The sequence below is a fragment of the Miscanthus floridulus genome, chromosome 8 (genome assembly GCF_019320115.1).
Source record: "Miscanthus floridulus cultivar M001 chromosome 8, ASM1932011v1, whole genome shotgun sequence".
NCBI classification, from domain to species: domain Eukaryota; kingdom Viridiplantae; phylum Streptophyta; class Magnoliopsida; order Poales; family Poaceae; genus Miscanthus; species Miscanthus floridulus.
In genome coordinates, this window is record NC_089587.1 from 62073968 (window position 1) to 62145688 (window position 71721).

The window sequence follows — 71721 nt, forward strand, 5'->3', positions numbered from 1 at the left end:
TCTTATTTCTGTAGCTCATGTTTCATCCCTTATAGAATATTGATATAGATCAACTACAGATTTAAGAGTATGACATTGTTTAGCTCTTGCTAAACACAACCACATATATGACATTACTCTTTATCATTCTTGGGTTCACATTACCATTACTCATATTGCACATTAGGCATTTTGTTTTTACTAGTGGAAGCAAATTGTATGAATAATGTGATCATAGTCTTCAATAGTTTGAAAAACTAGAGACATGATCCACTCATGATTAGTCTCATTAGCAAAATGGTTTGGCTGCCATTTTGCTTTTTTTGGACTAGGCTCATATGAGCCTAAATTCAGCCATCCTTAATTAACTATCAATTAACTAAGGGGCTACGATTTTATTGCAATTAAAAGTAATTGGCAAACAACAAAACCAACAAACTATGTATGTTTAGACATGAACAATTTTCTGGTCTAAAAAACAATCTATAGGAGTAAAAACTCTACCATACTAATATTGTTAGTGTCCATGACTAAAACAGAAAATCATAGACACAAAAAATATCTAAACATGACAATAGTAAATTTATCTGCAATTATATATTATGATGTAATTTTTGAGGATCGATATGTCTAAAAAAATCATCTATTTACGCAAGGCAAATATTGTGCATCATAATTTATTTAGACGTAAAGTCTTAAACAAGCATTTATCAATATATTGCACAATGTATCCGAGGGCTACAACATAAATCTAATATACATTGATAATCTTTCAGAACTATAATGTAATTCACAGAAAGAAAAAGGGTTTATTGTTCGGTTGGCTGGTCCGTGAAGAAGTACTGTCGGCTGGTTTATGTGAGAAAAATACTGTTCCAACTAAAAATTTACAATCATTTACGACAAGGCACAGAACATGCTGCTTATCCTTTCCCCATCCCAATCTCACGGACGTACAGTTTTCCTTCAGGAAACGTCGCTTGGCCTCGGGCCTCCTCGACCGTGAGGGCACCGCTGCTGTCGTTCAAGCCATGGAGCAGCCGATTGTCACCATCGGTCGCAGGCACTAGGGCACGCGGGGCTACCGCGGGTTGCAGCCGGCCGCCGCAGGCACAGGACCGCAAGTCGCCGGGCGCAGGGGCCACAGGCCGCCGGCTGTCGGCCCAGAGGCCGCACGAGGGGCTGGCCGCCGCGGTGCAGAGCCGCGCGAGGGAGGCCGAGCACCGAGACATGTCTGCCTGGCCGCGGGGGCCGCTGCTGCGAGCGCGTGCCCGGGGCGCCGGGCGCTGGAGGCGTAGACGCCTCCGACTGTAGGGAATCGGCCACGGGCGGAAGGCCGCGCGAGGCCGAGGCGTGGAGGCCGCCTGCCGTAGGACCCGCTAGGCGCAGCGGGCCACAGTCACCGTCGGTCGTCAGTCCTGTCGCAAGGCTGCAGAAAAAACAACCGCAAGGACAGGCGTCGAGAGGAAGGTAAACAACGACGAACTCATTCTCGATGGTTGTTGCCTTTATTCGTTAGTTCTTCTTCATCGGTGTGAAGAACATCATCGCCTGTTCTTGTTCTGTCTGGACTTGTAGTAGAAGCAGCGACGCCGCGAACTCGTCTCAGCGGAGAAGGAGCGTGCCTCGCAGGAGAGACAGCGATGCCGGCGATCTTCTCCGGCCTTGCTCGTTGGTGGAAATGACATCGACGGTCTGCAGTGAAAACGACGTGCAACTGCATCATCGGCCATCGACGTCTTCTTGGTTTCTGGCCCGTAACCAGCGGAGAGCAAACATGCGTGATAACGTGTTAGAAGTAGAGAGCGAGACAAAAGCGAGAGATGCAAATGATTCTACGTTGTATTCTAATAAATAGTGTGTGCGTATATATATATATATATATATATATAGAACTACTATCCTGTAGCTGGCTACAGAATAACTTATTCTGTAGCCACTTTGAGTTACGATAATTACTATGTTATTTTACGAGATTATAGTAACTCCTTACTAAGTGGTTTAATATAACGTTATGGTAAATATCCCCATATGTTATAGTAACCCAACTATCGTAAATATGTATTTATATTATGGTAAATTAGTATATAAAATTATAGTAAATGGAGGTGGCTACAGAATAACTTATTTTGTAGCCGGCTACTGAATAGCCTCTCCCTATATATATATATATATATATATATATATATATATATATATATATATATATATATATATATATATATATATATATATATATATACAAGGTCCATGTAGACGGTTACAAATGTGAAAGGGAAAAATGGGTGAAAAAATATCCCTTGAATTAATCCCTAATTAAGAACTAAATAATAATTCTCAACAAATATGTTCTTAGGGACAAGTATACAAACACATGCAAATTTGTTTATGGATAGCATACGCTACATGGCTATTGCGTGATCCCTACAAATGAAGTGTTTTTTCAACCCGCTTTCTTTTATTTTTTAAAATACCCTCGGTTTTGGTGCGTCAATCCACGTCCTTTTTCCACTTTTCTCATTTTTTTTCTTTCTCTTTTTTACTTTTTCCCGTCCACCTGGTTTTTGAGCGGACATTATTTTTTATGTTTTTTTTCATGATCTTTTTTTTGTTAGCCCGGCGATCTTTTTTTTCACTTTTTTTGTTTTTTTTTCCTTTTTTTGGTTTTTGTTGCCCGTCGTGTTAGCTTTTTTATGGGTTTTAGATTTGTTTCCAATATAAATATTAAAAATATAGAATAAAAGCAACAATCGTGGGTCTTTGGGCTATCGACTCTTTGGCCGTGTTCGGCTTACCCCATATTTAACTTGTTCGGCTTCTTTTTTCAGCGTAAATAGTGTTTTTCTCTCACAACAATTCAGCAGAAACAGTATTTTCAGCCAGTTTCAGCCAAGTTTCAGACCAGCGAACGGGGCCTTTCTAATAAATTAAAAACTTTTACCATCAAATTGTTCATGCAGATTTTTATGATTAATGAGCAAAGTGTTTCTTTTTGTCCTGTGTTTTACGTCCCAAACTTCCTTCACGTCCCACCCAATTCTGATGTACTCCGTACTAATATTAAATCACGTTACCAAATCGATCCGGACGTTTGCCCACCCTTGTGTCTCTTGGTGCCGTCCTTTTCAATTCCTAGCGACGCATCTGAAGCATCGAGTGCACTCGTCGACTCCACCCCACAACCCATACCATCGTTCAATGCCGCCTCCCCACGTGGTCGACCAGTTTATTTATTTAGTATCTACTAACTACTTTGTCAACGCGAGGCTTGACCGAATTGAAGAGTCATGCGTTCCACTCAGCACTCCGGCACCACTTTGGGCACTTTCATGACAATACAAGGCGTTGGCGTAGAATAGGAACTATTAATAGTATTCGATTGTTCAAATGTATTCTATATATGACCCAGATTCATGATTCACGCTCGTATGAGTTAGGAACTCACATCTAGCAATCGTATGAAGATCGAATTTCAGGACGTATTGGATTCATGCAACGCAGGAGCACATTTGCTAGTTAAAAAGAAAAAAAAAGAGTAGAGGCTATTTGGATGGCGACTTCAACTTGTGACAACTAGTTATCTTTTGTTGTGCAAAACGTCATCAGTTCGTGTAGAACTATCAATTTGTCTTTCTGAGCATCAGATTGAGCCTTGAGAGGTGACCTGACCAATCCAGTGTTAAGTGTAGACGAAGAGGGGAGGGGAGCGACGGTCCATGCTCCGGTCGCTAGCCTGTAGCCACACCAGATGAAGGCAATGGTGACGGTGGCATGCATGTTTTTGTTGTGAACAAAAAGATAAGATCGCTGTCATAGGTCCATGCCTCCATTGGTTAACTAAAGTCAGTGTTCATCAGTCAAATCAAGTTAGTAGTAGTGAAACTAATCTTGGCAAGCGAAGGGGGTCCCACTCGCACTCGCCCCCTGGGCCCTGGCTCTCCTCCATCCACGCCACGTCACCCGCCTCACCTGCTCCGTCCACCAACCAAACTCTAACCCGAAACGCGCCAGGACCCACCTGTCACCCACAGCACGGCCCGCCTTCCTAATCTCGGGTCCGCGACGCGAGGCACCCAAAAGATCCACGAATTTTGCTATTAGCCCCCAAAAGGTCTCTTCGGCGGCGGCGATGTCTCTCCCCCCGGGCCCGGCGGACGGCGGCGGCGGCACCGGCGACGACTGGTTCCTCGACTGCGGCATCCTCGACGACCTCCCGGCCGCGGCCTGCGGGGCCTTCCCGTGGGACGCGTCCCCGTCTTCTTCCAACCCCAGGTCCGCCCACCCAGATTGACCAATCGATTCCTCCCTCCCCCACGCCCTTTCTAGTTCCAGAAGACGCGGATGCTTTGTTTAGCGTAGGATCCTGGCGATCGTTTCCGTGACCGCCGCGTTCCGTATCTCTGAGTATCGTGGAATCGTTGGGGTAGAGACGGGCGGGTGTGGGATTTGGGGGGCGGCTATCTGGATAGTAGATGCATGCGCTGGGAGGCATCTGATCCGGAGAGGTGGTTGCTCTGTACAGCAGATCTTCCAGTCTGTTGATCCGGAGAGGTGGCTGCTTTTTTATATAGGTTAAATTAGATTAGAGTTCCCAAAGGAAAAAATGGTTTCCTAAAAAACAAGGATGCTGAGTTTGCGCATTCCAAGATAACTTGTTTTGGTAGATTTGGTCTTATATTGCAGCGACTGTGTTTATGACAGTGGAATGGATGGATTATGTGTGATTATGACTGATGATTCGCCCAAACAATTGAGATGGTCTGCTCTAGATGCTGGCGACTTAATTGATGGGGGTTGTATTACAAGTCCTGATAAGTATGCGTGTGAGGCTGTGACTATGAGCAATGGGATGTACTGCTAGGTCATGGATGGGAATCATGGGATCGTAAAACTGGACTGCAGAGCCAAAGATGTATGCGCTGATGCTGCTATGATATTAATTTAGGAGTAATTTGCAGTGATCCTGTTGTTGGACTTTGACCATTTTTTGCTTTACTGAATGCAGTCTACTCCATACGGGCAGAGTTCAATGCCTTACATGTAGCTAGTTCTCTGATTACTTTCGTCGATGAATGATTTTCAGTTATTTGGTTCAAATTAGGTACTAGCAAATAAGAAAAAGAAAGTTCATATACAGTTGGAACTGCTAATTGATTTTCCCCATATTTTACAGTGTGGAAGTCGGCAGCTATGTGAACACCAATGATGTCTTCAAGGAGCCCAATGATGTCTTCAAGGAGCCTGGAAGCAATAAACGGTGTGTCTGTTATTTCACTCTACGACTTAAAAAAAAGTATTTCATATTGTCTTGCTGTATGCAACCATCATTCTTACAATTGTAACTCTATTGCATCTTGCAGTTTAAGGTCAGGATCCAATGATGTGCCAACATCTAAAGCTTCTAGGGAAAAAATGAGGAGGAACAAGCTGAATGACAGGTAAATCATAGACATAATTTTGTTGACACTGCAGTATCAAAGATGGATTGCCAGGTCATTGACATACCTTTTCATTTCTTTCTTATGGTTTTCTAGGTTTCTTGAATTGGGGTCTACATTAGAACCTGGGAAGCCAGTAAAAGCTGACAAAGCTGCTATCCTAAGTGATGCTACTCGCATGGTTATTCAGCTTCGTTCAGAAGCACAGCAGCTGAAGGAAACTAATGGTAGTCTTGAAGAAAAGATTAAAGAACTAAAGGTTATTCAGCTGTTTATTTTGAACACTGTTAACCCACATATAATACATTGTCCTTTTATGGTTCGAGCATGCCCCGTGTTATTCAGGAATCCATAACATTACCCAGTAGCACTCTTATGTTCATCTACAATTATGAGATCTTTATCTAATGCTGGCAATGCTTTATGGTAGCTTATGGCCTGCACATGAATATACTGACTGCTCTTGCATAGCTCACGCAAGACATTTCTTATTAACAGCTAGTTTTACTGGTACAAACTTCCTTTTCTGAATGTGAACTGTCCACACACACAAAATCAGCCTCTGGCTGACAACATACTACATAACTTGTTACATATATGTTGTTTCTATGCACCACAACAGAGCACAAATCATGTATTGATCATCTAAAGCGTTCTAGACCTGTTAATGGGGAGGGTATGAAATATCCATTCTACACCCTCCCCATAACTCCCCATCTCACTCATGAACATATGCTTGCCTGCTTGGATTGTTGTTCACAAGTGCTGGAATATACGTATAGCGCTACAAATCACGTGTTGCGGGTAAGGCGACGAGGAACTCACCTCCACGCTACCGCAGCTGGACATTGCTGCACCTCCACGCCTGCCCCTCCACTGGGGCTGGCTGGGTTTCGCCACTGCCACCAGTGCACAGGGTAGTGAGATATGGAAGAGCACAAAGGAAAGCAATGGTATGCTGATACACAGGGGGCTTGTGCTTCCTGTGATATAATTGAGAATCAACTACGAAGGAAGGGGGCAAGGGAAGGAGACGAGATTACAGGTAGAAGCGGGGAGACCCTTACCTTAACCTTAATTCAACGGGTAGCAAGTTACTTACCCATACCTGACCCAAATCATGGGTGTGAATTTGGGGAACGGGTTATAGGGTATCCAATGACAGGTCAAAAGCCTTCATTTTTTTAATGATGGATACAATTAGCTATCAAGCTTTGGAAGCATTTTCAATTCTGTAATATTCACAGTCCACCATAACCCTTTATGCAGAGTCCGAGTTTGTTATTGATTTGATCAGACTGTTGATTATATCGTACTGTTCTGGCTGCTATGCCTCTAACTACTCTCAAGTACTCAGCTGTTGGAAATTTTTTTCTCGAGGGCACAAAGTTTACTCCTTTTCTGATATATTTATTTTTCTATGATCTCCAATATTTGTGAATCTATTGTTGTTTCTTTAATTCCAGGCCGAGAAGGATGAGCTTCGTGATGAGAAGCAGAAACTGAAATTAGAGAAGGAGAGTTTAGAGCACCAGATGAAGCTTATGACCTCAACACCAGCCTACATGCCTCATCCGACCCTGATACCGGCGCCTTTCCCTCAGGCGCCCTTAGCACCATTCCATGCCCAGGGGCAAGCTGCAGGGCAGAAGCTGATGATGCCCTTTATCAGCTATCCGGGGTACCCAATGTGGCAGTTCATGCCACCATCAGAAGTTGACACATCGAAGGACAGCGAAGCGTGCCCTCCTGTCGCATAATCGCTTCGATCGACTGTTCGTGCTTGCACCATGTGAATTAATCGCAACTGAAGCCCCCCTCCTAGTCGTCGATCCATTGATTGGGTTGTTCTTATGTGGTAGTTCGTTGGTAACGGAGTAAGGTGCTGATATCTGTGGCATCCTACTATATATAGAGGCTACTGCTGCCCCTTCAATGGCTGTACAATTTTTTGTGGAGAAAAGAAGAATGTTCGTTCTTGGTCTCCATAGCAACAATGTCACATTATCTATGTCATATATCTATTTTATATTTAACAGTGTCGTGACTTCATGTTTGTGATACATACAAGCAAATTGTCTGGCATGAATATTTAGAACAGAGACATTTTTTTTTTGAACACAGAAGAGACATTATTATCAGTACTATGAGATGCTGCATGGTTGAATGAAATGAAACAGTGAGCTAGGCAATGGTGAGGCCAAGCAGCAGCGACACAATGGCGACCAGTGATGCTTGTGCCCTCGCCATCAGCTTAATTCGACGCTGCTAGATGATCTTGAATGAATGGAAATGATTGGCTAGCTGATCCTATGTGGTCTATGAGAGTTGATATGATTTTTTTTGTTGAACAAAAACTAGACCCTAAAGTTGCATTCTTTCTCGGGCCAAGGAAGTATAATCTTTGCAAAACCAAATAAGGCCCCATTCGTTTTGTTGAAAAAGTCTGGCTGAAAAGTATTATTCGCTGATTTGTTATGAGAGAAACCAGGCTGATAAGTTGAAGCGAATAGAGCCTAATTCAGTACATTTTCAAAGTAGATGTTACTACAAAATAGCATATTTTCAAAGTCGCTAGGTGCCTGTTTAGTTTCCAAAATTTTACAAAATTTTTCAAGATTCCCCGTCACATCGAATCTTTGGACGCATGTATGAAGCATTAAATATAAATAAAAAATAAAACTAATTACACAGTTTAGACGAAATTCACGAGACGAATCTTTTAAGCCTAATTAGACTATTATTAGACACTAATTGTTAAATAACAACGAAAAATACTACAGTACCATTTCTCAAAAAATTTCGTCAACTAAACCAGGCCATAAGACTGTCTCCAACACCGAGAGGCATACCTAAAATACGTCCCCAACGGTACTTTGCCTATCCGAAAACTACCTCCAACGGCTGACCCAAACCAGTGACCCATTTTGCCTGCCGAAGCATACGATACGCAAAAAAGCATGTCCTCTCTCCTCGCTACACAAATCGTCGGCGCTCGCTCGTGTCCGAGGTGGCCCGCTCCCGCACCGGGCGCGCCGCCGGCCCCGCTCCTCCGCGCTCGTCTGGCGTCTGTGCTTGCTCCCCCGCCGACGGACGCGAGCTCCGCCGGGGGCGTGGGATCTGCCGGGGACACGAGATCCGCCGGGGACGCGAGATCCGCCGGGGGCGCGGGCGCGAGATCCGTCGTGGGCGCGGATCCGCCGGGGGCGTGGGCGCGAGATCCGCCGGGGGCGCGGGCGCGGGATCCGCCGGGGACGCGAGCTCCGCTGGGGGCGTGGGCGTGGGATCCGCCGGGGACGTGAGCTCCGCCGGGGACGCGAGATCCGCCGGGGACGCGAGCTCCGCCGGGGGCGCGGATCCGCCGGGGACGCGAGCTCCGCCGGGGGCGCGGGCGCGGGATCCGCCGGGGACGCGAGCTCCGCCGGGGACGCGGGCGCGAGATCCGCCGGGGGCGCGGGCGCGGGATCCGCCGGGGGCGCAGGATCCGCCGGGGACGCGGGTCTGGGAGAGGGAGGGTCGGGGAAGAAGAAGGAGAGGGAGGGGGGCCGGATCCGGGCGCCGCGCCAGCGCCAGAGCGCGCCGTCGCCCCACGTCGTCGCCGTCGCCATGTCCTGCACGGCCGCGTGGGAGAGAGAGGAGCGAAGATATTTTGCGTTCGCTGTTGGAAACGGAAGACTCATTTACTGTGCCGTGACCCAAACGGTGAACAAGCCTTTTGGTTTTGGGTTCTCGGTCAATCAAAATTCAAAAAGCCTGGACCGACCCCTGGAGCGAACATACGGAAAGAGCCTACGTACCAGCTGGCATGGAACTGGGATGGGTCAGTGGAAAGTGACCTCCAGCTGTCGGTCTGTCGCTGCTTGCTCTCTCTCCCACCCTGTCTCCCGTCTCCCCTCAACACCTGCTACTTCGCCTCGTCTCGGGTCGGACGAACTTATGGCGCCCCAAAGCAGCTGCCGAGGCCGCGAGGACCAAACCCTAGCGTCCTCCGCTGCCGCTTCCCCTTCCCCTTCCCCTTCCCCTCGCCCCCCGGCTTTGGCGCCTGCACCGGCGCTGGAGACGACGACGGTCGCCGACCTCACGGACCTCGTCCTGCATGCCATCCTCGTCCGCCTGGCCCCCGCCGACCTCCTCCGCGCGGCGCTCGCCTGCCACCGCTGGCGCCGCGCCGCCGTCCGCGCCCTCCCACGCGTGCCGCCCCTCCTCGGCTACTTCTTCCACCCCAAGGGCCCCGCCCAGCCGCCCCCGATGCCGACGTCGGACAAGACCCACCACCCCGCCGTCTTCGTCCCGCTCGACGCCGCCTCCCCGCGCATCTCCCTCGATCCTCACCCCGGGCGCCGCCAGCAGCCTCTCCATCCAGGACGTCCACCTCGGCCTCGTCCTCCTCCTCCCTCACGCGCGCCCCAAGTCGCTGCTGCCCCGCATCCTCGCCGTCGACCCGGCGTCGCGCCGCCGCGTCCTGCTCCCGCCGCCGCCGCGCGACGCGCTGCCTGAGCCTGACCATGTCGTCGATCGCTGGCGCCGCGACAGGTGCGTCATCGGCGTCGCCGTCCTCGCGCGCGCGCACCCGAGCAGGCTCACCTTCGACGCCGTCTGCCTCACCGTCGACGGCGCCCGCCCGCGCGCCTGGGTCGCGTCCGTCTGCGACGGCACCTGCGCCAGCTGGCGCGCGTTGCCCAGGGCCGAGGGCGTCGTCGTCGACTTCGACCCGTGGTGGTTCGAGGCCCGCTGCGTGCACGCCGCTGGGAACATCTACTGGCACATCTGCAACTCCAGCCGCGTGCTCCAGCTGGATCCTCGAACGCTCGACTTCTCGTTCATGCCCGTGCCTGCCGCCCTGGGGGATGGCTTCAACAAGTACCGCGTCGGAGAGACGCCGGAGGACGGCCGTCTGTGCATGGCGTCGATCGTGGACGAAGAGCGTCTGCAGATCTGGGTGCGTGGAGGAGAGCCCAGGTGGAGCGACAGGGGGTGGTGGATGGAGAGGGAGATTTGCATGACCAAAGTGCTCGACACCGTGCCTGGGCTTCCCAAGGACAGGATGATGCGGATGCTTTGCACCTGGCTCAGCGACATGGACTACGCTCGCACCGGGAAGGTGTTCATCACTACATGGGGATATGGGCGCTACTCGTTCCATCTGGAGACCGGCAAGCTGGAGCGCTTGGTGATGAAAGATGGCAAGGAGCACGGAGTTCCTATCTATGCCTACACCTTGGCCTGGCCGCCTGAGTTCCTCGCTGCTCCAACAAACTGATCGACTTTCTGGTGATTTCCATCCCATAGCTTTTTGTTTATAACAAGTTTTGCTGCTTTATCAAATGCTCCATTAATTATTTTCCTTTATTTATGATTATCTGTATGCTCTGATACATGCATATTTTGTCATATAGCATCCTGTAGAAGTAGAGGGAACGTATCATTTCCTTTTTGGATTTGTTATACAGTTATTACTCTCACTCACTCGAAAAATTTTAGAACATGGAAATTAGCACATAGTTGTATGTAGAAAGCTTGATGGTCATCAGTTTGGTGAATTGTGTTCCCTCCGGTAGCCGTAGGTTGTGGTATATACTTATGTTTGGTACAGACTAATTTCTCAATAAGTTCTATAGACTTAGGTACCGAATTTGAAGTTTGTGTTGGACATCGCAGTATTATTCAACACTCCAGATTGACTTCCTTTTGAATTGTTGGTGATAATAATTGTTATTATGTGTGAATTTAAGGAGCTGCTTTGGTTATTTCATTTCTCAGTTGTCAACTTAACTTCACAAATTTTGAGTTTTGTGTACTTCAGGCTTTGTTGTAACTTGCACTTGTGCAATTGAGCCTTTTACGGGTTATATATACCTTGTGTGTCTAGATACTAAACCTGAGTGTTAACACAAATGAATACTATAATTGAAACTTTACATTCTGTAGAACTCCACAACAAGAAGCATGGGGCCCCATCTATGCCAACTCCTTGTCCTCGATGCCTGTGTTCCTCGTTGATTTTTTTCTGAGACATTCCTTGGCTTCCATGTTCATGTCACTTGTTTATGCGAAGTTGCTTGATCAAATAGAGATCAATTTTTTATGTGTTTGTGTCCTGGGTGTGTAAGCTGGTTGCAGACTGCAGTGGAAGGCGCTAGCATATTCCCTTGTTTCTGATGGTTATGATCTAGGCTACATAAATGTGATGGCAGATCTTTGTATAGTAGGAGCCACTTATCGAAATTAGAATATGTCATCCAATGATCTAATGTATTTTCCAGGCACCTATTAGAAGGATACTTGATGATCCTACATTTGATGTGTTATGTACCTTGCAGTGGCTTTGGTAGGCTGTGTTATATTTTTTAACAAACAAAATGCTTTTAATGTATTTGTTTTGTGTTTAGGAACCTGTTTAACACTTTACTTTTACATAGCAGTTTTGTTCCTTAGTCACAAAAAAAAGCAGTTTTGTTCCTTAGATTTGGGTTTTCCAAACAAAAAGAAGTTCTATGCTTACTACTAAATAATATCCTTTAGGCTAGGTTTTGAATCTGCAGATCTGTTTGATTGTTGCTTGAATCCAAGGAGTTATTGTTTTTAGTTTGTTTGCTCTATTGCTTAAATAGTGGTTTTTAGTTTAAATCTACAACTGAGCCTCTTTGCTTATGCTAATTTAGTTAACCAAATTTCACAATATTTAATAAACACAAGCGACCAAACTTTATATTCTTTAGAATTGCTAGAATAGATAACTATCTTTAGACCTGATTCAGTCTTGCCAACTTTATATATTTGCTAGCATAGTTTCAACTCTCGTGTGATATGTATGCATTTCATGTGTCTGAAATCTGCCAGATAGTAGAACTTGTGTATTTTCAGGAGTTTTATAGTTTGAAATGGTACTTTTGTACCTTTTTATTACGTATCAGAATTACGTGTTGATATGTTAGGCAAGCATTTAATAATTGCTGTCATTAATTATAATGAAGGATATATTGCTACCTTAGCGTTTGATAATAGTTATAGTTAGCCACAAATAATTGTGAATCCTTCCATTTTGTACCTTATTATGTTTTTGTTTACCTTCTTTTGGATATTCTTTCAGAAGGTTAGTTCAGCAATGCCCATTTTGTGCTGGAACTTAGAAACCGAAGGTCTTTACACAAAACTAGAGAATCTATGTACCAATTTGATGATTCTTAAGCTATGACTGATTTCTCCTTCAATTTTAACAAGAGTTATGGTTCAATTCTCTTATCTTTGCAATTGATTAGGACAGTGGTGCTGGGATTTGACTATTTTATCAATTTGGTTACTTAGATGGTTTTATTCTCTTATCTTTTCATGAATTTAAGAAGGGCAGGCCTGGTGCAGTGGTGAGAGCTGTCTCACTGAGTCACCAGGTCGTGGGTTCGAAGCAGCCTCTCTGCAGATTTGCGGGGGGAAGGCTTGCCTCGGTTTGTCCCTTCCTCAGACCCCACTCATGTGGGAGCCTCTGGCACTGGGTCTGTCCTTTTTTATCTTTTCATGAATTTCTGCTGATGAAATGAGTTACTAGAAAAACCTCTAGGCCTATGAAAGTATTATACTGTGAATGCTGTTAGGCACTTCTGAACTTTAAACATCACATATACCTGGGATCCATTTTCTGGTTGCAAGCCAGTTTGGCTTATTTACTAATTATTACACTTGTTATTTTATCATCAAAATCCAATCTGTTTGATTCCTAGGCAGTTGGAATTGTGCTAACAATTATTTTTTCTTTATGATTCAGGTTGTTGACCAGTGAGAGAAAATAACAGTGACGCAAATCAGCTCACCTCTTTGGTTTCTGGGTTACTAGTGCCGTGCCTAAAGCTCTTTGTTCCGTATGAGTTAGTGCAGACAAAGCTGCTGCTGAACTTGTCTTTTTCACATTTTCGGACTAGATGGCATTCTGAAGACAGTAGTACGGTGTGCCACGTTATGCTGGTTCCAGGCAAAACATATATGCTTGCTTGTCATGAGATATTTGTCCCATTAGACTAAGATGTATTGAAGACATTAGGGTGGAATGTCTCAGGTCGTGCAGTTTCAGCTGCTGAACTGTGGTTCTGTTCATCGCAAGTACCATCTATCATTTTCTACTCAGATAACCTTCTCCTCCTGTTTTGCGTATCATGTGAGTTCATCATGTTTACTTTTTGTGAGCGAGTCCATCATTTCGACTTTTGTGGTGCCACTCTGGTTCTTAACTTGCTCTCTTTATTTGAGCTGTGATTCATAACTGCATACACTTCCTAGATTAAACTGACATGAATATTTAGAACAGAGACATTAATTATTCTTTCAACAGTACTATATGAGATGCTGCATGGTTGAATGAAATGAAACAGCTGTGAGCTTGAGCTAGGCAATGGTGAGGGTGAGGCCAAGCAGCAGCCACACAACGGTGACAAGTAGAGAGCCGACCGGCGCCGCGCCGACGGGGTGGTAAACACACGTGTTGAAGCCCCTGTCGTTTGTGCGGGCGTGACCCTGACCTCCAGCTTCATCCCGGCGTCGCAGTGCCCCGGCTTGCCGCAGATGAAGTAGCGCCTCCCGACGTAGTTGAGCTTGATGGCGTCGCTGCCGGTCTGGTGGGTGCCGCCCACGACGGGGCTCGCCGCCGAGCAGGAGCTGTAGCCGGCCTGGGTCACCTCCACGACGTCGTGCGCCGACGCGTCGTACTTGAACACGAGCTGGTCGCCCGGGTGGAAGTCGACGGTGGACGACCAGGCGGTGAGGTTGGTCCGCAGGTCCCACGAGCCACCCCGGCTCGCCGACGGTGTAGTTGGCGCCGGACGCCGTTCCGAGCACGGTTGCCGCCGCCACAATGATCGCGACCACGGCGGCGACCAGTGATGCTTGTGCATGCCCTTGCCATTAGCTTAATTCGACAGCTGCTTGGTTATCTTGATTCTTGAATGAATGGAAATGATTGGCTAGCTGAGTCTGGGTTTAGTTTGATGGTTGAGCAATTGTTGTGTGCAGTGCATGGAGGTATGCATATGGAGGTGAATATATAGGGTACGGAGGAGCTAGCTGGTAGATATCGATGGCATGTACGTAGTGTGCAAAGATGACATGGTCCATTAGCTTAGCATGATTAAACATGTGCATGATGAATATTCCATCGTTAACGAACTTATAATATAGAACTATATTATATCTAAACAATCAAACAGAAGACTTGGCCTCATGTAGCCACGTGATGAGAGGACCCGTGGAACTCACCTTTCGGCTCTGTTCGACTGATACATAAGCCGGCTGAAACTGTTTTCTTGTGAGAGAAAAATACTGTAGATTCTAGCTGATAAGCCGGCTGATAAGTTCAAGCGAATAGGGCAGCTACCATGTTTGACGGTCAGATATCGCGCGCACATGGATTCTTACGTTCGAGAACATGTGCTCCTAGTGGCGATTAAGTGCTCCCACACACAAAATGCAACTTTACAAGTGTTTTTTTTTCTAAAAAACCAAAATAAAAATATGGATGGACAGGTAATCTATTTTCATGCATACTTGAGCTTAACAACGTATGCAAAAAAATATATGAAAAATAGAATCAACATGTGAATAGTAATAGGTTGTGAATACAAACTTATGTCATCCAACTTCTATTCATAGATTGGTTTTACATTTTTCTTTCTCCTTGCACCATTTTTTGTTTTAAGTTCAAACTTTGCATGAGCGCACGTATTAGTACAAACTCTATCCATCCATATTTTGGTTGCATTTTTTGTGCACATTATAAAGTGCAATCGTTGAAAGGATCGTGATGCCGAATATAAGTGATCAACACCTCAAGCAAGTGGCTAGCTACGACGGGATCATCCCAGGTGGCATTTTTTGTGCACATTATAAAGTGCAATCGTTGAAAGGATCATGATGCCGAATATTTTATATGACGCTTAGGTGGCGGTTGGTTGCGAGAACGGGATCATTTATCCCACCTAGCCCCATGTTTGGTTGAGAGGCGGCCAGGGGCGGAGTCATCCTCGGTCGGAATATTCGGCAAAGATCCGGGGCAACCCCGTCCCCGCGATTTCGACGAACAGGGGCGTCCCACCTGGGACGAGCTCTACACGCGACGTAGAGGAGAAAGGAGAGGAGAGAGGGTGGCCGGCGCGGTCTCCACCAGCGGCTCCAGCGATCTGCGCCTGGCCACGTCGCGCGGCGCCATACCCGGCCTCGTCGCATCGCCACGCCCGACCCCGGCGAGGTTCACCTGCGGCCTTGCCGCGCACTGCCGTGCCCGGCCCCGACGAGCTCCAGTGGAGGAGGCGCGAGCGGAGGAGGACTAGGGCATAGGCCAGAGGAGACGCATTGTGGAGGGTAGAGGAGGCACGGGCGGAGGAGGCCTAGGGCGTGGGCTAGAGGAGACGCATGGTGGAGGGCAGAGGAGGCGTGCGGAGGTCTCTGGCAGGCCCGGGCAGCCAGCGTGGGGTCGCAGGTGGAGGGCGGAGGAAGGGCGGGGAGGTCGCCGGCGGAGGCCAATGAGCACGGGTCACGACTCACAAGTGAAGCAGTCCGCAACAGAAGAACGAAGAAGATAGGATAAGGAAGAAGAAAAAAGTAAAAAAAAAAGGAAAGGAAAAGAAATAAATCTGATGAAAGTGGGCCCTACATGTAAATGGCTCATCCCATTTTTAATGTTCCAGAATCAAACAGAAAACAGAATCATCCTATCCCTTCTCAACCAAACAACAGATGGCATCGTCCCACGCTACCACTTCACTCCTCCTTTCTAATTGTTCTTGCCGCCCCGACCTGCGAGAGATCAGACAGAGAGGCAGAGGAGTGGTGCGGGGCAGTCGCCCGGTTGGTGACGACCGTGACCGCCACACATGCCTAACACATTTGCCGTGGAGGTGGAGCTCGTCGTCCTCTCCCCATTGGCAATTAAGAGCTCGAGTCATTTCGGTCTAAGGTGAACTCCATGGAATGGAATAGTTCCTGGGAGTGGGATTGTGGTTCTTGGACCGTGGTCCTGTTCGTGAATTTGGCTCGCGCATGCATTTCACCCTGGATCTTTTTTTTTACCTTTCGCTCGATTTGGGTACCCAACTGTATTATAGGAGAATAGTACTGGTTGGCAAATGGCAATGCATACATTTTGAAAAAGCATAGCGATGCTATAGCAGGCTATTTATTAGAACCATTCTTAAACGTCTGAAGGACCGTACAGACGCTGCTAATGACTGTTTGTGATGGATATGATGGCAGTGGCGATCTGGTAGTAGTTGAGGTAGACGAACTGGTATACGAGGATCGCCAGCGACCTGCGGCACATGTACGTGCCGATCTGCTCCAAGAGGGTCATGTGCCGAATGCCAAAGCGCAGGTGGTGGCGGAGGGCCTTGAAGAAGACTAGCGCCTGTATGTCGCTCATGGAGCCGTGAAGCAGGTGTCTCTGCCGGAGCTCCTGCACGTCCCGCATCCCGTCCATGAGCATCGCTAGCACCGACAGGTACGAGCTCACCGCGAAGCCGTCCGGCTCCTTGGTCGCTTCTTCATCGGTGTATATTGTCTCGAACGCCGCCATGTTCACGAGACAACAGGCGGTGAAATGGTTCAGGAACACCGGCGACAGGGACAGCTTGCCGAGCACGCGGTGGCGCCACCGGAACCGGATGTCACCGAACCACGGCGCCGTGCTAGGGGTCAGGGTGACGCCAATCTGCGCGAGCTCCGTGGCGCTCCGTGCTCCTCGACAGCAACGACTGGTCCATGACAAAGCCGTGGTAGTTGAGCATCTCCTTCTCCTCAGGCAAGCAGCCGAACAGAGTGAAGCGGAGGAGGCCAAGGAGATGCGGCGGCTTGTACTTGTAGTGGTCAACGTCAACGTTGCCATGGCCACGGCCACCCCGGCGGATTGTCCACGCCTGGAACTTGCCTCCCATCCTGTAGACGAACCGGCGCACGTCGACGGGCACGAACCCCGCGAGGGCGTCGAGCACGAGCCACGGGATCTGGTTCTCGAGCAAAAAGATGTCCTTCTGGATGCTCGCCCCCATGGACATGATTTGTCGCCGGATCATCTCGTTGGTGTCGCCGGCGACCATGTACTGCAGCAGGAAGCAGCCGTCGAGGAACATCATGGTCGCAAAGTCGGCGTCGCTAACGCCCATCACCGCGGGGTCGTCGGTGTCGTAGCAGTCGCGGGCGGCTCCCGCGACGGAGAGCACCTTCGCGTACACCTCTGCCGTAGAGTGGCCTGAGCTCCGGCAGAGGTTGTAGGCCGCCGCCAGCTTGACCTCCTCCATCTTCTGCAGATGAGGTGCGCCATGGGTTGGGGTTTAGTCCTACATCGTATAACGATGGTGGGGAGTACAACATATAAGGCGGAAGAACCTTCACTACCTATAAAGCTAGTCTTTTGGATTGGAGAGGTCCAAGGCCTTATATGTTGTAGCTCCGATGGACCTGGGACCTATGGGAGCACAGGCTCATGGTAACGAGCTGGACCTGCTGTAAGCCAGCTTCGAGATCGTGAACTCGATGTCACCGCCGGTCCTAACACCACGGTGGTACGGGCCGATGGCCACCACGCTCGGCTCGACGAAGAAGGAGCCGTCCTGGTCGAGGATGGACGCCATGATCGGTGCGATGTAGCGGTGGCCGCCGCCGATCCCCCGCATCTCGTGCGGGAATCTGCTCATCTTGGTGCCCACCTTGGCGAAATCAGCCTCGAGCTTCTCGGTCGCCTTGGCCATCCTCTCGTCAATGGTGGTGTCTACCGATCTACCCTACCGATCATCACGTCGTCCATGGCGCCAGTGCAACAATCTAATTAACACTAATGAGACCAAGGGGAAACTGTCATTTCGACGTTGAACGCGGCATCCACGTAGTGCTTTATATATATGGATATGGTTCATCACACTAGCTTTATCCGTTGCTTTTGCCACACTCCTGGTATCAGATACTTACATATGATACGACGGTGGCCCAAGCCTGCATACATGTTTCTTTATAGCCAGATCAACGATCCCTTGCCCCGAAACTGCTGCCAATGTTTGATTCCAAGCTTCAAGGGAGAGCCATCTGCATCAATTCATCATGCCAACAAGAAGCCCCACTAGTCACCGGCATGCTAGGATTTTATTATTAAGCTTGTGTGTTCAAACTTTTAATGACTTTATTAATTTTTTTCGATAGGCTAAAACCTATAATATTTGGCCTATATAATACCACAAATAATAATTGTACAATATTTAACTGATATAACCAATAACTTCTCATGACCTCATATATTCATAGAATTGAGCATATCTTGAAATTATCTAACATATAGAAGTACTAATTGTTCAACTTGTCTGTAATACCGTTTGCTTTTTATTTCCTCATGCTAAAAACCACCAAAACTTTGAAATTTCTAAAATTTCACAACAAACTAAAAAATTGGTTTGCTTGTTTGCATGCAAAACACTTTTCAGAAATATTTCTAATGTCTGCACCGAAATTCACCATATGCATGTTGGAGTTCTCATATTTTTATAATTTATATATTTTTGGCACTGAAATTCATTTCTAGTTTAGAAATCCATCTCAATCTCGGCCAGTGCCTAAACCTCCCTCACCTCCTTTTTTTATTTTTAAGTTATTTATTCAATATTTAATAATAACCTTGTTGGCAAATATTTTGCAGATTTAATTCTTTTGATCACTCTAGTGCGGTTACTGTAACAGGCCACATGCACTTTGTGACAAGGTTGGGGTTGGGCACATTGGCAGCAGCTGGCGACCTGCGCCAACGTGTCGTGTTGGCCGAGGGCGGCCAGCCTGTCGCGCCATAGCATTTGGCATGACTGTGATCACTACCGGATACAGGAGCTTTGCCGAGTGCCAGGGGCACTCGGCGAAGCCCCAAAAACACTCGGCAAAGGGTTTGCCGAGTGTTACACTCGGTAAACGACACTCGACAAACCCTTTTACGGCAAACGCTATTTTGCCAAGTGTTTTTTGTCGTGCACTCGGCAAAGACGTTGCCGAGTGCCCAAAAAACACTCGGCAAACTTTTTTCCAAAAATAAATAAAAAAAGGCACGCCGACACCACGCCCGCACCACCAGCACCGCCGCCGCCACCACCATCCACGCCTGCTTGGAGGCCATGCTGCCGGATCCACCGCCAGTGAACTCCCCACCGTATCCACCGCCCGAGCGCTCCTCCCTGCCGGATCCGCCGTTGAAGCACACCTCCCCGATGGATCCGCCGCACCAGCACTTCTTTGAGGCTGGATCCGCCGCCCACGGGCTAATCCCCGCTAGAGGGATCCTCCGCGCCGAATCCACACCATGGTGGAGCCGTGGAGGGAGGGGACGAGGGGCGCGGTGCCCCCAGCCGAACATCGGGTTTGCGTTGGCCTCCTCTCCGGTGCCATGCGACAAGGGAGGGAGGGAGAGACAGAGGGAGGAGCGGAGCCGCGCGCGCCGGTCGCTGCGCCTCTGCGTGGGGGAGTGCCCAAACGTTGGGGGAGGGAGGGAGGGAGGGGGCGGCACCGGCCCCGGATCTCGCCGGTGGGGAGGCGGCGCAGGGGAAAGGTAGGGGAGGGGGGAACCGGGGAAGAAGGGAGGGCCGGATCCTGAGGAGGGGAGGGAGGGAGGGGCGGCACTGGTTGCCGGATCTCGCCGGTGGGGAGGCGGCACTGGGAAGAAGGTAGGGGAGGGGGGAACCGGGGAAGAAGGGAGGGCCGGATCCGGAGGAGGGGAGGGAGGGAGGGGGCGGAACCAGGCCACCGGATCTTGCCGGTGGGGAGGCGGCGCCGGGAAGCAGGAGGGGAGGGGCCGCGCCGGGGAAGAAGGTAGGGGAGGGGGGAGCCGGATGAGGTGGCCGGGAGAGGAGGGGAGGGGCGACGGCTGGAGGGGAAGAGGCCGGCCGGGAGAGGAGGGGAGGGAGGTGGCGCCGTTGGGAGGAGAGGGGGCGCTGGGGGCCGGGAGGAGAGAGAAGGGGTGGGGAGGGAGGGGTGGGGTGCTGGGGACGCGGTTAAGTAGGATATTTTTTGTTTGCCGAGTGTCCCAGATGGGGCACTCAGCAAAGTTATTTTTTCATTTTTTTCTTCTCCTTTTTTTGCCGAGTGTTCCATATCTAGCACTCGGCAAAGTTTTTTTTATTTTTTTTCTTCTCCTTCGTTTCCAGAAAAAAGATTTTATTTTCTTTGCCGAGTGTTTTTTTAACACTCGGCAAACCACCTCTTTGCCGAGCGTTTTTGACACTCGACAAAACACCCTGTTTGCCGAGTGTTTTTTTTTGCCGAGTGTTTTTAGCGCGGCACTCGGCAAAGCACTTGTTCGCCGAGTGCCCGAGGGAATACACTCGGCAAATATAAATACACTCGGCAAATTTGAGGATTCCGACAGTGGATGCCATCCCACGTGGTGTGACAAGGCCATATATAGAAGACACACTCCAAGCCTCTTCTTGTTGCTTCCTTCTCCCTGCCTGCGCCGAATGCAGCCCAGCGCCACCTAGCCCTGCTAGCCAGATTGCCACCGCTAGGAGCCCTGATTGGTTAGGGAAAGCGGCCCGCCTCATCCCTAGAAGGTACTCTCCAAGAAATCCCCCCTTATGCATTTTTTGTAGACTATGGTATGTTGTTTGAATTGTAGTGTAGTTGCAATAGTTGTTCGTTTTGTTGGATCTGATATATAGTCATATATATATGCTCTACCTGTGATTCGATGTATAGAATTGGTTCCATGGAACGATTTATTGCATTACGATTTACACCGCAGGATTGTTGTATTTTTTAGACAATATGAGTATAATGTTGGATACCTTAGGTTACTGATGTTTTACTGCTATTGTGGTTTTAATTTTCTTTTATTTATCACTAATATAGCTCATAAACATCATAAAAGAATAATTGGGAGGCAATATGTAAATAATGGCTTGCATAAGAAATAAGAAATATCATTATTATATCCATTCAAAACCTCCATTGTTCCCAAGCATTCAAACATAATCAACTAATTAATAAAGAATTTCAACTAATGTTCCTTCCATATAGGGACATGGATTACATTGTTTTTAAAAAAACTCAACTAATAACAGTTGGAGATAAGTGTAATGGCCTCATCTTCAAACTCATGCCATTCAACACTCTAATCACGTGCTCCCCTTTGCCGGCCTGAGAGTAAGGATACCCTGTGAAGAATTAGTAATGTGCCAATGGCACCTGAAATAATCCTCCAAGTATCAACGTATGGGATTCATAATTAAAATTGCATCATAACTTATAATTACCCTTTTTGTGAAGTCAATTCTTAAAGCCATCACAATTCTTCTACACATGCCCATCTTTCTTATACAAGTAACACTTTGGTCTCTTAAAGTATTAATACTATACTTAACTCGTGATCTTTTGAGTTCTTGCATCCTGTTGAGCTTATTTTTATGGCTTTGGGCAATAAGTTTCGCCAACCTTTATACCGTTATATCTAAGGATTGGCTGGCATTGTCAATGTCAGGGATTTATCCCCTAACTTCAACATTAATGCACCTTTTCGTTCGTGATCATGAATGATATTCCATTTGAGCTATATTAATCACCTTCCGTAGTCGGGGCAATAGGAGCGTCCTCCTGGATGGCATGTTCATACTCCAAAATTAAGAGTAGCAATTGAACCACTACTACAGAATCGATTTTTAGGGGTGGCTCGTAACCATTTGTAGGGGCGGTTTGGCCAGCCGCCCCTACCGAACCGTCTCTACAAATCATACATTTGTAGGGGCGGTTTCCAGGCCGTCCCTATAAATCGATTTGTAGGGGCGGCTCGTATTATCAGCCGCCCCTACAAACATGTATTTGTAGAGGCGGTTCAATCTAGGACCATCCCTACCGTACGTTTTTCCGCAAAAAAAAAATTCAAATTTACAATTCAAAATCGCATTGCCAAACGTCCCGCGACCAACGTTCCGAACCGCATTCGTGTTGCCGAACGCCCCGCGACCAACGTTCCGAACCGCGTTCGCATTGCCGAACGCCACGCGACCAACGTTTCGAACCGTGTTCGCGTTGCCGAACGCCCCACGACCGCAACTACAAGCACAAGAGTATTCTATAAACTACAATTACAAGTCCAATTCACAAGAATATATACAATCCATCATTAAATATACAAATTCCATACACATTCTTATCAACGTCCTAGAGCTAGCCTTTCAGTCTCACGAAGGTGTTGGTACTGAAGATTTGTACCTAACTAAGACTCTCGGACATGGTAGGCGCCTCTGACATATACAATCTGGTCCAATATGAAGTTGCAAAGGTCGCCGATGAGCTCTAAGAGTTGGTCATCCTTGTATGGGTCTCTTTTCATTCATTTCTCTTCTCTCCACTATAAGAGAACAAGTTTCGGTTTAGTATTTCATACCATGTATGAAGTTTTTATACTATGGGTGAAGAGGTTCAAACTTACCCTTAAGGGGTGTCTCCTGTAGGCACCGGTGTTACTCATCATAGAACATATATAGTATCCACAATGTATACTCCCAGGCCTCTGCTTGGGGCACTGTGTGTTTTGCATATGAAAATGTTAAGTAATGCTTTTGACAGCCATGTAACGGAGTACTGAAGAAGTAAGTTACACTTACCGCACATAGTGTTTTTATAGCCAGCTTTTCCTTCCTTGCTGGATCATGCCTTCCATGATGATTAGTGACATAGAACCTAAATGCCCTGTTTGAATTATTTTAGCAAATACAACTTGTTAGTATCCAAAAGTGAACATTACAAGTATGTATACAAATGTATAAGCTAATGATGATTGTCGATATGTATACGTCTTGAGAATCAATATGAAGTCTTTGTATGTCACCGTGTCCCTATCTAATGAATCAAAGACCAATGCCATGCTCCTCCCGACATCGACGGCTATACAAATCCAGTGGTTGCTGCATGGATTTAATCATAGAACTATATAAGCTCTTTTGCATCAAATAAAATATATTGAACAAAGCTTTAAGTATAGAGTTGAACTTACTCGAAGTTGTATGGTAGCCATATAGTAGAGTGTTGTTGGAGATTTTTGAAAGCCATGGCAATGTATGCTGCAACCTTAAGGGACTCTTCCCTTAGTTTCACCGTACGGATGCGCTCTTTCGCCCGAAGAGTCTTTGTAGCAGCTAGCTCTTTGGCATCCAGTGGCCATCATTTAGGGTAATTAAAATTTGTTTGGGCTATAGCTTAAGGGTCTACATACCCGACTTTCACACTTGGCATTTGTTTGACAATGTGCACTTGCATTCTACAAATCACGACGTGGGTTAGTTACAACAAAATTCAAAGATTATATTCATATCATATTGGGAGGACAAGGACTTACAGGCACCACGTGTGAATTAGATTCATCTCCATTTCTCCCAGGTGAAAGCATGTGTGCATGTCATTGAAGTCAAAGATAATTTTCCCGGCTGGGCTTCCAAATGTGCCGGTGGGGAAGCATGCTTGTATGATATCTATGCTCGTTGGGAGAACACGCCAGTACCAATCATGGAACCTTCTCATTCCAAGTGGTAGGCGCTGGATGTCCCGGTTTGGTAGGAAGGGCTTGCCTCTTTCATATGTTTTCGGACAATCCTTTGACCATTTGATGGCATCAACATTTGGATACTGCTTTGCAATTTGGTGGAGTTTGCTAGTGACGGTCTCCTCAAAACCCCATGATGGGACTTTTTTAACTTGGTTCTTAGGCTTGAACTGGTCATGGGAATACCACTTGGACACCGACGAGACGTCTTTGATCAGAACATAAACTGGCCTTATGTTGATTGGAATCTTCTTTCGAAGTTTCCATTCAGGCACGTCCTCATCTTCTTATGCATCACCTTCTTTAGGAGGCACTCGTTGTTCATGTATCGGCTGTACTTGTTGAGAAGACTGTGGCATCTCATCATGCACTTGCTTGGTACGAGCTGGAGAAGGTTGTGGCATCTCATCAGGCACATACTCGCTAGGAGGTGGAGAAGAATGTGGCATCTCAGGAATGTGGGGGTCACGAGACGGTGAAAATATCTCCTTGACCTCAACAACTAGCTCCAAATTTGGTAGAGGGGGAGGCGACGAAGAAGCAGTCAATATAATGTCTCGTTTGTGCTAGAGGATGAACTGCCCCATAACGTCTCTGAGTAACACCAGCCCCTCGGGAGTTGTGTAGTCTATCCTCCACTGCATGAACTTGGGCTTCACTGTATGCATCTCGACCCTAGTGTAGTCTGACGGTATCTTATTATTGTGGTGTAAGCCACCGGGAGGATGTGCCACACCTGTTGTCACCTCCATCACAGTGTTCTACCGGCCGCTGAGAAACACCAAGGTGCAACTAGTTGGTTCCGTATGCGATTGACTGGGGTTGTGGCTGCAGTGGAACCTTGGCTGCTAGGAACTTTCAGAGGGCTGTCAACTAATGCCAGTTCTCCGGTGGCGTCACTAATATCCGTGGCTCCGTAGACAGTCCTTGCTCCTCCAGCGCCTTCGCAACTAGAGCCTTTACTTGGAGTTCAAGACTAGTCTCCCGGTCTCGGCCATGTTTCTTGTACATGTGCCTATTCTCTTCGAATCTTTGCTTCCAGGTCATCCTTTTCCCTAGCCCCTGGTGCGGTCTGTGTGCTCCTTATTTTCCAAGCCAAGACTAAAATTGTGTATATGCATAAATATAATATTTTGTATTATTCTATATATATGAAGAAATATATATATAAACAATTTTAGTCAAAACAATATAGAAAATAAAAAAAACAAAAATTAAAAATTTGAATTTTAAAACATCGACTACAATTTTAAGACATTAAATGAAATAACATGAAAATGTTGTAAACATAAAAGTTGTATAACTCATCAACATGTACAACTTTTATTTTGGTCATCTTATCATGTGACTTTGTTTGAACGATTCAAATTTTGAAATTCAAACAATTTTAACTTGAAACAATATTTTGAAAGAGTAAATGATTCCAGATGAAAAACTCGTGAATACCAAAGTTGTAGAACTCATCAATATGTACAACTTTTATTTTGATCATATTTTCATTTGACCAAATTTGAATAGTTGAAATTTTGAATTTCACTAAATTACAACTTCAAACAAGATTTTGAAACCTTAAATGATTTTAACAATAAAAGTCGTGAACATAAAAGTTGTTGAACTCCTCACTATCTACAACTTTTATTTTGGTCACTTCTTCATGTGACAAAGTATTAGTAAACATTGTTCATAAATTACATATGACTCATAGTTTCATGAACTATACGAGAAACATGTTGATTTGTGAACAATGTTTACTATCACTTTGTGAGATGAAGAAATAATCAAAATAAAAGTTGTAGATCTTGATGAGTTATACAACTTTGGTATTCATCACTTTTTCAGCTAAAATCATTTAATGGTTGAAAATCTTGTTCGAACTTATCATATTTTTAAATTTGAAAATTTGAAGTGCTCAAACTTTGTCAAATGAAAAGAATGACCAAATCAACACACTAACTTGATAGGGCAAGATTTTAGAAAAAATTAGGAAAAAAATCATCACAGTTGGAGTTAGTATGATGGAGAAAGACTAGTTACAAATTTTACCCACAGATTAAAAAGAAAAATCATAACTGTTCATGATGATCAATGATGAACAAGTGTGATTTCTCTTTTTAATCTGTGGCTAAAACTTGTAACTAGTTTTTCTCCCTTATACTAACTCCAAATGTGATGGGTTTTCCCTAAAATTTTCTAAAATCATGCTCTATCATTTTAGTCTAGTCATCTATCTTTGTCACTAATTTTGAATAATTTAAATTTTAAATTTCAGAAAATGACAGCTTTAAACCTGATTTTCAAACACTAAATGATTTCAGCTATAAAGGTGATGAATAGAGAAGTTGTATAACTCATCAAGATCTCCTACTTTTATTTTGGTCATTTCTTTATTTCATAAAGTGTTAAGTGATTTCATAAAGTTTTAGTAGTAATAGAGTGGATGTTCAAATAGAGTCATCTGGATGTTGCAAAGGGTAGTCTCACACACATGCATAAAATGTAGTCTCACACACATACAAAAATATGTAGTCTTACACACGTACATAAATATATAGTCTCACACGCATGCATAAATAAAGTCTTACAAACACACACTTACACAAACACTCCACGTTCAACAACTAGCTAGCCCACTGTAACGACTTTCCCATTGACACCTTTTCATTCCTATGGCATTATGTCTTTGGAGAGATTCTTTTCCACAACACTGATCTTCTTAGGAAAGTCTGTGAATAGCGGCATCTCATCGTAGTTATTGAAAGCTTCAACATCGTCCACGCCATCAACTCCAATAATGTGCTATTTCCCGGAGGCAACCACGTGCTTTGTCTTCTTCTTCGGGGGGAGGTTACTTTGTGGGTTAGACATATAGAAAACTTGTGCGACACGTGAAGCGAGCACCCAAGGGTCATCTTGGTAGCCTAGATTCTCGAGGTACAGGACTCTCAATCCGATCTCGTTCAGTTGGTGTTGTTTGATCCAGCGGCATCGAAACAGGGCCACCATTATATCCCTTCCATAGTCAAGTTCCCATATCTCTTCAATGATGCCAAAGTATTGGATCTTTTGCCCTAATTCATCGAGAGCCTCTATTTGAATGCTGCTGTTTTAGTTCACATATTTACTATCCTTTGCATGGGTATTGTACGTATACCCATTGATGTCATAAGCATTTCAAGATATCACTTGTCTCGATGGCCCCTCTGCCAACCTATTGATGGTAATAGAGTCTATGGTTTCTTCAGGCGGTATGTTTTGGTCCTTCAACCATGTAGTTAGTCATTGCTTGTGTTGTTTCATGACCCAATCATCCGAACGGCCATTTCTCTCCACCATAATGATAGCCAAGTGTTCATCAATGTACGATTGCATTAGTTATGTACTCTGCAAGACACTGTAATGTGCCCGACTCACCTCTTTGTAATTATGGTCGATGAACACTTTTCTACCACTGGTGCTCTTCCTAGCCAGCCTACCCTTGTGACGAGAATTGGGTTTACCAATCCCTTTCTGTACTTTTAGGTATTCTTGACAGCACTCGATGACTTCTTCAGTACTGTAACCCTCTATCATGGAGCCCTCTAGGTATGCTCGATTATGTACGTATTGACTTAGAACCTACATGAACCGCTCGTAGGACCACATTTCATGCAAGTAGCAAGGGCCTAGCGCATGTATTTGATGAACCATGTGAATCATGAGATGTTGCATTATATCAAAAAAGCAGGATGTAAACAAATCTCCAGTTGATTTTGTGTCTCCACGACAAATTCATGTAGGTCACTCAGCTCTTGCTTGCCAATCATCTTCTATGAGATCTTCGAAAAGAAGTAGCACATACGGGTGATGGCCATTTTCAAGAACTCTGGCTTTATAGCCCTGATTGCAATAGGTAGAAACACTGTTAGCATCACATGGCAATCATGAGCCTTACAGTGTGTTATTGATAAGTCCTTCATCGACACTAGCTTCTTCACATTTGCTGAAAACCCAGTCGGGACTTTGATCCCCCTCAGAAAAGTGCATATAGCTCTCTTCTCGTCTGGTGTTAGGTTGAAGCACGTCGCGGGTAGAGTGTATTTTCCATTAGCCTCAGGTACTGGGTGAAGCTATGGCATCACGTTTAGCTGCACCATATCTTTCCATGCTTTCAGACCATCTTTTGACTTGCCTGTGTCCATCAAGGTAGCAATGAGACTCTCAAAGATATTCTTCTATATGTGCATAGCATCAATGGCATGGGGGACCTCCAAGTCTAGCCAATAAGGCAGATACTAAAAGAAGATCGATTGTTTCTTGAAAGGTACACCTTCAACAGGAGGTGTGCTTCTATCTCTGTTCGTCCCATCTGGATTCTTCTTTCCATAGACAACGCGTATGTTTTTCACCATTCTGTACACGTGTTCTCCATTATGACGTCTCTCCGGAGGGGGTTCAATCTTCGGGGCGTTGTCATAAAATCTAAAGAACAATTTGCTACGGTACTTGTGACTTGTCTTTAAGAAGCATTGGTTCCTTAGGTAAACTATCTTCTTGGATGCATCCAGGTACACCCATGTAGTACCATCCAAGCAAACCAAGCATCCCATCTTTTCTTTGATCTGTCCAGACAAAGCAAACAGCGTGGGGTAATCATTGGTAGTAACAAATATTATTGCTCTACATATGAAGTCCTCCTTTCAGAATGCATCGTACATCTACTCCCCATGCCTCCATAGCCTCTCCATTTCTTGCATCAAAGGCTTGAGGAACACGTCTATATCAATGCCTGGTTGTTTAGGGCCAAAAATAAGAATAGTAAGGAGAAGGTACTTTCTCTTCTAACACAACCATGTTGGGATGTTGTACATAGTCAAGATCACTGGCCATGTGCTGTGGTCGCTCATCCTCTCATTGAAGGGATTTATTCTATCGGTGCTCAAGCCAAACCGTACATTCCTTGGGTCATCGCTGAATTCTTTGTGCTTCTCATCAAACCTTTGCCACTGACTACAATCAGCCAGGTGTGCAATCTTATCATCATCCACCTTGCGCTCATCATCCCACCATGTCATTAGTGTGGCTTCTTTAGGGTTTAGGAAGATACGTCTCAAGCGGTCGGTCACTAGCAGGTACCACATTATCAAGGTAGGAATTCTTCTCTACTTTGCATCATTGCCTAATGGAGTGTCCTCTGGGGGCTGAGATTCTTGTACCACCTTTTTTGTACCCTTTTTATTCCTCTTTTTTCTCGGTGGAGGGTTCGTCCCCACCATAAAGGTCATTGTTCTTGTACCGGCTGGCCCCACACCGGGGACATTTATCTAGTGACTTAAACATTTCACTATGAAAAAGTATACAGTGGTTGGGGCATGCATGGATTTTTTCAACCCCCATTGTCAATGGACTTATGACCTTCTTCGCTTGGTATGTGTTGGCGGGAACTGAGTTTGGTTGTTGCCGCACCCATGACAGGAGATGCAATAGATCATTGAAACTACAGTCTGACCAGCCGTACTTAGCCTTCAGGATGAGCAGCTCAAGCACAAAACGTAGCAATGTCTAATATATCGGACAATCCTTTTCAACACCATACACAGTCTCCTTCGATGCTTTTGTCACCCTTTCTAAATTTCTAGACCTTTCGGGCTATTTAGTAAAATCTCTGGTCCAAGGGCTCGAATCATGTCCTTCAAATCATCTTCATCCCCAACATATGCTCCATCATCATTATTGGCACCACCTTTGTCGTTACCATCCCAACCAACAGCATCACCATATTGTTCATTGCCAAACTCGAAATCCATTCGTGCATCAAGCTCTGCTGAATATGGGACAGGGATTCTATGGTTTTGTCGTCGTATTCCTCCTCGTCCTCGTCGTTAACAATAACCGTTTCACCATGATGAATCAACACTGTGTAGTCCTCAACAAATCCTCGCATAATCAAATATGATCTGATGATAGTCACATCTGTCCATGCCATACGGTTCTTGCAATCTTTATAGGGGCAAATAATTGTAGCCTTATTCTCTTTCAATGTCGTTGTATGCTTCTTTGCGGCTTCAATAAATTTATCCACCTCTTCACGGAAACCTGCCTTGAACCTTAACGAACCATACATCCAAGAGTTCCTGTACTCCATCTTTTACAACAACAACAAAACAAACATTAAATGACTACTTATTCAGATATATATAAAAATAAATCAAAGTAATAATTACTTAAGAATAATTGTATATACTTCAGATATATATGAATATAAATCTAATATAATTACATGAAGCATACAAACACACCATGGTAGAGGAAAATTAATTAATGGGCCATTTATCCATAAATAATTAAAATGCATATTTATTGATTACAATAAACAATTTCAAAGACAACAATTAGCAATAATTATACTTTACCCAATATCTTTCATACAAACCCTAGTCCAATTTCATCAAACATAAATTTACAAAAACGTAATTAATAAAAAAACCAAACCCTAGATCTAGATCCACATGCACATAAAACATCCATAAAACTAACTAATTGTTCACTAAAATCAAGAAATATGGACCAAATAAGGGTATGATCTTGTTCCCCTCCCTAATTCACCCTAGTACATTTAAAACTTGGATCTAATTTGCTTCATAAGTAGATCAAGCACCATAGAAGAGAGAGAAAAATAAAACTCTAATTACTCACTAACCAACCATTAAAACTTCAAAAAAGTGTGAAATAACATTTTCTTAACTTCTACAACCTCTCCACCAAAGGATTTGAGACCAAAACCTTCCCCTCCTTAGTAGAGTAATTTTTGGGAGGTGCCCAAGGCCTCCCCACCTTTCTTTCACGGGTTAGAGTGAGTGACCCGAGGAGGAAGAATGTGCTGCAGCTGTTTTATATGTGGGTCATTTGTAGAGGCGGCTGGTGATTGAGTCGCCCCTACAAATCGGAGCTACGTATACGGGGGCATTTGTAGGGGCGGCTGGTGATACGAGCCGCCCCTGCTGTTCCATTTGTAGGGGCGGCTGGTGTCTGGGCACCCAAGCACGCCACTGTAGGGGTGGCTCCATCACCAGCTGCCCCTACAAAAAATCGAACCGTTGCTAAAAATCGTTTTTTACGTAGTGAACCTCCCTTTCCATAATGGGAAGTTGGTCCATGTGAGCAAAGGAATGTCTTTAATCTTATTGACAACCTCTGAGAGACTTACAACTAACTCAAAATAAAAAGATGAAATAATATAAGTAAGGATAGTATGTGAAAAATTATGTCCAGCATGAATTTAACCCTAAGTTGGTCTTATTGAGAACAAACATGCTAATGACAGTTCAAATTGATATCACCATTGGACAAAAACAAAAAATAACCAAACAATACTCGTGTGAACACATGTATATAAATTAACGTTGGTCAAATATATATACATAAGCCACAACAAATTCTCTAACTAGAGTTTCTCGTTGGTTCCATTTTGACAAAAGAATCAATTTAAATTTTGTAGTAGAAATAATCATTATGTTGGTAGTAAACATTATACATAAGACCAACGAAAATTTGTTGTGGAGAAAAGAAGAATGAGCGTTCTAGTTCTCCTAGCTAGCAGCAATATCAAATTATTTACGTGTCATATACATATTTAGAAGTCCTAATAATAATTTTCTGACACGAGATAATCATCTGGCACTAACATTTGGAACAGACACATTATGTTCAACGTTGCTGTGAGAATTGCAAAAGCTCTGTTGCAGCATGGACGAGCTAGACAATTGCGAGGCCAAGCAGCAGCGACACCATCATGACCACGGTGGCAAGTACACTGCCGAGACCGGCCGAGGACGACCTCGGCGCTGCGCCGTAGGAGACAACGCCAGGCGTCATGATAACCACCGGCGGTCCGCCCGAGCAGATGGTGATGCCTGACGGCGCACCTGGCGGCGCTGGCCCCGGCGGCGGCAACCTGTTGGTGCACTCGGCGTCGTCGTCCGTGACCCTGACCTCCAGCTTCATCCCGGCGGCGCAGTGCCCCGGCGTGCTGCAGATGAAGTATCGCCTCCTCCTGCTGGCGCCGCCGTCGAGCCGGACGGCGTCGCTGCCGGTCCGGAGCGCGGCGGAGACGGGGCTCGCTGCCGAGCAGGAGCGGTACCCGGCCTGCGTCACCTCCACGACGTCGTGCGCCGACGCGTCGTACTTGAACACCAGCTGGTCGGCCGGGTGGAAGGTGATGGTGGACGCCCAGGCGGTCAGGTTGGTCCGTAGGTCCCATGAACCCCCCGGCTCGCCGACGGTGTAGCTGGCGCCGGACGCCGTTCCGAACGCTGCTGTTGCCGCTGTCATGATGATTGTGATGGCGAGCAGAGACGGCTGTACCCTAACATTTTCCATCATCTTCGACAAGCTAGGAGATGATAGCTGATGTTGAAGTTGAATGAAGGTGATTAGCTAGCTGAGAGTTGAGACTTGAGAGAGGCGATGGATTAATGATTTGACGGTGAATATATATATAAAGGTGAGGGTGATCTGTGATGGAGGAGCTGGTGGAGATAGAGTGTAGCGTGTGAACGTATGACATGGTCTATTAGCTTAGCTTAGCTTAGCTTAGCTTAATCATCCGCGTTTGCATAATGAAACGTGTGGACGACTTCGATTATTAACTTGGTCAAGTAGGCATATAATTAAATTACAGCAGATGGCATCTATGGTGCACTGGATATATAGATTAATTAAAGACAAGACTTAGTCTCATGTGATGAAGATTTGATTTACCATTTGTGGAACTTGTCTTTCAGCTACCACGTTGACGTCGGCGGTGTTCACATTCTGATCCCTTTGACTCAGCTATGTTCACTTGCTCTCACTGTTCTGTTCGTTGACTTGAGTCAATGTCTTTTCTCTTTTTTTGGGTACGCGCTCTCGTGTGCCTCGTGTTGTGTGGTGGGTGGGTGAGAGGTGCGAGGACGAGTCTTCTTTGCAGTAGCGTAGGGTATTTGGGTGCAAAAATTAGCCCCACCCTATATTATACCTACAATGATCTATCCGTATTCAGCAGCTGCGGTTGATGAGCAATCGGGCGTTAGCATACCGAAGCTGCCGCGCCAAACGAGCGCATAATGCGTCGGGCTAGCGAGGGAAGCACACCCGCAGTGGACCTGTGCCGCCCTGGACGTCACCCATGCCGCCCCGAACATCGTCCGCGCCGCCAGCCGCTTCCCACACACATCTCATGTGCAATACCTAATCTACTTTTAAAACATCCAGATGTAATAATTGCAACATACAAAAGAAGACAAATGAGACACTTAAAACTAGCGTTTGAAACACTTGCGAAAACATCTAAAAAAATATTTGAAAACCATTGCAAACATATGCAACATCCAGATGAAACACTCGTAAACATATGCAACATCCAGATGAAACACTCGCAAACATACGTATGAAACACCTGAAAACACTTGAAACATATACTTGCAACATGCATGTATATGCAATATCTATATCTATTTTTGCAACATCTAGATAAAACACTTGCAATATTCATCTGGAACAGATGAAACATTTGGAACATGCACTTGAAACATACGTGTATAGCCATTACAACATGTGCAACATCCCGATCTATTTTTGCAACATCGATATACAACACCTGCAACATACTCTGAAACATGTGAAACACTTGAAACATACTATTGCAACATGCGCCTTCAGTGTAGCATCTTCTTGCTGCTTGGACGAATGGAGGCTCGTCGACGCGGAGCTCGATGCCACAGAGTGGCGTGGAGGTCGCCATTGTGGAGCTCGTCAATGGCACAGACCTCGGCAGGGGCAAGAGGATGGAGTGCGACCACGACAGGAGGTGTGAGTCCGAGTGGGGGCAAGCTGCGCGGGCGGGTGGCGGGGACGCGGGCAGGGCCGCGAGGCGCGAGCAGGAGCGGTGCGGCCGAGGGCAGGGTCCATCCCGAAGCAGAGGCGCGTAGCGCGCTGAGCAAGAAGACGACGCGGGCGGGGGCGACACGTGCGAGGCGCAAAGCGAGCGGACGACTTATATGGGGCCCATCAAGACAAACGGACGACCTATAAGCAGCATTACCGATGTGCAAAAGTCGTAGCCAATATAAATGATGGGTTGTCAAACCATTTTCTTGGGTCATCACAAACACACAAGTCAAATTCGGCGCCCATCAAAAATTAAAATCCTCATCCCCGTTGCGCACTATAGGGACGTTTTTTCCTTCTAAAAAGAAGTCGGGAGGTTAACTACTAGTCGCTCTGTCTCAAATTAAACTAGCTTGTACAATTGTCTTAAGTCAAACTATTTCAAGATTTATGAAATTTCTAGACAAAACACTAATATTTTTACACCAAATTAGTATCAATAAATACATTATAAAATATATCTTTATAATGTGCTTATTTGGTGTCATAGACGTTGTTATTCTTTCTATTTATTTTGAGATGGGTACAGTAGTATATTTATTAAGGCTTTATTTGGCACGGCTTAAAACAGCTCTAGCTCCTTGCTACAGAGAGAAGCCGGAGCGCATGACTTCACCGATTCCTAGTTCATTTTGGGAGAAGAGATAAAAATAGCTCCTTGCTAAACTAAAGTGCATGGAAGAGCTGGAGCTAGATCCGTCTAGAGCTCCACCAAATGGGACCTGGAGCCATGAGAAGTTCTCTGTGTGTGACCGCCATATAGGGCAATTTGAGATAAAAATTGCCAAACTTATAAATTTTTACTAAGGATCATTCTAATTAAATGTATTCTTAGCAGATAGAAGTATTATCATTGGATATTGTCATTAAAACCTAGTAGTGGTAGATAAAAAATTGTATGCTAAGCTAGTACTCTCTCCGTCCCATATTACAAGCTGTTTTTGAATTTTTTAAGTACATAGCTTTTGTTATGCACCTGGATATATATACTATATTTAGATATATAGGAAAGTCTATATATCTATAAAACCAAAATGACCTATAATTTAGAACTGAGGAAATGTTTTTTTTTGGAAGAAACTCCTCATTTCAGCAAAACATTTTGTATAGCCAAAATTAAAATGTTATATGCACGCTGGGTAAACAAGGGAGGTGTGTTTGAATAAATCCAATGTATATATATATGAGATCATGATCTCTAGGGCCTGTTTGGAACAAAGGAACTGAAAACAGAGGAATGAAAAAAACCACAGGAATACGATTGGTGTGTAGTGGCAAAACAGAGAAAAGGAAAAACGCAGGAAATAGAAGGAAGAGGTGTTTGGAATACAGGAATTCGTAACAAGGGAATCACAAAATATATGAAGATCATTATTAGTGTCTAACGATAATATGTTAATTGCATAGTTTGTCTATATTTCTCCTGCATGTGGGGCCATTGGTGCCCATGGACTCAAACCATGATGGTTCATTGTTCAATACAGTTGTAGCCCACTCACAGGTCTCTTTTCCTCTTCCTGTTGCTATAGCACGGATAAGCTCCACTCTTTTCTCTTCGTTAGCACAAAATTAACGACGGAGAGTGAGTTGTTACATCGGTCTTCGTGAAGGAAGAAAATCCATGAGAACTGATTGGATTTTTTCCCTATGTTTTGTTCATGCAAGGGAGCTGTTTCTTAAGAATGGAAGTTGCAATTCCTTTGTTCCAAACGGCAAACTGTAAAGCCTTTTCACAGGAATAAATTCCTCTATATTTCCTTTGAAAATCCTTTAATCCAAACGGAGCCTAAGTAAGTACATATCATACGACCACAACATAAACAAAACGTAGAATCACGTGTCACATACAAAAAAAAAAGATAATTGAAGCTGGAGCCCTGACTACTTTCAGCAGAATGCCATGAGACTAGCCACGACAGCGGACAAGACGAGCCCCACGAGAGACCCATCAACACCAGCCGACGCCGGGGAGCTCACCGGAGGCATCGCCGCCGTGGGTGCCCCGGCAGCGCTCATGGGCGGCAGCGCAGCACGAGGGGCGGCGCCCGTCGCCACTGGCGGCGATGGAGCTGCAGCAGCGCCGGGGGCGCCTGCCTGGACTCTGACGGCGAGCTTCATGCCATTGTCGCAGTGTCCGGGCACGCCGCAGATGAAGTATCGCGTGACGCCGCCGGCGGGGAGCGGGACGACGTCGTCGCCCGTGCTGAAGGCGTTGAGGGGGCTGGCGCTGGAGCAGGCGTCGTGGTCCGCTCTGCTCACCTCCAGCACGTTGTGCGCCGCCCGCGGGTACTTGAACACCAGCTGGTCGCCGACGCGGAAGGTGACGCCGGACGCCCAGAGGGTGTAGTTGGTCCGGAGGTCCCACGACCCGGCCGGCGCGCCGACTGTGTAGCTGGCGCCGTGCGCCGTCCCAATCGCCGCCGCTGCCGCTGCTAGGGCCGCCGCGACAACGAGGAGAGCTCTAGTGCGTGCCATGGTGGTGACGACGATCGCGTGCCGTGGATCGGACTGGGTGGCTGCCGAGTGATCGATTGGAGAAGTAGCTGGTCAGTCGATGGAGAAACTTGGGTTTGGATGGTGTTTGGCTATGATGCAAAGATCCTCTTGCAGGCACGTATATATATAATATATATAGATACATGCATGCTGATGGTGCTTGGTCAAGTGTTGGACTCGCTCGCCTTCAAACACAGCTAGCTAGCTAACAACCCATGAAAAGGTCAAAGATGTTGGACTCGCTCGTCACGCGTGTCCATCATATACTGTAAAATAATATATTATTGGTATTATGCATGGTTGAGGATGTGCATTCCGACATGGGAAAAGTACGCAAGACAAATGAATGGCCACCGCGCTGTCCACGGTGGCAGCCGGGAGGGCTCGGCAGTTGACACTGTGTAGACCGTACCAAAACTACAAAGAAGAAACCTAATCAGTGACGTGCAAATAAAACATGTCTCTATGTGATTCACAGACACGTCTAGTCCAAACGTGTCTCTGATATACTAGTTGTAAAAAAAGGTCTTCTAATGACACATGTTATAGACGCGGATCAACAAAACATGTATGTAACAGGGTAGTTGGAACACATTTGTGATGTAGATGATTTTTCACGTACGAGACAATCAGATACATGTCGCGAATGGCACGAACATATATGAAAAAGTTATTAACTTTGACACAACATTTACTCTCTTACATCTACCCTCCTCCCTTCCCATCTACTTCCGCCTCGCACACACCACCCCTCCTCCCCCTTCGCTTCCCGCCGTAGATCCATATTGCGCGAGATGGTCCATGGCCATTGTCGCCATTGCATCTCACTCGACCTCTGCCTCTACCTCTGGCCATACACAAATGTGTCCTATCTTAACAGCCAGTACTCATATCTACACCCTTCTCCTGCTACGCCGCAGTGGCCAGAGAAGATGGGTCGCGTGATCCACGTGCAACATATGTTAGGGCGTGTGGTCCATGTTTAAGTCCTACACGCCTACCACGGCAAGGGCCTCACCTGGCTCAACTCCCTCTACTTTGGTGATGCAACTGGTAACTCAAGGGCGTTGTCACCAACGTCATCTATGACCCCGCTCGCCAAGATCACCTTCCGCCACCTCGTCATGTAGGTTTTTTTTGTTACATGTGATTCAATTTTACAATATTGTCCAAGAAATATGACACTGCACTTGACGCCGCGTCATGGGTGGAGAGCAACACCACACAAGCTCTACATCTGCCTGCAGTAAAATGGGCCTGAGCTATGAGAATCAAAGTTGATAGTGCAGGATGGCTATTATGGCATGGATAAAATTAACAAAAAATGAGTTGAAACCTTTCACATCGATTGATATAAGGTTGTATATATTGGTGAGATCCAAGGGTTCAAAACAGCCCAAAAGAAAAACTACCTAAAAACAAGGGGGGAGGGGAGGGGAGGGGAGGTGGTGGGCCTTTGCTGGAACTTGAGAGGACTTGTGGTTTGTCGGGGTCCACATGCATATCCCTCACAATGTCCACGCGCTCGCCATTCACTAACAGGTAGAGGACGGGTGCCTGGCAAAGTGGACTATGGCTTGCAGTGGCAACAGATTTGGCCATGGTAGTGGTGGTGTGTGTGTGGTGGTGGTTGGGGGGGGGGGGGGGGGGGGGGGGGGGGCACGTGCAAGTAAAGGATAGACAGGGATGAAGATAAATTACAGCCAAAAACAGCCGCTGCTACAGTGCTAGCAGAGAGAAATTGTAGTTGCTGCTGGAGCTGCAAATAAGCTGCAATCCTTGAGCCAAACAAGCTGAATGATCATATGGGCCCCACTGTGACTTGTTGTCAACGTTAGCAAAACCACGCATTAAAATAGCTAGATACCTAAATGTGAATGGTTTCAATAGTTGTTGGATGGACAAAGATTCACGGTTTTCAAATTTTCTGGGTAAAACCAAACTCAGACGGTAGTTGAATGCACAAAATGGGCCTCTCCCTTCCAAATTTGGGTACAGTAAAATGAAAGCAGATCGTTGCATTCTTTTACAAACAAGCTGAGATGGACAAAATAGGTGCAATTTGGAGAGATCAATGCCATTTGTATGACTAGTGAACATGCACGTGTGGCACGCATGTGTCTATCCCCATGCATTGGACCCTCTCTAGCACTGATATCAGAATCTTCGCATTTTTCTTAAGCTGTGGATTCCCAGGTTGGCTTGTGTCCAACAAATCCTGGCTTCTTGTGGAGTCTATGCTCAAGGGCCTCCGGCTAGTCCGAGCCAGGAGCTTTTAGCAACAGTCTCCTTAGCTCCTCTTATCACCACCTTCACGTCGATCAAGCTTGATCCCTGGAAACATAAAGCACTACGCATCTTCCATAAACTCCAAAGAATATGTATAGAATATATGTTGTTAAGAGCTTTTTTTCTTAGCAGGTAAAGGTTCGCATAAATCAGTTCCAATTTTGTGCCCTAGGAACTCCGGAATGATTCCACACATTCTTAGCCAGACAACAAGAGAAGAATAAATGATGCACAATCTTATGTTCACAACAAAACAAACAAGTACTATCTTCCGCATGTCTCCTTGTACTCAAATTATCCCTTGTCAGAAAGTTGTTATACACCGAGACAATTTGAACTCTATGGGCTTGTTTGACTGCACACAAATCCACCCCAATCTACATGGTTTGGGAGGGATTGAGGTGGAATTGGATTGGGGTTGATTTGTGTGCAGCCAAACAAAGCCTATGGAGGATCTTAATGTCCCAAGTCGCTCGAGTATACACTGGGGTAAAACCTCTCAAACTCACCACCACATACCAAGACTGAACCAAGTACTTGCCTTTGGATTCATGATTCCAAACTACTGAGTCACACTCCTCAATGAAAGTGACACATGTACAAGGCTGACTAATCATGACTTAATAACACTACTACCAACAATTGTTTTCTAGTAGTAAGCTGCATATTAGCCTTGCTAAGTGCCAATAAAGGCTCATTCTTCAGAAACTGAAATGAGAAAATAGCCGCATATATATTTATAGAAGCTTCAAAAATTTATTTGAATTTTTTTATTATAATCCTTCGTGCTACATGAAAAGAAATATTATAGGGTAAAATACATTTCATCGATTGTAATTTGTAAAGTTGTTTTGGCTGGCCTCTCCAGCTCTGACCTCCGTGTCCCCTCTCCTCTCGGCGCCACCATCAAGTCACGTGGTAGAAGTCAGATATTATACCTGAAAAGGTCGAGATTGACATGCACAGGGAACTATCCAACATTAGAGCAGGTGATGATGTCCTTGTGAATCCCATAGCTTTGAGAATCTGTGATTACATTAAAAACCAACTTCACAAACATCAAAAGATGAAAAACTTAACAACCTCATTCAATACAGAATTGTAATAAATTAAAAATTATTTGGACTACTGACTTTTATGAGCAAATTAATACTCATTAAGCTAATTACTATAAATTAGGTTTCTCGTTTCTGGACATTCAACAGACCATGGTATTGTAAGCAAATTGAAGATTTAACTACGATATTGTGTATGGTAAAAAAAGATAGTGGACCAACCATGAAGTTTCTGATATACTACATTTCCTGCTAATTTTTCTTTGTTCGTCGGCACATGCATCAACTGCATATGCTTGAAGAGCCTCAATTTTTCCCTGACTTTTTCTTGAACCAACCATGAAGTTTTAGGAGGCTTGGACTCCATAGGCAATGCTTTGGCAGACTTAAGTAAGTGAACAAATTCTTCAAGTTCCTTCCTCTTTAGCAAGCTTCCGTCGTAGGAGTTCCTCTACCTACTATCAGATATAAAAGAAAATATAGACCAATGCAACGATGCAACAATATTGGACTACAGAAATCTGCATTCATTAAATATACACAAGTCAAAAAAAATGCAACAATGCAATACGAGTAATTTAAGGAAATCTGCATTCATTAAATATACATAAGTCATTAAATATACATGCCAGATTACAATATTGGACGTTACGTGGTAGATAGTAACACTCAATTGTGAAGTCAGATGAATAATAAGATTAAAACAAATATATGGCCCCGAATTATGTTCTTCCAGGAAAAATTAAAGTTAGTATAGAATTGACTGCACTACAGGAGCCATGCCTATTCATCAGACAAAGGAACACGAACAGGGAAAGAGTCCCTAACCAACCTCATCTCCCAGGCTCTGACGAGCTTGATGCCTTGATGTCGCGTCTCCTACATCACCACCGGCCCTTGCTGCCGTGTTACCAGAGTCCACTCGAGTTAGTAACTACGTACCGAGCATGTGCGTGTACTCGGTGGGCTCCGGCCAGTCGTCGTCGGGGTCGTAGACGTTGGCGTACCTGACGTTCTTGCGCATCTCGTACACCTGCTTGCCCCTGGCCGACGCTACCACGTCGACCAGCACGCCGGGGTACCGGTCCTTGACCATCTGCACGACGGGGAAGAAGAGCACGTTCTCGTCCGATTTTTTTTTAGCCCTTTTTTTCAAAAAAAAATCACAAATATATCTCTGAAGGAAAGATTTTAAAATCTGGACCTTTAGCTTGATGTCATCATTGCTGGCGCCGAGATTACACGTCTCGGCGCCAACGCGAGCTCTTAGGCTCGAAGCAGACGTGGAGGTGACATGGCAGGAAGCTCGGCGCCAGTCACCCTGGCGCCCAGCTCGGCGCGGCGCCGAGCTTGGCGCCAGGGTGACTGACGCCAAGTATGCCTTACGTATGGGCCCTCCTTTCCATTCTGTCTTGCTCTCCCTCTCTCTCTCTCTCTCTCTCTCTCTCACCAACCACGCCTGAACCCGCGCACCGCCGCCCCCACGCGCTAGCGCCCGCGCCCTCTCCCGACCCCGGTCGGCCGCGGCCTCGCCCTCGCCCTTGCCCGCGCCAGGCCGCCCTTCCCCGCGCCCTCGGCCATGGCCGCGGCGGCCACCGCGCCGGCCCTGCGCCCGCGCCGCGCCGTACCCCGCGCCCGAACCGTGCTGCCCACGACCGCTCGCCGTGCCGTGCCACCCGCGCCCGCGCCGGCGCCGTGCCACCACCGGGCACGCTCGCCTTGCCCGCGCCACGCCGCGCCCGCCGTGCCACCACCGGGCACGCCCGCCTTGCCCGCGCCGCGCCGTGCCACCGCCGCCAGCGCCGCGCCGTGGGCATGCCACGCCCGCGCCTTGCCGCCCGCGCCCGCCGTGCCACCACCGGCCGCGCCCACCTTGCCCGTGTCGTGCCACCACCGCCCGGGCCGCGCAGTGGGCACGCCGTGCCCGCACCGTGCCGCTCGCTCCCGCCATGCCGCTCGCGCCCGCCGTGCCGGCCTCGCGGCGCAGAGCGCCGGCCATCCCGCGCCCGCCACGCACCACCGCCAGCCCCGGCCCCTACAGTGCCTGGTCGTGCCACCGCCGGCCCGGCTCGTCGGCCTGACCCACGCCCGGCGTCTGCTGTGACTCCGTCGTTGGAAAGGTAAAAATTGTGAATATGCAATGTACGTACTTAGTTAGCTTTGATTGTAGTGTTGTAGTTTTGGCATTTGTTATTTACTAGTTAATGTGATGACTCATGTAGTTGATTTAGTTAGTGATCTAGTGAGATAGATATGTAGATAGATAGAAATATAGATATATAGGTACATGGATATAGTTAGATAGCTACTTAGATTGGTAGTTACATATTTAGTTAACTAAATAGGATCTAGCTATTTAGTTAGTACACTGTATCTATATATGTAGTTATTATCTTATTTAATTAGTTTATAGTTAGAAAGTACTTGTTAGGTGCTATCTATCGTCTAATTTGGACTAAAGGACATGTGTTTCGTTATGTGTTTGAACTAGATGGACAATCTAGTGACCATATATCATGGAGGCACCATTGAATACAATCGCTATAGATATATTGAGTTTGTTGATATGCAAAGCGTGCCTGTGCTATTCAATGATAGGCCTTCATTTAGTGAGATGGTTGCAAGGGCTCGGGAGGAGCTGCATTGCCTTAGAGATGATGGCATTGCAGTTGAGGGTGTACTGCACCTAGGTTCTCCCCCCAACATCCTCAGACGAATGATCCCAATTGGTTGTATGGATCAGTGGGAGAACTATGTGAGATCGGCTATGAAGAGCCAGCTGCAATGTTTGGACGTGGTTGTGCGTCGGGTGTTAGTTGATCCCATCTCTCATGGGTTTTCTCCACCAATGGGTCAGCAGGCACACATTGACCCTCCCGTCTCGAAACCTGATAGGGATGTGGAGGTTGCACCTACGGTTGTCGATGCTAATTCTGCCCCCAATGAGGTAGTTGGAGATGTTTGTCAGACTCATGTTGTTGTGACAGATCCTCCTCATAAGATCCATTTGATACAGAATCATCTGAGTAAGTGTCTTAACTGCATGGTTATTGGGAGCTTACCCCTTCCGTACATCCATTTCTTTCATTCTTTCCTCATTTCTCTACTTATGTTGCAGGAGACATTTCTGAGAATGTGGATGTGCCCCCTGTTGCTGCGCAAGTGCACTTTGGAGATGGATTCCGTGGCTCCAATAGTGTTGAAATTATGCATGATTCAAAGCCATATGAGATGGCAAGGGCTATTGATTCTGATGATGATCGCCCTGTTGGAGAGCTGACAGAGAGTGATGTTGAGATGCGGAGGCGTATCTTTCCCGGCCACCGTGATCCAAGAGTTCACGAGTTCAACAATCTTGCTCATTCCGATCAGGCGTGTGCAAAAGAACGTGACGATGAGCTCCTAGAAGCTCCTGAGGCTGGCCCTAACATGGTAATTGAGAATGAGAGGGTGTTCAATGACCTCCCAGCATTGAAGAGGTGGTTGCAGGCGTTTGCGGTGATACAAAAGAGACCTTACAAGGTCTTGCATTCATATGCGGAGCGCCGTTACACAGTTGTGTGTGACAAGGAACGCTGTCCATGGAGGGTTTGTGCAAGGAAGCAAACAGTCATTGGAAAGTGGAAGATCACAAAAGTTGTCGGGCCACATAATTGTGCTAACCATGAGCTGACACTGAGGCATCGGCAGTTGACATCTACCCTCATTGCCAAGCGGTTGATGAGAATATTGCAGGGAGAACCGAATATGAAGGTGAGTGTCGATGGGGAACCCTACGGGCCCCCCATAGACCGTACTATAGGGAAGTGGACCTTGGTAACAAGGCCCACAGCCCAATCGCCAAGAAGAACACGGAGCAAAGCAATGTGCAAGACCAAAACTCCAATTCGGACTATACAAGGAAATGCGCCCGAAGCATAGCTTAGGACTCTGACCTTGTATCCGAGTAGAACACAAACAACTCCTCTTAGCACCTGGACTATAAAGGGCTGGTGAGGATATCCCTTGTAAACGATGGAACACACCCAATACTCAAAGCAATACAACACAAACAGGCTAATGCCAAACTAGACGTAAGGTTATTACTCGACCAAGTTGAGGGCCCAAACCAGTATAAATCGTGAGTCTCTTTGCGTAACCACTGAGTTCCACTATTCGTCGAAGCCCAAACAACTGTCCCGGGTACCCCCATGGTAGGCTATCAGTGGTAAAACATAGACAGCTGGCGCGCCAGGCAGGGGCTTTCGACAAATTTTTTCTCGAGAGCTCGACGGACCTCAGCCTCAAGATGGCTTTTCCAGCGGGAACAACCTTCGTCTTCGGATCTTGGATCTGTGAGGCTGACGGCGATGGCAAGCTATGTACCCGTCTCCGAGAAGAAAAAGAACTCAATGACAAAGTTGAATATGAACTCGCCGAGAAGATGACGAAACTTTCAACTTCGGATCCAACTCGGAATGAAGAAGGAAGCGGATACGAAACCGACTCTGAGAAAGGGATACAACCCGACTCCAAGACAATCTTTACAGCGAAAGAGCCAAGCCTAATTGGACTCAGAAATGCAACAACAATCGTGAAGGAATACAACCCGTACGACTCCAAAAAGAACTCAGGAACGTACGGACTATACAACACGGCATCAATCTACCAACACTTTACCCAAGACAAGATGAACTCAGCAAGAAAAATACTCCTGGAGGGAGCACAAGAAGTAATGATCATGACAGTTACCCCACAAGACTGTGTGGTGCATTGGCCGGGTTCTTTCACCTCAAGCAAAGCCCAGACTAGCACGTACATTGAAAAACTACCTTATCAAGAGGGAAAAGAACTCGGATCCAGCTCAGAAACTACCGACAGCTCAACCAAACGAAGGATGAAGTACTATACAAGAAGAGCTCGGAAGAGGTACACTATATACATGGTGGAGCAGTTAGAACAACCTTTGGAACCACCACAGATACCAGATATAAAATCTTCAGACGAATCAGAAGGCAACATCTCGCCGGATGAGAAAAGCGACAGCAACGAAAATGATGAGCAAAGGCTAGCAAGACTAAAGAAGAATAAATTGAAGGCTAGAAGAAGGAACAGGGCTAAACAAAGGAAGCAAATCTGGAATAAGTACAAGGCGGAACTAACGGAATACAACAGAAAGAAGGTGGAAAGAGAAGCCGCAAAAGGTACAAAAAGGGAAAGAATTGAAGAATTAACAAAGGAGTTGTACACCCTCACGAATAACGGAAAAATAAAGGAAGATCAGAAAAAAGAAGTCGGGGGATCAGAAAAACTACCCGGCGAAGAAGTTCCACAGGAGACACAAGGGGAGCAACCACCCAAAAAATCAAGTTTTCAAAGGCTAGGACCAATAGAGAATGCTGATGTTAATGGAAGGCAGGAACATTACTCAAAGCAACAAGAAAGAGGCAAACCAGAATTGAGCCAACACTACCAAGAAATATCAAGAAGATTTGACAAAGAAGATGACTACGGAGAGTCCGAGTTAAAAAAAGATAGGTCTTATTACAGAAGGGCAAGATCGCCAGACTACGGAAGAACGGAACCATACGACAGATTCCCTTGTTTCGCAGGAAGACTACAAACATTGAAGCTACCACACAAATTTAAACTAGAAAATCATTCCAAGTATGATGGCAAAGTAGAACCAAGACAATGGCTAAGAGTTTATTCCCAATCTATTGAGTTAGCCGGAGGAGATGACGACATCAAGGCTCTATTCTTCCCAATGGCCCTCGAAGCAATGCCACTACAATGGTTTGAGAAATTGAGGCCAAGATCAATCAGATATTGGGAAGACTTGCAAGACGCTTTCTACAACAACTTTGCAGGCATTATTACCCATCTAATGACCGTAGCCGAGTTGAAAGGAGTAAGGCAAAGGAGAGGAGAAAGTCTAAGGGAATACTATAGAAGATTCGGAGAATTCAGGGCTCAAGTCCACGACATTACCGATAGAGAAGTGATAGAAGCCTTTGCGGAAGGAATCTTAGCAAACTGGCAATACAAGACTATTTCAATGAGAACCCAAGAACAAATGAAGATTTCAAGAGGGTTGTTGAAAAGCTGATTTCATCAGAAGAAAGAATCCGGCATTGGTTTGCTAGGGACAACCCAGAAGATAGAAGACCTGATTACAGACAACAAGATAAAAGGCCAAGGCAGGACAACATGGTGGCAACCACAGACAACAAGAGAAGATACAATGACAACAACAACGGTGGCAATTACAATGGCAACTACAACAATAACAACAACAGTAACAACATCGGGTACAACAGTAATAGCAACTATCGGAGCAACAACTACCGAGGAAGAGCACCAGAAAACATAGAGAACATGCCATGTCATATACACCCAGGAACCAGACACAAGTTAGTTGAATGCATCACTTTTCAGCGGCAATTCATGAAGATAGAAAACAAGAATCAAAACAACTCGGAGCAAAAGCAAGAAGAATCCAAGAAGGAGGAAAAGAAAGCTAAAGGAGATTATCAAGAACCCAAATGCTAATTAGTAGTTATATTTTCAGGCGTTCCTAACACACGAAGCAAAAGGCAAGAAAAACTAGCTCACAAAGCCATCATGGTAGCTGAACCAGCCACCCCAAGATATCTAGATTGGTCAGAGTACCCCATCCACTTTACAAGAGAAGACCAATGGACCAGTGTAGCAAACGTAGGATGCTACCCACTGGTACTAGGTCCAACTATCATAGAAGTGGCAGTAACTAAAGTACTCATCGACGGAGGAGCCGGGCTCAACATAATTTTCACAGATACTCTCAGAAGGATGAATCTGGATTGTGAAGGACTAATGACACCAACAAGCACACCATTCCATGGAATAGTACCCAGGAGAGCAGATATGCCACTCGGACAGATAACCCTACCAGTCACCTTTGGCACACCAGACAAATACCGGATGGAATTCATCAAATTCGAAGTTGCAGACTTTGAATCATGCTACCACGCAATACTTGGGAGACCAGCTTTAACAAAGTACATGGCAGTGCCACACTATCCATACCTACTACTCAAGATGCCAATAACAAAGGGCGTATTATCATTGAAAGGAGATCTAAAGAAAGCACATGATTGCGACGTACAAGCAGTACAAATATCCGAAAGATTACAAGACATGAAGGAAGGAAAGGAGATTGCAATACTAGCCAATGAAATGAACTCGGATGAGATTCAAATACCGGTTAAGAAGCCAAGCAACTTTACACCACCAAAAGAAGCCGCTACCAAGACTATTGACTTGTTGACTGGTGACTCAGAGAAGACAGCAATCATCAGTGCAAATCTCGATCCCAAATAGGAACTCACGCTCACCAACTTTCTTCGGGACAACAAAGATACCTTCACTTAGAAGCCATCTGACATGCCAGGGGTCCCAAGAAAGTTGGCTAAGCACATAATTGATGTGAACAAAGGGTCCAAGCCCGTTAAGCAGAAGCTACGAAGATTCGCTCTAGACAGAAAAGCAGCAATAAAAAAAGAGATCACCAAGCTCATGGCAGTGGGATTCATCAGAGAAATAATCAACCCAGATTGGCTTACCAACCCGGTCCTAGTTGAGAAGAAGAATTCAAAAGAATGGTGCATGTGCATTGACTACACAGACCTCAACAAGCATTGCTCAAAAGATCCATATGTTCCACCAAGGATTGATCAAATCATCGACTCAACAGCAGGATCAGCCCTATTATCCTTTCTGGATTGCTACTCGGGCTATCATCAAATATCCCTTAGAGAAGAAGACCAAAGCAAGACATCGTTCATTACACCTTTTGGGGCATATTGCTACAAATTAATGCCTTTTGGGCTAAAAAATGCAGGGGCAACATATCAAAGAGCAATTCAAACTTGTTTGGGGAATCAAGTCGGAAGGAACGCAGAAGCATACATTGACGGTGTAGTAATCAAGACAAAAGAACCCGGATCATTGATAGAAGACCTCGAGGAGACTTTCAAGAATCTAAAAGCATGGCAGTGGAAGCTAAACCCCACAAAGTGTATTTTTGGGGTCCCATCAGGACAACTACTCGGATTTCTAGTCAGCAACCGAGGAATTGAAGCAAGTACAAAGCAGGTTAAAGCCATCATGGATATGAAACCTCCAAAGAAAGTTAAAGACATATAGAAGCTTACAGGATGCATGGCAGCACTCAACAGATTCATCTCCCGACTAGGAGAAAAAGGGCTACCTTTTTCAAATTATTGAAAAAAGCAGGAAATTTTGAATGGACAGAAGAGGCAGAAGAAGCATTCCAAAAGTTAAAAGAATACCTGGCATCATCACCAGTAATGACACCACCAAAAGGCAAAGAGGACATGATGCTATACATTACAGCAACCAAAAACGTTGTTAGCACAGCAATTGTGGTTGAGAGAGAAGAACCCGGACACACTTACAAAGTGCAGAGACCAGTCTATTACATAAGCGAAGTACTAACAGAATCAAAAGTAAGATACCCACACGTGCAAAAACTACTTTATGCAGTGTTGATATCATCAAGAAAGCTGAGACATTATTTCCATGAACACAAGATTATAGTGGTAACCAATTTTCCACTTCAAGACATTCTACGCAACAAAGATGCAACAGGTCGGATATCAAAATGGGCAGTAGAACTCGATGCTCTCAACCTAGACTTCAAACCAAGAACAGTAATCAAATCTCAAGCATTATCCGACTTCATTGCTGAATGGACAGAAATCAGTCAAAAAGAGCCCGAACCAATACTTGATCATTGGAAAATGTATTTTGATGGCTCCCTAAAGTTAGGAGGAGCCAGAGCAGGAGTGCTATTCATATCACCAGAAGGGAGACAGTTAAAGTATGTGCTACAAATACTTTGGCAGGCAACTAACAATGAAGCAGAATATGAAGCATTAATACATGGTCTAAGAGTTGCAAGCTCACTTGGGATCAAAAGGCTACTTGTCTACGGTGATTCAGCTATAGTAATCAATCAAGTCAACAAAGATTGGGATTATACAAAAGACAATATGGATGCATACTGTGCAGAAGTCAGAAAATTGGAGAAAATTTTCCAAGGGCTCAAAATCCATCATGTGCTAAGGGATTCCAATGTTGCAGCAGATATGCTAGCCAAACTGGGATCAGATAGAGCAAAAGTACCACCTGGTATATTTGTAGAAGAACTCACAGCCCCATCTATCAAACAACCCGGGAACACAGAAAAGGAGAAGGAGACAACAGATCCAATGGAAATAGATCAAGCAGAAGAACCAGACCAATCAAGACAGATCATGGTCATACAAAATGATTGGAGACAAACATACATTGATTTTATCAAAGAGAAGAAACTACCCGAAGACAAAGCAGAAGCAACCCGGATTATACAAAGAGGCAAAAACTATGTTCTGGTGGGAGACAAACTATACAAAAGAGCAGCATCATCTGGAGTACTACTTAAATGTGTTCCAACAGATAAAGGAAAGAAAATCTTAGATGAAATCCACTCAGGATGTTGTGGAAATCATGCAGCCTCTAGGACACTGGTCGGCAAAGCATTCAGAACCGGGTTCTATTGGCCAACAGCACTCAAAGATGCAGAAGAACTCGTCAAAACATGCAAGAATTGCCAAATGTTTGCCAGACAATCGCATGTGCCCGCTCATAATTTGATATGCATACCAGTAGCTTGGCCATTCTCATGCTGGGGGCTGGATCAAGTCGGACCACTCAAAAACCAAAAGGAGGCTTCGAATACATATTTGTGGCAATCGACAAATTTACAAAGTGGATTGAATATAAACCTTTGGTCAAATACAGTGCAAAAAAGGCAGTGGAATTCATACAAGACATCATGCATAGGTTCGGCATGCCCAACAGAATAATCACGGATCTTGGTTCACCATTTACAGCAAGAGAATTTCAATACTGGGCAAAAGATTATGGGATATAAATCGACTTTGCATCAGTAGCACACCCACAGGCCAATGGACAAATTGAAAGAGCAAATGGACTCATATTACAAGGCTTAAATCCAAGATTATATGAAGATTTGAAAGATTATGGTGGAAAATGGATCGACGAACTACCAAAAGTAGTATGGGGTTTAAGAACCCAGATCAGCAGAGCCACCGGCTACTCACCTTTCTTTCTGGTCTATGGATCAGAAGTAGTACTACCAGCCGACTTGATATGGCTATCTCCAAGAATAGAACAATACGAAGAAGGCGAAGCCGAAGAAACATGGCGGTTAGAAATTGATTCAATAGAAGAAATAAGAGACAGTGCAATAATCCAAAATGCAAGATATCAGCAAGGACTACGAAGACATTATGACAAAAGTACTCAGCCCCGACCACTAAAGCCAGTGGACTCAGTATTACGACTAATCCATAAGAAAGATGGACGGCACAAACTACTCAGTCCATGGGAAGGACCCTTCATCGTGAAAAACGCAACAGGACCCGGCACATACGAGTTGATGACTCCAGATGAAATACTAGTGAAGAATACTTGGCATATCAGCCAACTCAAAAGATTCTACAATTAGTACAACATATTGTACTCAAGCTTCAAGAGAAATAAAGCAGAAATTCTTTAAGAAGAACGACTTTAGATATAAGCCCTATCGAACCGACAAACCAACCCGTAATCAGGTTGGGGATAAAAGGGGCATCCCTGTTAACAACCAACCCGGAAATAGTTGCGCTACACGGGCAATTTTGTCACTCAACCATATGGAGATGGTTTGACTGATGGCCAACAACCAAATAGCTTCTTGGGTAAGGAGACCCAAGCTAGCATTTGTCACTCTATCATAAAAAGAGATGGTACGACTGACAGCCCTGTCCAATGGACAGAACCAACTCGTAATCAGGTTGGGGAAAAAGGGGCAGCCCTGCAGACAGCTCAACCCAGAAATGGTTGTTGCTCAACAGGCGCAATCGCTTACCCCAAGAGCTGGTACGATTGCTTACTTACCCTACAAATAGCCAACCCAGAAACAGTTGTGCTATATGGGTCTGATTGCTTACCCCAAGAGCTGGTATGATTGTTTACTACGCCCAACAACCGGTGCTATCTACAAAAACAACTCGGTCGCCTACCCCAAGAGCGGTATGATCGACTACCTCGCCCAACAAGCAGGCATCTACAAATATACAACTCAGTCGCCTACCCCAAGAGCGGTACAATCGACTACTTCACCCCAAGAGCGGTACAATCACTCCAACAACTCGATCGCCTACCCCAAGAGCGGTACAATCGACTACTTCACCCAAAGAGCGGCACAATCACTCCAACAACTCGGTCGTCTACCTCAAGAGCGATACGATCGACTACTTCGCCCAGCAAGTGGCATGTACAAATTTACAACTCGGTCGCCTACCCCAAGAGCGGTACGATCGACAAACTTTACCCAACAAGCAGCATGATCAAAGTCAACTTGGCTACATATTCCAAGAACAGCATGACCAACTGCCTTGACCCAAGAGCAGCCGAAACAATTATACAATCTGGCAAGAATGGCCGACCAACTCACCCCAAAAGCGGTAGGAAACAACCCTACAAGGATGGCTGTCTACTCAAGAAAGCAGTATGATCAAATCCCACGCCCAAAAGGGTGGCAAAAAACAACTCTACAAACCACATATCAACATGCAGTCGATTATTGTTATCCGAAGAGCGACAAAACTAGTCACACAAAGTGGAAGGACTACTCAGAAATTACACAAAAGCAATAAAAGAAAGACTAGTCAAAGCCTGCTCATAGCAGTCAAAGACAGATTCAAAAGCAGGGCAAGCCTGATCATATTCACAGAAACAAGTATATATTACAAGAAACCACAAGTTCATTACACAAAATGTCTAAGGAGCTGGAGGCACAGCAGGAAGCACATTCATCTATTCCAAGATTTGGTCTGATAGACCACTAAGCTCTACTTTGGCCTCCTCCCACTGTCTTGAAAACTCAGCCGTTACAGAAGCTTCAGTAATCCGCTCAAGAGGGGCATCAGGAGCAACAACCCAGACATATGAAACCACATTGTTGATGCATTGGTGAAAGCCACCCCTTACAAAATCATAAAACCAGGAAGAAAGCACCGGTATTATGCCTCCAAGGCCTAGATCTCTGTCTTCTCGCCGACAGACTGAAGCAATGATTGGAGCAACTGCAGCATAAAGAGCCCGGAACTGCTCATGGGTAGCCTTCAACTTCGCCTGTAGATCTCGAACAGATTTTATGGCCTAAACAAGATCTTGGTCAGCGCCAGATTGTATCAATTTTGCCTGAGCAAGAATATCTTGGGTTTCTTTCAACTTTGAATCAGTAAGGGTACTTACAGACTTAGCCTGATTTTGTGAAGTACGGAGGGTGTCAGTCATCACCTCCCTATCTTTCAACCAGTTTTCTTTTTCACGAGCAAGAGCTGAAAGAAAGCAAATCAATAACTCAGAAAAGAAAAAATAGCAAAACCAAGGCAAAGCAGTCGATCAACAAAAGATTAACTTACCAGCCAACCTCTCCTTCAAGTCAGAATTCTCAGCCTGAGCGGTATCACGCGCCTTCTCAGCATCAAGCACCTTGGCATTAAGGATGGCCTCCGTCAGAGCACGCTGCTCCTTCTCATAAGTCAGGACAACTTTAGCCTGAGCCAGCTCATCTTCCTTTCTTTTCAAATTAGCCTCAGCAATGGTAGTAAATTGTGTCTCATGAGGACCGAACAAGACATCCTGATCTTAAAGTAAAGACTGCAAAACAAAAATTAGTGAGACAGAAGCAGAAGAAACCAATATCGAAAGTCAAAAAAGAACTCGGATACCTTGAGCTCAGCGCCATAAGCACCGGAAAAGGTTTCCCAAGAAGAACCCAACTTGGCCAACCGTTCAACTCGGCCAAGCTGAGCCATTTCCTCTCCTGAACGAGTTAGCAGAAGAGTACTCGGCCCAGATGCTGACGGCCGGTCAGCAGCAGCAGCAGAAGCAAGGGGAGGGTAGTTATCACAACCCTCACCCACTGCCGCATCAACTCGAGCAGCAGCCTCGAAGGAGTACAACAGAGACGACCCAAGTGGCAGACGAGCAGCAGCAAAAATGCCCGAGGGACTACCCACAACCCGGTGCTCGTCCTGAGAGGACACCAGGGCCCCAACATTCTATTCCTCAACATGTGGCTCAAGAGGAGCAACACAAGGAGGAGAAGCTACAAAAAGCAGAATTATAAGTCTACAAGGATATAGAATACATAAATTATACAAGAGACAAAAAGGCAAGGTAGAACAAGAGCTCACAAACAACAGATTCTTGTAAAGTTTTTTCAGCCCCAAGGGCTAGAGAAGACGAGGCATCCTTAGAAGGCCTGCATTTGAAAAAAGAACCCGGATTAATCAAAGACAGAAGCAAAATTTATCAAGACAAAGAGAAAAGAAGCTGGAACTTACTTAATAGCCTTCTTGAAGCTACCTGCCACCCCCAAGAAGCCAAGACTCGGGAGTGGCACATCAAACAAATCATCCTCAACCACCTCAAAGGAGGGGATCGGGATGGCCCCTAGGACAGAAGCAGATACAACTGTCACAGAAGGGGCGCGGGGTGCCGGTTCACAACTATATTGAAAAAAGCAATTTAGTTATTGTGGAAATGAGCAAAAAGACAAGCACAAGGAAATTTACAGCAGAAGACTTATGGCCGAGTGGTCAAGGGGACCTCATCCTCAGTCTCCACCTCGTCCAAGGCAACAGACTGGCCTTCTATCAAAACAACAAACAGAGCTCGGATTAGCAAGACAAGTCAAAACAAAGCAAGGAAAACAACTCAGGAAAGGCTAAGCACAAGCTCACCTACAAGAATATTACCTGTTGCAGAAATTTGACGAGTTGAGCATCGCCTCTTGGGCAACGACTGATTAGAAACAGCCTCAGTACGCCGCTTCCTAGATGATAAGATATATTGAGTAATTCTGGGATCAGGGACATACTCAACATAGGAGTATTGACCTTCAAACAAGCCAGTAATAAACCTGGCAGAAGAAGAACCTGGCCCGGTGACAGCAACTACCGCAGGACCAGCAACATCATCATCATCTTCATCTTTTTCTTTGGCGGGCTCTTCAACGGTAGCCTCACCACCACCAGCAATAGCTATCTCGAGCTTGAAAGCTCGACCAAAACCCTGCAATAAGAGGTCAGGCAAAGTCAACAACTGATGCAAATCATAAACAACAAAAAAAGAACTCGGGAAGGCATACGCATACCTCAGGAGGAGGGTGAGCAGCATCATACTTGTCCACACGAGCGGGCATCACTGAGACACCACTAAGAATCCACCCCAACCATTCAAGGATGACTTCTTCAGACAACTCGGCATCCAGAATAAGCCGAGAAGGATCTGAAGAACCAGTGTACTCAAAACCAAAATGCACCCTCTGCATAAGAGGCTACACCCGGCGACACAAAAAACTAGCAACTATGCAGTTACCAGTTAAGCTCAACTGCTGCAAAACCTTAACTCGGGCAAGTACAGGCTTGAGAGTAGCAGTTTCAGCAACAGAAAGCTTATCCTTCCAAATAAGTAAAGCACTCGGAGTCACAGAAAAATCAGAAGAAAAGAAGGAGCTGGTTTTGGGACATAAAACCATTTTTCAGGCCAATCTTTAACAGAATCAGAAAGAGTAAGAGAAGGAAAAGTCACCCCTTGATGGGTTTGAATAAGGCAGCAACCAAAGAGGGGAGGATTCTTAGAATCAGAGAGCCGCATACGAAAGAAGTAGCGGAAAAGAAGAAGACAAGGTGGAATTCCAAGAAAAACTTCACAAAAATGTGTGAAGGGAGATAGAAAAAGAACCCCATTTGGGGTAAGATGATGAACTTGAATCTGATAAGATCCAAGAAACTCTAACAAGAAGTCAGACGGGGGATAACAGAGCCCCGCCCACACAAAAGGAACAAAAAGAACAGACTGATCAGGAGAAGGAGACGGAATCAAATGCTCACTAGGGGAAGAGAAATTAGAAAGAAATTAATCCTGGATGAGTCCGTGGGCAACCAGCAAGTCCAGCTCCACCTCCTGCATCGTCGGCTTCGGGAACTGCTTCTGCATCCGCCTCATAGCCATGAATTCGGAATTGTCAATTTGCTTAAGAGTTTTCTCCTCGTCAACAAACTCACCCTTGCCCTTGTTCTTCTTCACCATCAATCGAAAGCAAGGGCCAAATGCAGTAGCAGCAGGAGCAAGAGATTTGAGGCGGTGGATGCAATGCTAGGGTTTTCTCAGCAACGAGGATTGATGAATTTTTCACCGCAAAGGCAAGTGGAGCAACAGTAACATGGCAGCCATTTTTATAAAGGAAAAAATACATGGCCCACATGACCCAAGTGAAAACGGTCACCAAAAATTACCGTTCCGCAATCAATGACATGCACAACGGAAAAAGAAAGCAATGGTCCATTCAGATCTCAACGGTTAGATGCCAAAACCGTTCACAAGGAAGCAACACAGAAAAAGGATGCAACAAGTCGGCAACAATACTACACTATAGCCAAAGCATGCAGATACAGAGAAGAACTCAGATACAATAATAGACAACTCGGCCTCCAGCAGAAACCATATTATTCATTATTTCTTTCACTCGGAGAACATTGAGATTATAATGGAGTACAAGATTTGATAAATTCAAAGAAAGCAAAGGAGATCACTCTAGAGTGGCAGCAAAGAACCCAGTGGAATTAGAGGTTGCAACCCTCCGCACCAAGATTCGATATAACTAGCAGAATAAACACAACCTAGATACATCACAACTACAGAGGATGAAGCAAATCTTGGGTTATGAACAGGGAGACAACCACGTTCTGGACAAGCACATTGATATAGTTACCTCCAAACCAAGACCAGTAAACAACAAAGACCAAAGGAGTACAAATCAAGAACCTTCTACCGGCTTCTTCTCAACAGAGAAGAACCCGGAGAAGGCTCGGGGGCTGCAAGTACCCACCACAGAAAAGCACATTTTTAATTTTTTGACCCTCCAGCTTTTTGTACCAAAAAACAAGAGGCTCGAAGGCTACACTCAATGAGTGCAATTTTTTTGCAAAAATTGCACTCGCTGCACTCAAAAGAAAAGAACTCGGAGGACATCAAGACAAAGAGACCCTCTAGCTTTTTGTGCCAAACAGCTAAGGCTCAGGGGCTACACTCACTGAGTGCACTTTTTTCAGCAAAAGTGCACATCCGTCAGAAGAAGAATCAAAGAAAACCATCTCAAGATTTCACTTCAAGAATAACCCGGATCAAGTCTACAACAACTTGGACCTTGAAGCTCAATCATGAAATGCTCGGGGGCTTGTCGATGGGGAACCCTATGGGCCCCCCATAGACCATACTATAGGGAAGAGGACCTTGGTAACAAGGCCCACAGCCCAATCACTAAGAAGAACACGGAGCAAAGCAACGTGCAAGACCAAAACTCCAATGTGGACTATACAAGGAAAGGCGCCCGAAGCATAGCTTAGGACTCTGACCTTGTATCCGAGTAGAACACAAACAACTCCTCTCAGCACCTGGACTATAAAGGGCTGGTGAGGATATCCCTTGTAAACGACGGAACACACCCAATACTCAAAGCAATACGACGCAAACAGGCTAACGCCAAACTGGACGTAAGGTTATTACTCAACCAAGTCGAGGGCCTAAACCAGTATAAATCGTGAGTCTCTTTGCGTAACCACCGAGTTCCACTATTCGCCGAAGCCCAAACAACTGTTCTGGGTACCCCCGTGGCAGGCTATCGGTGGTAAAACATCGACAGTGAGGACAATTATCAGGACCGTTGAGGCGTTGTATGAAGGTTATGTGATAACTTATGGTAAAGCTTGGAGCGCTAAGCAGCGAGCGTGAAAGATGATATATGGGGACTGGGAGGATGGGTACGAGTGGCTACCAGTACTTTTCAATACAATCAAAGCGGTGAATCTAGGCATGCATTATGAGTACATCCCAAAACCAAATGCATGGAAGGATGGGAGGCAGATATTCTTCCGTGCTTTCTGGTGCTTCCCTCAGTGTGTCAAGGCCTTTAGACACTATTGTCCCGTATTCTCCATTGATGGTACATTCTTGATTGGCAAATACCAAGGCACACTTCTTATAGCCATATCCTGTGATGCGAACAACAAGTTGGTTCCTTTGGCTTTTGCTTTGGTTGAGAAGAAGAACAATGACAGTTGGGGATGGTTCTTGAGGCTAGTCTGGATACATGTGGTTGGGCCTGGCATGGAGGTTAGCATCATATCTGATAGGCACCAGGGTATACTTAATGTTGTGCGAGAGCAAATAGAGGGGTATGCACCTTTGCACCATCGTTGGTGTACTCGGCACCTTGTCGAGAATCTACTCCGGAAGGATGGTGTGAAGGATAACTTCGATCTGTTCTAGGAGGCTGCTCAACAGCTTGAGGACAAGTACTTTCATATAAAGTTGGAGCAGGTCAGAACCACATCAAATGTAGAAGGTAGACAATGGCTCACATGTTTGATGAGGGATTTGGAGAAATGGACGAGAGCTCACGACGCAGGTGGATGGAGGTACGAGTTTTAGTGCAGCAATATGGCAGAGTCATTCAATAAGTTGCTATTGGGGATACATGGTATGCCTGTGAATGCAATCGTTCAATTCACCTTCTATAAGCTTGTTGCCTGGTTCAACGATAGACACGCCCATGCATTGAAGTTGCGTAGTGATGGAGAGATATGGGTTCCAAAACCAAAGGCACACATAGAGAAGGCAAATGAAAGGGTGGGCACACATGAGGTTACATGCTTTGACCATGCAACAAGGACTTATCAGGTCGAGCATAAGGGTGGTACTACGTCCGACGGCGATGTCCGAGAGTCAAGGATGCATGTGGTTGTCCTCCAAGATTTCAAATGCACTTGTGGTAAACCAAGGCAGTACCACTTTCTATGTTCACATTTGGTGGCTGCAGCTAGGCATCGCAACTATAATATCGAGAGTAGGATACCTCACGAGTTTAGTGTCAACATGCTTGTGCACACATAGAGCCCCCGCTTCGTGCCTTCCTGAGACCCTAGAGAGTGGCCTTCATATGATGGGCCGAAGTACATTGCGGATCTAGCTTACCGTTGGAACAAGCATGGATCAAGGAAGAGGACGAGGCACATGATGATTATGGATCAGATACCTGGAAGAATGAGGCGTGGGAGAGGGACCCCATTTGTTACTGACCCCAAGCAGTATGAGTGCGGCAAGTGAGGTAGACTTGGCCACAATTCACGAAGTTGCCATTGGTAGATTAGTGAGGTGCGACTATTGGTTGATTTTATTATTTCATATTTGTTGTTTTCATTTAATTAATTATGCATGTCTCAATTTATGCATGTAATTGTGTCAATTACTTGTACATTTCTAAGTTCATGTTTCATTGTATATTGAATTTCTAATTCATTGATTTTTTTGTAGGATGGCGCAATTCCACCTGCTCAAGCCGACGTACGAGGCGACCCACCGAGGACGTCTCATAGCATAGGGGCAGGTAATAATCTATACGTTTTGTTCAAATTTTGGTGAGCGTACTTGTGTTCATAAAGTAACATGAGACTATGTTTTATTCCATGTTGGACCTTTCTCTCCTTCGTCCTAGAACCCACAATGGGTTCTTGGACATGCGGTACGACGATAGGTACACTCTTTTCCTACAAAGAGCTGGCCTGGATGTCATCTCTTTTCAGGTTTGTCGTGGGTTGCCCAAGTTCAACTTAGCGGCCATCACTACGTTGGTTGACAGGTATTATATTCAATCATTGCCTCCAATTATGGCCATTTGTTCATGCGCTTGCCTTTTTGATATGTAATCTTGCTTTGTCTAAAATATAGGTGGCCGCTAGAGACTCACAGCTTCCACCTACCTTTCGAAGAGATGACAGTCATGCTCTAGGACTGTTAGAAGATGTTAGGCCTGAGGATTTATGGCAACCCAATCACCGGGCAGTGCAGGTCAGAAGGCTAGAAAGCATGAGTGGAGGCCTTCCTTGGGCGTGAGCTTGGTGAGCAAGGGGCTCGTACTTCTAGAGTTCTCATCTCCTAGCTTCGGCAAGAGTTCGCACAGTGCCCCGAGGAGGCAGATGAGGAGACAGTTGGGTACTACTATAGGGCATGGATCCTACACCTGTTTGCCTATGTTCTCTTCCCTAACACCATGGGTGACACTACATCCTAGATGTGGGTCCACTGCCTCAGTGACTGGGAGCAGGTGGGTCACTACAACTGGGGCTCTACAGTCTTGGGTTTTCACGGCAGCTATGTGAGGGGTGTCATTGGACTTCGTCCACAACATCACTTGGTGGATGTGTGTACTTGCTCCAGCTATGGATGTGGGCTCGTCTTCTAGTTAGTCGTCTGAAGGTTCTGGCTCATCATGAGTGGTTCCCAGGTCAGCCTCCACATCGGCAGCCGACGTGGGTGTACCTTTAGGACTAGGTGAGGGTTTCGTACGCGAGGTTAGAGCGGGCATACATTGAGTTCACGAATGAGCTAGACACGCTCACGGCGTTAAGTGTAAGTAAAATTTATTTCCCATGCTGGTTTGAAATGGATTAGTATACCATCTAACATCTTGTTTGGACATGTTGCAGGTGGAGTGGGAGCCATACGATGGAGAGGGGGCACATCCTTTTTAGTTGAGCAACGTTTGTGGGTTCGACGATGACTTCTATAGGATGAGGTGCCCTCTAATATGCTTCTATGCTGTTGAGTTCCACCTGCCAGATAGAGTTGCACACTAATTTGGAGTGAGACATCTTTGGCCTACGGCTCCGTTCTCGACTAGCGTTGACTTACACAAGTAAGTGTTTTGCTATTTTAAGGGCCTGTTTGGGACTGCTCTGCTCCACCTTTTGTAGCTCTGCTCCCAAACTTTCCTGCCAAATAGGTCCAACTTCACAAACTCTGCTCCCAAAAAAGATGGAGTTTTGGTCCAACTCCATGTTTTTCGTGGAGCTCCTCAGAGGGTACTCCACAAACCAGTGTTTCGTATATCCTTGTGGAGTTGGAGGTAATTACCCGCAATTGCCACTCGTTACGCAAATACCGTTTCGTTCTATTTCCTCCCGTCGCTCCCCACCCGACGCCCTCATCCTCCTCTACTCCCGTCGCCTCTCTCCTCTGCTCTAGCCCGTCCTCCCCAAACCCTAGCGACACCAGGCCATGAGCGCCCCTCCCACTAGAGCTCGTCGGAGGTCACCAGGCCCGTGCTCCCCGCCTGTCCGCTCTGGTCCGAGCTCCTCCCGCTTTTGTGGCTGCGTCGCCCACCGCCAGCCGTCCGTGGCCACGCCGCCCGCCGCCGGAGCACGCAGACCGCCATGGCCCACCGTCGGAGCTCGCAGGACCGTTAGACCTCCACGCGCTCCTGCCCAGCCATGGCCGAGCCTCCAGCCGCCCACTGGAGCTCACCCCGCTCATGTATTCTATATACATGGCTTGTGCGCATGGTGAATCTGAGACTGACCTTCCCAGCTCGATGTGCGCCTAATACTGAAAATGATTTTTGGGCACTGAGAGGGATTTCCCAATAGCACGAGTAGCAGCTGGCATTTGAGAGGCTACTGATTCTGATCTGCTAAAATCAGTTCAATATATTTAAGTATCATCCAGTATATCGGTGCTCTTCTTGATGGTTTTTGTCTTCGATCATGTGTTCTAATTGCTGTAACCTTAGTTCAGTATTGATTGATTCAGACCTACACACTACCGCATCTTTCTTTGCAGTGCTAATGCATCTTGTAAAATTCTGAATGTACTGAATGTGCTCGCAGGATCTTTTAGTTTCAATTTAATGTTTTTTTATTTTCAGTTTTTAGTTTTTTTGTTTCATTATCAGTCAAGTTTTTTTTATTGTTTTTAGTTTCAGATTTCAGTCACATTTTTAGATTTGAATATCTTCCTAAATCCTGCACATTAGTTTCTACAAAAGGGTAGGCATTGAACACATAAGTTGCCATAAAAGAATTTGCTCCTAGTTTTAGTTTTATGTCTTGTATTAGAATGATGGACTTTGTTATCTTATTTATCATTAGTCATGTATGGACAATTATTTGTATCCGAAATATGAACTTTGTCAATTATCCATCAAGCGCTTTGAAATTTACGTGACAAAAGTATGAAATTATTTAGCCGAAATATTTGTTTTTTACTTTTCTCCAATAAATTAAATGAGATTATAATATTTACACCATATTTGAATTAGTAAAAAAATATTCAATTACACATGCTCTGCATACAACAGAACATACACCAAACATCGATCAGGGGCATAGTAGACCTTTCCTATAGAAACCTCATGTTTCCAGAGCTGGAGCTAAACTGTGTGCCAAATAGGTCCACTTGCTCCAGAAACTCCATAGTGGAGCTGCTCTGTGGTGGAGTTGGTGGAGCAGAGCTGAAAAAGGTGGAGCAGAGTAGTCCCAAACAGGCCCTAAATGTCTCGTGATAGTTCATTTCTACTAATATGGTGACACGTACATGGATTCAAGTAACGATGACATACGTGCAGGTTGGATTGTTAGAAGAACAGAAAGATTTTTGACTGAGAGAAGAACCACCAGTTCTACATTGAGCAATGGGAGGAGATGCACGACAACGTGGACGAGAACAACAAGCCGCACACAAACCATGAGTTCAGGTGGTACCAAGCTTGGTACCAGCGTGCGACATGTTGCAGGCTGAGGGTTCAATGGACAGAAGATGACTACGCCGACATCGAGTCCTCCGACGATGAAGACACGGCGTACGACCAATCTACTCGTGCAGAAAGGCAGGTGGAGGTAGAACTGATCTTGGATAGAGCGGTAAGTCAATTGCCTTATTTTTCTATGTTAGGTTGCATACCAATACATTAGGCATTAGAGTTATCTATTTTAGTTAGTGCCACCTTCGAGCCATATTATCCTTATAATACGTTAGATTCTTGTACAAAAGAAAATAAAACCTATTGCTATCTATTCAAAAGTATTATTACTGAAAACTTTGTTGCAGGGTAATACACTCAAATGCTCCGTTGAAGACATTGAGCGCATTCAGCCGAGAGTCAGAGATGACTACATGCGTAGCTTTCTAGACTAAGATTCAAAATATTCTTTATGTTTGATTCTTTCAGTTAACATAATTTTATACAACAGAGGCTGTCACGTAGGCTACACCGTGCGGCTGCTCATTATGGTTGCAGGACAGACACAACGTAAGATGTGTACATTCCTTCCGCAGGTAGAGGAGGCTTAGGTTCCTCTAGCCAAGCAGCTATAGGGGACAGGGACAAGGACGAGGACGATGATGAGGACGACGTGGACCAGAGGCACGAGGAGCTTGGCCCCTCTCAGCTCCATGACGCTCCCTCGACTCAGCCTACATAGCTTCCATGCACTAGGCAACGCCGTCCACCTGACCCTTACACTCTAGGTACGAGCGCTCTCAGTCACAAGGGTAAGGGTAAGAGTAGAAGGCTGTGAGGGTTGTGGTAGATGTTAGTATGCACTATTATGAATTTTTGTATTTACTTTTCTGTAACTATTTGAGACTGTATGAACATTGTAGACTATTTGAGACTGTATGGACATTGTGGACTATTTGGACTGTGCAGGACATGTTATGTTGATTGTGATGTTCGTTGTGGTTGCATTGTGCTCTTTGGATAATTAAATGTTTGAATTATATAATGATGTCTCTGTTTGTAACTCTAGATGCTCCTGAAACAAGGAAAACTCTTGTAAATTTTTTTCGTGAATCATTAATTATTTTACACTGCTAAAAAGGCACAAATGTAGTACACAGATTAAATGTAAATTCATTAGAACGTGTATAGTTCAACCGTATCGTACAGACTTGGGTCGGGACTCCCGACTTGGGTCGGGACTTTCGACGGCCATAGTCACTGCGCAGGCTAAGTGACTGGGCGTCAGGACTTTCGGCATGAGTTATGACTTTCGACTGTCGGGAGTTCCGGCTTACGTCGGGATTTTCGACACCAACAGTCACTGAAAAATATTCTACGTGCTCGTGGAGTGCTAGAGTGTCTCTCTTTTGATTTTATTTTTATGCTTGAGCACTCCATCTTTCTTAGACCAACTAAGTTTGCATCCCTCTTTATAGTGCGTCGGATCCTAAACTCAAAAATAAAAATAAAACCATTGGAGAGCGCATACTGAGTAATAGCTGCAACATATCTCATTAAGATCATATTAGTCCCTAATTTGGATGTTATCAATACACCAAAACTCACATAGGGGGTAAATACACTTTTAAATCCTCAGTCTGAAATATACTGAGTAAGCAACTCATTATTCGAGTACCAGTCCTCTACCATAACCTTGTTGTTGTGGCTAGGCTCACCTACATTGCTCTAACCTATGTGTCGCCTGTAGTAAGCGGCCTCCGCTTCAACTGCGGCCTCTGCGGCCTAAGTGAAGAACGCGTTGTCATCCTCCTCTGCCTGCAAGCCCACCTTTGCTAGAGTGATGAGCTTACTCAGTCTACCAGTGTCATCCTCAGCCTCCTCCGCTTGTAAGCTTGCCTCTGCTAGAGCGATGAGCTCGCATAGTCTGCCAGTGTCGTCCTCAGCCTCCTCCGTCTGCAAGTCTGCCTCTGCTAGAGCGATGAGCTCGCTCAGTCTACTAGTGTCGTCCTTAGTCTCCTCCGCCTACAAGCCCGCCTCTGCTAGAGCGATGAGCTCACTCAGTCTACCAGTGTCGTCCTCGTCCCCCTCATTGGACAACACAATCGGTGATTGAACTGTGCGACCAGCTCACGATCTGTGCTCATCTAACTTCTTTTCCTCATACCTTGCACGAGCCACCTCTACGGCATGTTCCTCGCTGCATCCAATCCCTACATGTATAAAATGCAATCAATTAGCAACGTGATTATATTACATTTAAAATCAGGCAACGAAAAAAAGCTTTCAAGCACTCACTGGCACATAATGCAACAACATGCTCATTCAATACCTGCATCTGTACTCTTGTCTCCTCCCTTGCCTCCTTCCTTGCCCTCTCCTCCTCTAACATCATCCGTCTCTTCAATCCCCATTTGTCAAGCCCAACATTGATCGGGTTATAAATATCGTGCTGTCTAGCAAACTCACATATCTTTTCTTTATGCTGTTTAACGAATAGGTTGACATAGTCAGGTCTATATCCCCTTTTCTGTGCAATTACTTGCCTTCCCTTGAGTTCATCCAAGAACTTAGCTTGACCATCATAACATTCCCACCTGCATTTCCTAGTGCTCTGTTCAAACAAAAAATTATATCATATATGTCTTAGCAAAACAAACAAAATACGATTTCATGTTTATCGCAAAAATAACGAACCTCATCATAGTCAACCATATGGCCGTAATAATGGCCTATTCCAAGCTCTGAAGGGACTAGGCCATAGTTGGATTTAACACCACATTCGCACATGACAGGAGGTGCTTTGTAAATTATCCTTTCTTTCTTCTTTTCCTTAACCTTTCGCGGTTCTTCCAGCCATTGGTTCTTAGGACCACACAATCACTCCTTGAAACGATACTTCGCCATTAAAAACACCTAAATAAGGTGACATTAGTACACGCACATATAGAGCTAAACATTTAAATAGATACACTTTCCACTTACTTCGTGTTTGTTCAGACACACAAACTCCAAAGTATTATCTAGGTTTATCATGGCTCGATCTTCGCATTCGCACAGAGAAGGTTCCTCGAGTCGTCCAACTATGGCTATGTGCTTCTCCTTAGCCATCATTGGCGGGGGGTTAGGGGGGGTGGAGACGTGGATGTCTTCCTCTAAACCAATCGTCGAAAAAGAGGTACCCAGGGTCAAACTTGTTTTCACCGTCGATCCACTGAAAGAAAAAAGCACCTCTCATGGTCTACACAACGAGATTCCAACAAAATATTAGTAGCATACTTACATAAATAAAGAAAAAAATAGTGAAAACAATTTTTTACATTAAAACAACTGCATGTGTAGAAGCAACACGCCACTGTGTTCGGATGTTTCAATTGAAACACGTGGGCTGGGAAACCACAGTCATAGTTAGGGACTTAGGAGGTACGGGGGCATCTTTCACTACAAGAATTATGCGTATTAACAACGAGACGATAACGACCACTGATAATATGTGGTCGCCGGCGATCATTTGGCCCAGTCCGGCCTTTAAGTTGGTGCTATAATTTGATCCCGACGACCAAAAAGCTACCCGTGGTTAATTACACGTATAATGTGGTCGTCGGTACTCGGTACAGCTGTGTACCTTAATTACCGGCAGTTGGCAACAAAATAAAACCAGCTTGCGGAAGCCAATTTCTATTGCCCCATGACTTCTTCCGTCTAACCCTAGCAAGTCGAGAACTCCAGGGACGCACGCCGCAGGCGAGGGCCTCGGACTGCGAGACGGCGTGATGGGTACGAGCGCCGGCGTGCCGGATCAGCATTCACGTAAAGACGGGGAGGCGCGCGATCCGCATGCTGTTGCCCAGATGCATCTCGGTGATGGCCTGGCGGTGCACTGGGCAAGATTAATCACAAGATCTCGATCAGGAGCAGCGACCAGGTTCCCTAGTCCATCCTTATATATCAGATCTACAATTTTCAGTTGTATTTTTCTTGGTTGAGAGTCACGGTGATCTGTTCACATTCTCCTTAGTATAATATTGAATCTAATACTGAATCTGGTCAATGTAATGTTCGGAAAAAATTGCAGTATTTTGTAGAGCGAGTCTTTTGATTTTTGCGTTGAATTTGCTTTACCTGGTACGTTGATTCGTTGCGTCCCGCCGTGTTATCAACTAGTGGAAGGCGCGCGCCCTTGCGCGCGTTGGTAGACACAGGTAAGTTCACATTCGAAAATATATATTGAATCTTTCAATGCAGAAACGGAGCTAGCAGTCAAATAGATAGATAAGTAGTTGGTAACATTACACAGCCATAGTAGATTAAGCATAGTTGAAGTAGCGACATAATGAGTACATACGGAGTGACACGACGAAGTTTCTAAAGAAACTGATGTGTGTTTCCCAGGAACCTTTGGTATATATGCACATAGGATTGAGATGGCAAGGCAATCACGGGCGCGTCTGATGTGATAAATATAACCTCGCACATCTCGCCAAATGACGAAGCAACCATCTTGTTCCATGTTGTCACTCTATGCAGCAGCAAAGACAATCAGTTTTAAAATAGTAGGTAGTTAGACCAGCGTAATTTCTCTTAATTCAGGTAGGATAGGGAGGAATGGTTGGTGCTTGGTAAACAGAAGCAGAGGGCTAAGAGTGTTACCGGTTCCTCATCTCCTCCTCAGTCGCTGCTGATGCAATTATAGAGGCCTGGCATGGCCGAGCACAATGCAGGATTCATTAGCGCTCCAAGTTAGTTACCCAATTAGCTACGTATGCATAATGCTACCTAATAAGAGGCATACCTAATAAGAGGCATACCAGTTTACTTTGGGATAATGACCAAATTGGTCCTTTAGCTAAAGAAGTTGGTAAAATCAGAGTAAGAAAGAGGGGCATTCAAAAGACAGCTATATGGTTATATGGCATGGCTGGCTATACATTGTGTAGTGGAGAATGGACCACGGGAAGCATTTATGTGATTAGCATATGGCACATAAACAAGGGTACAATGTTGTGATTGAGCAATGTCCCAGCACCCCTGTATCTGCTTTAAAAATAATTACATCCATTTCAGTTTAAAGAAGATAGTATATGCATATTGGGAAAACAGAAATTGTTTCGACCCCCGACAGTTTCCACAGGCATTTCTAAGGTAAACAAACCATCTAGCCATTTTTCTTCCCCTCTCATTCTTTACATCATATCACTTTAATGGAATAAATGTACCATTTCAACATTTATGCTAGAAAATAGTTTATGATCTTGACAAGGTGGTCTGTACCCATAGGGAAACAATAGATGCTATGCAGATACAAGAAAGGGAAGAAAAGATAGCTCACCAAATGGTCAAATTCCAAGATAAGACATGCTTCACATCTTCTTTAGCTGGCTTGTAGCCACACCTATCCCTCATTGAGGTTAGGTCTGAGAATTATGTGTAGGTGTAATGCAGAATAGCAGCCTCCTCCAATTTGATTTCACTACATAAAAAAAGAAATATATGACAAAATCATCAAGCATAAACAGACTAACAAATAACTCCGTATATTCAGATATCTTATTTGGGGATTTGATGTGATTATGCTATCTATGAGGACCGTTCGGACGCAAATGCTCTCTGGTATGTGTCTTGAAATTCTACGAATTTTCCATAAACTTCTACATCATTTACTACCTATCCTAAAAGTTGAGGACGTTACCCCGGTTGCCACTGATAGCACTCGCAGAAAGGGTGGTAGGTGGGGAAGAAGGTTGTAGGCTATTTGCCATCTCTTGGCCGTGGCCATTAGGAAGCTACTCCTCTATGGGGTAGTTTTGCTGTTTCTAGAAGAGCTTTAATTTTGCTATGTGTAATTGCGCCACTGTTGACTGTTGGTAGAAAAGAAAACCAAAAGCCTAGATCAGATTACTCTTGAAGAAAATCTAAGCCTGCATAAATTTCTTATAGCTCATATTACAATATAAATTTGTGAAAATAGGACCATATGCAATAGTAACTTACACATGTTGCAAAGAACATTTGGTAGCGTACTGGAATGCAGAACAGCGTAAATACAAATATGAAAAAGTAATCGAACAGGACCTCAGAATTGAAACACCACTGCAACGTACCTGAAGTCACACGGATAGGAAAGGTTACCAAGAAAACTGGAGGTGACACAGTTTTGACGAGAGCACATGTGAAGTAGACGGAAGCTTACATATGCAGCAGCTGGAACAGCCAGAAATAAAAAAAAATAATTGAAGGACAGATCAATAGATCATCAAATACGATAACACGAATAAACTAACATATCATAGGGAGCATAGCCACCCTCTGTTTTGCTGTGTAGTCTGAAAATTCTCTCAATTCTCAGTCAGACAAATGCTAATACAGCCTATACAACTAAGACTACTCTGATCTATCTTTTAGTGAAGGTAACTCACATATCTGATGCGGTAAAACTACCAAAATAATAAGTAAGTATGTTTTAGTGAAGGTAACTCACATATCTGAAGGCAACAACCTCAGGAGTTCAGATTTCATAAGTAAGAGGCAGTCCTAACCGCATAGTATGCGACTGAATAGGCAACAAATACCAACTCTCATTGGTGCCTCCAAAATACAGAAAACAGAACAGATAGGAAAAGATGGCAAAAAACAGGAATAACCAATTGACCTAGGTAGAAGGAGGTGCCAAAAAAAAGCGCAGAGCGCTACATAAATAATAGCAATTCCCGTTGACATTTCTCTGTAAACCAACACGTTCTTTTAAAGGTCTGCAAAATCTGTATCGCAGTAATGGAGCAGGTAAGAATTTATTTTCAATGAGAAGAGGATTTTTAGAAGCCTCAAAAACATGGCAATGGTCATTTGTTAATTAACCTGGAGCTTCAAGGCATGCTAAGGAATCAGTTACACTGAGAAATTACATGATATGACTAACAGATCATGCCCAGTACCTCACAAGCGAATAAACATCCAATCATATCCCGGAGGAACGGTCATGGACTTTTTATCACAGGCCGAAGAAAGGAAAAAAATGTAAGCAAGTATACAATGAAATAGGAAAGGCAAAGCTCAGATTAGACAAATGAGGAAATCATCACAGGCAATGACCTCAGGAGTTGAATAGGCAACAAATAACAACTCTCATTGGCACACATGTGTGAGAAATTTATGTGTAAGCAGAAATCAAAGTGTACTCGGAACAAAAAGAAACGGGAGAACCCAAAAAGTGATCACCAACAATGATCAGAGGCATACAAATAGGGGCTCAGATTGGACAACTATAAGTGTTTTGACATCAAAGGCAATGATCATAAGCAAGCATGACCAGAAAACCAAAGGCAATGAATAGGTTAGACAAAAGGAGAAAGCATCAATGGCAATGACATCACAAACTGTACATTTCCAAGGGGTTCCGTCAAGGAGACGGCATCCACGTCAGGTAGAGAAACGTGTACCATTCCATCCACCTCAGTAGTCAGTTAACAGGCTGAAAAGAGATGGAAAAAAATAGAATCAACACTATTCATGACCATTGCCTGAGCCATGAAAATAATAGGTAGATGTAAAGGAAGAATGGTCATAGCTCCTGAACATTGCCTGAGTTACCAGGGAAAAAAAGAAAGAGATGTAAACTGTTTAATGGTAGCCCATGACCACTGCAAATCAGACATTAAACATGGTTTATGATGCAATCATGACAGCAGCAGCCCATTCGCTGAAAATTAATCCAACAGCAAAGGATACGCCAAAAATAATAAGCAATCATCACAGCGCGGTCATCATTGCACATGAGGACAACGCAAAGGAAACACCAAAAATTATAAGCACTCAAGTGTAGTTTCTGCAGCTGACCAAAAACATATAAAGACCAATAACGCAAAGGGAAATGAGGTTGAAGCCTGAAAAAACACATGTAAGTTTTTTTAGTCCAGACTTGAACAGCAAAGGATACACCAAAAACAATAGAATAAACACTATTCACGACCATTGCCTGAGCCATGAAAATAATAGGTAGATGTAAAGGAAGAATCATCATAGCTCCTGAACATTGCCTGAGTTACCAGGGAAAAAAAGAAAGAGATGTAAACTGTTTAATGGTAGCCCATGACCACTGCAAATCAGACATTAAACATGGTTTATGATGCAATCATGACAGCAGCAGCCCATTCGCTAAAAATTAATCCAACAGCAAAGGATAGGCCAAAAATAATAAGCAATCGTCACAGCACGGTCATCATTGCACATGAGGAAAACGCAAAGGAAACACCAAAAATTATAAGCACTCAAGTGTAGTTTCTGCAGCTGACCAAAAACATATAAAGACCAATAATGCAAAGGGAAATGAGGAGGATACACCAAAAATAATAAGCAATCATCACAGCGCGGTCACCATTGCACATGAGGAAAATGCAAAGGATACATCAAAAACTATAAGCACTGAAGCGTAGTTTCAGCAGCTGACAAAAAACATATACAGACCAATAATGCACTGGGAAATGAGGTGGAAGCCTGAAAAGCATGGAAAAGCACATGTAAGTTGTTTAGTCCAGACTTGACGACAGGAATGGCAATACATCTTGGAACACCAAAAGAATGTAGAAAGAGGAGGTTCTGTTGCACAAGACAGGTGACAATACCAATTATCATACTGACAAAAAAGATAGTACAGTTATTCAGTGCTCGTACGTTGAAATAATCTGAAGTAAGGAGGGATTTTAGGTCTAAATATTGCTAGCTCAGTTAATACATAGGAAACATAAAGGGTTGTGGGGTTCAAGACGGGAGACACCTATCTGTCAAGTTAGAACAGTTAATCAGCACCGAAAATGAATAGAGAAGAGGAACAACACAAGCACAGACATCGAAGGTCAAACCGTAGAACAGAAAAGGAAGCCAATTTAGGTCTGTTCTTTTACAGAATTAACACCCCAATTTAGCCTATGTAGCTTATGGTAATCAGAACCTTCCAATTGTACACCTCTTGGTGGAGAAACATGAATTCGGTTTGTTGCAAATTCCATATACCAAAGTTATATTAAGGCTGTAAACTTATACTTCAGATTCAAGCGACAGAGTTGACATTAGGTAAGAGCAAAATCATATTTCAGATAGAAAAGCCATATTCATTGTCAGAACCATAGGATAGGAATCAAAGAATGAAGCCAATGCATAGGTATAGCCTAGAAATTTAAGGCAAAAACTGACCCTGATATTGCAGTTCACTAAGTAATAAATTACCTTGCTAGTAAGCCCAACCGCAAATACATCATTGGCAATAGGGTGCGCTCAGTAATAGAACAACCGCTAAACTGTATGAAGCAAAGACATCATTGACAATGGATGTATGCTGACTAACAAATAGATAAAAATGTGCAGCTAATATAACGACATTGCCACCACAAAGGCACCGAAAATAGCAAGATTCATGGAAGAATGAAATAATTATGTAATCATCACTGCACAATTCCACTGTCTCAGTCTAAAAAAGATCATCACTGCACAATCCCCAAGCCTCAGTACATAACATGAATGAAACAATTAATCATCATTGTACAGGGAAGGATATCAGTTCTGCACAGGAGGAAGGGGAGGGAGAAGGGGAGAGAGCGCACCCCGGAGTATAGGGTTTGGCCCGTCCGGCATGGTACCTAGGGTTTCGCCGACCAGAGGAGCACACGCTTCCCCGGCGGGAGGAGGCATTGAGGAGACCGCGCGGACGATGGAGGAGATGGAGGGGGCCGTCGGGCTCCACCCGCGCCGGCGCGCCGCCGCCTCGCGCCGGCTGCCGCCTCAGGAGGGAAGGGGAGAAAGGGAGAGGAAGGGGAGAGAGGGAGGGAGGGAGGGAGGAGGAGGAGGAGGAGGAGGGTGGGCGGCGCCGCCGCGGACGGCTCGCAGCAGCCGCCATCGCGCATGCCCGCGTCGGAGAGCGAGGGCGAGAGGGAGAGCGAGGAAGAGAGAGGAAGGGGGAGAAGCGGGAGCCATGGCCGCCCGTACGGCTAACAACCTGGACGGCGCTGTGAGGGCGGCAGATGGAAGCTTGAGCTGGGCACGGAACCGGCGAGGTCGGCGACGGCGAGCAGAGGCGAGCGGCGGCTCTGAGGAATTGGGTGAGGACGGAACCAACGAGAAGAGTGAGGAAGAGACGGTAGAAGCTGGAATCCTAGGTATATATATGCCGGAACGCTGCTACTGCACAGAAGCCAGTAGCGTACGTTGAGGACAGAAGGGAGCGGCCAGGAGCCAGGCGAAGTCGCAAAGTAGAATCAGAAGCCGGCTGTAGTCGAATCTTTCGGCAGGACTCTGGACCGTCGGATTGAAAGATCCAACGAGGCGGAAAATTTCGGCGACGTGGACGGTGTCTCC

The 71721-nt window shown here is 45.3% G+C and overlaps 6 protein-coding genes and 3 pseudogenes across 8 annotated transcripts in view; 5 read left to right on the top strand and 4 right to left on the bottom strand.

Moving 5' to 3' along the window:
• Positions 1 to 4036: 4036 nt before the first annotated feature.
• LOC136476505 (transcription factor ILR3-like) lies at positions 4037 to 7467 on the top strand. Its single transcript, XM_066474373.1, has 5 exons — positions 4037 to 4251; positions 5153 to 5236; positions 5340 to 5417; positions 5514 to 5676; positions 6884 to 7467. The coding sequence occupies exons 1-5, from the start codon at positions 4109 to 4111 to the stop codon at positions 7175 to 7177; spliced, it is 762 nt and encodes a 253-aa protein (XP_066330470.1). The 5' UTR covers positions 4037 to 4108; the 3' UTR covers positions 7178 to 7467.
• A 1886-nt stretch (positions 7468 to 9353) lies between these two features.
• On the top strand, positions 9354 to 13518 carry LOC136476504 (uncharacterized; annotated as a pseudogene).
• A 163-nt stretch (positions 13519 to 13681) lies between these two features.
• On the bottom strand, positions 13682 to 16342 carry LOC136469196 (chemocyanin-like; annotated as a pseudogene).
• Positions 16343 to 16617: 275 nt separating this feature from the next.
• Positions 16618 to 18139, bottom strand: LOC136469197 (UPF0481 protein At3g47200-like; annotated as a pseudogene).
• A 13485-nt stretch (positions 18140 to 31624) lies between these two features.
• Positions 31625 to 32313, bottom strand: LOC136469198 (chemocyanin-like). The gene has a single exon (XM_066467489.1). It carries the CDS (start codon positions 32311 to 32313, stop codon positions 31687 to 31689), a length of 627 nt encoding a protein of 208 aa, XP_066323586.1. The 3' UTR covers positions 31625 to 31686.
• Positions 32314 to 35745: 3432 nt separating this feature from the next.
• LOC136469199 (chemocyanin-like) lies at positions 35746 to 36427 on the bottom strand. The gene has a single exon (XM_066467490.1). The coding sequence runs from the start codon at positions 36331 to 36333 to the stop codon at positions 35746 to 35748; it is 588 nt and encodes a 195-aa protein (XP_066323587.1). The 5' UTR covers positions 36334 to 36427.
• A 4850-nt stretch (positions 36428 to 41277) lies between these two features.
• Positions 41278 to 41802, top strand: LOC136469200 (uncharacterized). Its single transcript, XM_066467491.1, has one exon. The coding sequence runs from the start codon at positions 41278 to 41280 to the stop codon at positions 41800 to 41802; it is 525 nt and encodes a 174-aa protein (XP_066323588.1).
• A 2772-nt stretch (positions 41803 to 44574) lies between these two features.
• LOC136469201 (uncharacterized) lies at positions 44575 to 46229 on the top strand. Its single transcript, XM_066467492.1, has 2 exons — positions 44575 to 45124; positions 45727 to 46229. The coding sequence occupies exons 1-2, from the start codon at positions 44575 to 44577 to the stop codon at positions 46227 to 46229; spliced, it is 1053 nt and encodes a 350-aa protein (XP_066323589.1).
• An 18842-nt stretch (positions 46230 to 65071) lies between these two features.
• LOC136472285 (uncharacterized) overlaps positions 65072 to 71721 on the top strand; it is a 7812-nt gene continuing 1162 nt past the window's right edge. Inside the window, exons 1-2 of one of the 3 annotated variants that reach the window (XM_066470011.1) lie at positions 65072 to 65302; positions 66920 to 66987. In XM_066470011.1, the coding sequence (XP_066326108.1) occupies positions 65151 to 65302; positions 66920 to 66987 (220 nt within the window). In that variant the 5' untranslated portion in view covers positions 65072 to 65150. Of the gene's footprint in view, positions 65303 to 66919; positions 66988 to 71262 lie in introns of those variants that run through there. The other 2 variants (XR_010762308.1, XR_010762307.1) reach the window with 2 other exon arrangements.

Coding starts and splice junctions, on each gene's coding strand:
- LOC136476505 (XM_066474373.1), top strand. CDS start 4,109: ATGTCTCTCCCCCCGGGCCCGGCGGACGGCGGCGGCGGCACCGGCGAC. Junction 4,252..5,152: donor CCGTCTTCTTCCAACCCCAG/GTCCGCCCACCC, acceptor CATATTTTACAG/TGTGGAAGTCGGCAGCTATG. Junction 5,677..6,883: donor AAAAGATTAAAGAACTAAAG/GTTATTCAGCTG, acceptor CTTTAATTCCAG/GCCGAGAAGGATGAGCTTCG.
- LOC136469198 (XM_066467489.1), bottom strand. CDS start 32,313: ATGATGGAAAATGTTAGGGTACAGCCGTCTCTGCTCGCCATCACAATC.
- LOC136469199 (XM_066467490.1), bottom strand. CDS start 36,333: ATGGCACGCACTAGAGCTCTCCTCGTTGTCGCGGCGGCCCTAGCAGCG.
- LOC136469200 (XM_066467491.1), top strand. CDS start 41,278: ATGGCCGCGGCGGCCACCGCGCCGGCCCTGCGCCCGCGCCGCGCCGTA.
- LOC136469201 (XM_066467492.1), top strand. CDS start 44,575: ATGAAGTACTATACAAGAAGAGCTCGGAAGAGGTACACTATATACATG. Junction 45,125..45,726: donor CTCAAAGCAACAAGAAAGAG/GCAAACCAGAAT, acceptor TGGCAATACAAG/ACTATTTCAATGAGAACCCA.